The sequence below is a fragment of the Papaver somniferum genome, chromosome 1, assembly GCF_003573695.1.
Source record: "Papaver somniferum cultivar HN1 chromosome 1, ASM357369v1, whole genome shotgun sequence".
NCBI classification, from domain to species: domain Eukaryota; kingdom Viridiplantae; phylum Streptophyta; class Magnoliopsida; order Ranunculales; family Papaveraceae; genus Papaver; species Papaver somniferum.
This window is the reverse complement of record NC_039358.1, coordinates 125,623,931-125,696,019: the sequence shown is the minus strand read 5'-3', so window position 1 is coordinate 125,696,019 and position 72,089 is coordinate 125,623,931. Positions and strand designations below refer to the sequence as shown.

The following is a 72,089-nucleotide window of genomic DNA, read 5'->3' as shown; positions in this document are numbered from 1 at the left end:
CCTAATACATGCAATTGCGCAAATTAGGTCAAATCATGAAAATATGTGGGACCGGCTCATTGCGAGCCAAAGAGACAACCTTGGTCGGTCAAGGTAACATGCTCACGTCGTCAACACATCCGTGTCTCAATCCTGAGAATTTTAATATTTTCTGGCGTGCGTTTGAGCAACCATTTGAGAAAATATGACAAAATCAGGGTTTTGCTGAAACTGAGGAAACTTCATGAGATGAAGGAAAATAATTATAAAATGAAGGAATGATGAAGCGTGGGACCGGTGAGGCCAAGGCATGGCCGGCCGTCCAGTGACCACGGTCTCGTGGTGCTTTTTCCTAATTTTATATTATTTTTCATGATTTTATGAAAATATCATGAAATCAAGGAGTTTGTTGAAATTAAGGAGTTTCCTTGAAGTGAAGGGGTTTCCATGGGATCAAGGAAGCAAATAATATTAAAATAGAGGCGTGTGGGACCGGCTAGGGCATGGACGGACGACTTAGGCCCGGTCCCACGAGTTTCCCTAATTTTATGTATTTTCTGTGTATTTTTCCATAATTTGAAGGAATTTTCATAATTTGAGAGAAATACCATGAAATACCATGAAATCAAGGAGTTTCATGGGATGAAGGAAACCTTAAAATAATAATAATAAAATAAAAGGGCGTGTGGGACCGACTAGGGCATGGCCGGCCGGCTGGGGCCCGGCCCCACGAGTTTCTCTAATTTTATATTATATTTTTTATGGTTTTGTGAAAATACCATGAGATTAGGAAAATAATAATAAAATAATGAGGAACCATGAGGTGTGGGGACGGCCGGGATCAAGGCATGGCCGGTTGGCCAATAATCACGGCCACACAATGTTTTTCCTAATTTTGTATTATTTCTTTGGTGCGAAGGAAACACCATGAAACTGAGGAGTTTCCTCAAAACAAAGGATATTTGTTCAAATGAAAGGATTTTCATAAGATCAAGGAAAATGACAAAAAATATGATAAAATATAAAACTGGCGTGGGATTGGCCACGGCACGGCCAGCCATCCGGTAAGCCCAATCCCTCAGCACCTTGGTCAATATTTAATTATTTATTATTTTCCTTCCTATTTTGAATAGGTTCATCGTTTCGTCGTATTTTGAAATACTCGTTCGTGCGGTGATTGTTAGTGCATCATCGTTGAGTACACTTACATCATTTGAGTCGGGGCTTATTCCAAGGCAGCTCAGACGCCCGTGCGTTGAATATTTATTACTAACCCATGGAATTCTGCTGGGAAGAACCATAGATTGAAGTAACGAAATATTACGAAAATATTTGAATATTTTCAGAAATTCAGTGGATGAATCCATGAATTTAAGAATAATTAACTGATGGCTATATACTAGCAGAGCAAGCTGTCTAGGAGCATTAATTATTCTGACATGAGCTTGCTGGAGCTTCATATCCTTTATATAGTCAGGGAAAACTGTTGTTTGTATCCTGAAGAACGTTATCGCTCTATGCTAGCAGAGCAAGCTGTCTAGGAGCCGTCAATCTCGTGATTCTATATAGAAATAATTACTGAAGTGTTCAGTATTCATGAGATATGCCGTTGTCCATCCGAGAGACTACATATCTGCATGTACTCTGAGAGACAGTATTCTCAGTCAGAGATTCGATGAGAGACCCGTGTCTCAATACTTGCGACTGATTGCTGGATCAGGAGTTCGTATAATTATGGGTTTACAATTTTAGCCTTTGTCGAAAATCCACCATCTACATTAAGTCCCCTTCTTAGTGAGGAAAGCCGTGTTCCTCCGTCAGCATTGAATGGTGATTTTCCGGTCATAAACAATATAAGTAATTGAACTTAGTCGTAAGTTAAGACGTTACCAAATTTTGATAGTACGAGCAAACCATGACTTGAATGAAGATCCCAGTGGCATGATAGAGCATCATTCGATGAACATAGGTTGGTGTTGAACCGCTGATTTGGACGATGGGACCTTGGTCGTTTAGGATTCGCGGGCCGGGCCCGAAAAGGAAATCCTTATTTTAGGAATAGACGCTCGTTTGTTCGTTAGTTTAAGGAACAAGCAAAATAGACCTGAGTCTAATGATATAAATTTTGTTTATGAGCTTTCACGAAAACCAAAATTTTATCTTTGTGAGATTTCACAAAATGGAATAAACTCTCGTTCCAAAGGTGAATGCTCGTACGAGAGAAAAGTTTTTTTTTTTGAAAAGACGTGCGTCTGTTAATAAAAATTTTGCCTATGAGCTTTCATGAAATTTTTTATTTTCGATATGTGAATGTTCAAATTTTTTTGAAAATATACTCTCGCTTCAAAGACATATGCTCGCGCGAGGACGCAAAAATATATAGATATATTTTTCAAATTTACGTGAGTTTCACGTTAAATATTTACATATTCTGTAAAATCATGTTTTGATTTTGAACAACTGTTAAAAAGTAGACCATTATACAAGGTGAAATAATGTCTGTATGTGAGTTTTCACAATTGTAAAATGGACGTCTGTCCAATTTTTGAAAAACTAGTGGATGTTAAAATTCACGTGGGTTGTTCACGGTTTGATGAAAATCAAATCATGATTTTGAATAATGAATTTTGCTTGTCTTTGCAGATTTGAAGGAACGAGCAAGTTTTCGAAATTTTGACGTTATAATCACTACAGCTAGTGAAATTGTAAATAAGCGAGAGTGGGATTGTTACCGTTTCAACGCGTGCTTGTTATTGGTATATCCGTGAGTCCCTGTACTTTGCCTCAGATAGTGGTGACTTCTGGTTACAACCACCCTTCTGGATCTTCCGGCTAACGCTCCAGAAATATCAAGTCAAACATGAAGACTTTTGCAGATGTTCATCCTGAGATGAATCAACCTTTCAGAGACGCTGGAAAGCTGGTACTTTGTATGTCTCTCGATCATCTATGAGTCGTCCCTTGTCAGCAGAAGCACCGCCGACTTCAGCAAATGAGACTATCGGCTGACGATGAAGGCAGGATTTTCGTTGATGGTGTATATCCTGATTCAGATGTAGATGAACAAAGAATTTCGTCATAATTCGTTATCAGAAAATTCAGAAGTTAGGTCTTCATTGAAATTGTTGTAGAATCTTCGTCCGATGTCGGATTTTCGCGGTCTACCCATGTACCCTCATGCCCAGGAAATTTCCAAACTTTAGCAAAGAATCATTTTGGGTTCCGATCATGTTCAGGATCCGAAATCGACGAAACAGTAAACTTCCAGGAGACATTCAAAAAAAATTCAGCTGGCATGCGGTCCAATATTTTGGACACAACTCTTCGCTAGTTTCTCCAATTGTTATGAATTTTGGATATGTTGTAGAGAACATCCATACGAAGATAATGGTACATGACCCATCCCTGGATTCTTCACCAATTTTCTCCAGCTTGCTTCTTTGTGCGGGACAGTGTAAAATCATCTCGGACGAGCTTGTTGTAAAACACTCTTGTTGTGTCTTTAGACCATTCGCTTGTGTCTTGAACGGTTGATGAAGGATTTTAATATCATTGATTCGTTTGAGATCAGGACCCCTTGATTGATACATGAGCATGGTGCTTGCAGTGTCATCTTGTTCTGTCAGTTGTAGAAACATCATTTCTGAAACCCTGGTCACGGGACCATAACTGAGGTTGCTCTCAAGAGAAGATGATGTAATGACCATGGTGGCATGTTCCGGTGGTAGCATTCCTTTTGCGATGATTGACTAGCCATGGAGAGACCGGTACCACGAGTGTTGGACTGTGAAATTGATCGTCATGATCAGTGGACTGTCAGTCCCCAGTATTTTGTTGAATCTCTCTTTCGTTTTCCCTTCTTCTGGCAGGACCTAGATAGAGGATCCGGGTAGAAAAATTGATGTAGAGACCCAGGTGGTCGAAGTTGGAGGTACCTTGATGAAGGACTTAGCGAAAATACTTGGTGGACACCGATTGACTGTGGAAGTTATGAATCCCGTCTAAGAATTGCTGCTTGCATGTTGTACGCTCTGGAAGCTGTAGGAACCTCATACGACGTCGGAATTTGATGCTTGACCCCCCAAATTTTGAATCTAAGAGAATAAGTTATCTCATGAAACAAGAATCACTCAATTTGGAGTTGTAGAGGTCATACAACGAAGCGTGCACATTTGTAATTTGTAATCTCGTACAAATTTTTCAGATTTCGTAGACCTGACGGTAAAGGCCATATCTTTCAGCTCGTATGTCCGATTGATGCACTCTTTTGGTATGTTGTATAAGAGACATAGACGAATATCTTTAATTGAGGAAGCACTGTCCCATTCCTCGCCCATTGGTACGTTTTTGCAAACCCATGGCCTGGAGTGTGTTGTATCTCATTTGTAGAGGTGATGAGAACATCTTGTAGAAGGCTTTGGATTATGCCCACCAGTCGTGCCAGCTTTGGGAAGACTTTCATGTGAGCATGTTATCAGGTCTGCGCATCTTGATATGAATCATTGGTTGTTAGAGAAGTCCGCTTCATGTGTAACACTTCAGAGAATGATTAGTTGATGAAGCCCTGAGGATGTTGCTCCTGAGACCGTTGTTGATGCTGAGATCATGGATGGAGTTCCTCTAGATATTATTGATGATACCATGGTTGAAGTTTCTCCAAAGACCGAAAAGTATAGAACCATGATTATAGATATAATCTTTGCTCCTTCATCCAGTGAGCCTTTTACATTCACGAACTAGTCGATGAGTTGAGCGTCCATAAGATGAAGGTGTACTGAGAGTTGAACCTGAATGATCCTGAAAGCATAACTTTACCATAAAATGTCTTTGTCAGTGAGTCGAGTTTGTTGCGGTAGATAGCATCAACAGTTTTCATACTGGATGTGATTGGTGAAGAAAGTTCCTTAATCATGCAGGGGCTTGTGATGTAGATAAATCTCGTTGATAAAGTTTCATGAAATCACCTCAGGTTGCCTAGTGTATGTTGAAGGAGTTAGTGCCATCCATGTATGAATGATGTTGCACCTGCCTCAGAAGTCTTATCTTAGGATAATGAAGACTTATCGATTGCAGCACTTTGATTGTGTCGGTGTTGAATCAGTGTGTCATCGTCGAGATATTTGTGCTGAAGCTAGAGGCACATATTTATTGAAGGTGTACTCTTTGATTGGGAGTACAATTTGAAGGCTTCTTAGATGCTTGTGCGTTGAAGCGTCACATCCTTTAAGAGTAGAATGTCTTTCGCCTGATCGTCTTGGCCTCAAGTATCTTCTGTTGACTCATCATTCTTTTTTGCGGTGGGATTCCACACTTGTGCAGACATCAGAGCTTTTTGATTTTGTGGAACACATGGACACTCCTGCAAGGCTACGGAGAAACTCCCAAAGTGTTCTTTGCCACGCTTGGATATCTTCTCAGTAATGAATGTCTCAGTGAGATACTCGATTCGGAGAGGTGGTGGAGCTATCCATTCATAACGTCTTGCAGAGTTGATAGAAGATTGAGTCCCCATGCTAGGATAGCATGTGAGGAAATAAATGACATGGACAAGGACTGAGACTTGACTGAGTGCGGAACCTCTTGATGAATGTCTATGCATCTTTTTGCAGGCTCTTGCTCTAACCTCGTCAAAGTTAGAAATTCCTCCAAGTGCTCCATATTTTCAGCGTGGATCCACGCTCGTCTGAAGGACATGTCATATTCCTGATTATGTGAAACTTGGTTTCTGTCCAGGTTGAACGTATGTCCACTTTGAGAGTAATGTAGCCATAAGAATTTTCGAGCGTTCCTTCAAGGTCTCTGATTGAGATTGGAGCATGAGTAGATTCTTGTCGAATGATTCATGTGGATCTTATGGTTTTCAATGGAATGTTGTTGATGGCGGTGCCAGCATCGATCAACGTTCTTCCAAATTCGTTTCTTCTGAGATTGACTGAGGTAAGCAGTCCCCAATCATACATCTCTTGGTCTGTGGTCGGAGGCTCCGGAATGGACTTCTTGACACGATGTGGTTCAGTGTTGTGAACATGTCTCTCCTTTGTGCCTTCGACAGATAGAGCAATTCACGTTCGACCAAGAATTGAACGACCTATTTGATAGGTTGTTCAGAGAGTGTAAAGGATATGATCGGGAGAGGATTCTTGTGTACTCCTTCAGTCCCCAGTTGAAGTTATTGTGGATCAACCTTCTCTTTGAAAATGTGCTTCAAAATATTGCAGTTGCTTGTTGGACGATTGATGAATCTATGAAGGTGACAGTACCTGGGATTCTCCATTTCTTCTTCAGTCGGCTCTCTCCTGATGAGTGACAATTTGATTGTACCATCTTGAACCCAGACTTCCAGTAACTCGATCAATCCTTCGTGAGAAGAGAGAAATTTGAGTCTATCAGAATATTTCCCGTTCGTTGATGTCGGGTCGAGGTTTGTGCATTTCAGGATTGGTTATATTTTCTTTGTGCCTTCAGAGGAGCCTGAGATGTTGGAGAAGCGTTCTGATGCTGTGTCTCGGCTTTCCTTTCGGAAACAACATTTGTTGAAGGCTGGAGATTGTACTGATTGTTGACTAGGCGTCGGCTGTTTCGAGATTCCTCGACCTTGGGGACTTTTCTTTTTCCATTAAAGCAGGTGCAGTAGTTGTTGATCGCTTAGCTGCTTCATGAAGTTCTGAAAAAGTCTGGAACCGGAGATTTTCCAGTAAAACTCTGTAGACCGGGATCATTCTGTAACATCTGGGTCGTGGCAATCCAAGGCTTGAACTCTGAATCTTTTCATATAGTCATTGATATTTTCACTGACCCTCTGAAACATTCTTCCAAGATCAGAGAGAGTGACTTGCTCTGACACGAAGAAGTACTTCCTGTAGAAGGAGTTAATCATTTCTCCCCAATTGTTGATAGCCCCTGGTGCAATGTTGTTGTACCAGGTGTATTCCCTGCCTTTCAAGGATTTTGAAAATTCTTTGAGGCGAACAACATGGTTATGTTCATGTTCACCCAAGGCTTCCAGGAACCGAGAAACATGCTCCCGATCATTGTATGTTCCGCCATACAAAGTGAAGGTTGGAGAGGTATAACCTTTTGGAAGAGGAATCCTTTGCGTAGCAGCAGGGTAGGGAGGCTGGTGACGATGGACATGTGATGTCTTGTCTTTTCCACGGTTCTCCAAGATGCGTTCCAAATCTTCCTGAGTAATGAAATTTGATGATTCCTTTGTTGATGGATCGTCTGCATCTTTGCGGACTTCGTTGCCCACTGTATGAATTGGAACTACTTCAGGATCAGCATATGGAGATGTCTCCTTTTTTTCCCTTTCCTTGAGTTTTCTCTGATATCTTGTCAGTAAGAGTTTTGAGATAATTACACAGCTCCTTCTATGTAGCAGCTATGTCAGTCTGATTCTTGGCAAGAGTTTCCTGCACCTCCATGAGATCGCCTATGTGTAGATGGGGAAAAACAATTTGCTTGTTTTTAAGGAATTGAGGAGACGACCGTACGGAGGAGACTCCTCGAACCGAGCGAAATGTTAAACCTCACACAGATGCACCGCTGCAAAGGGGGTGCTTTAGATTCGAGAGATCAATCTATAGTACTCCGGCCTAAATCAAGACAATGACCGTTCCAGAGTAAATTCGGTCACAAGAGAGGATGGGTTGATCTGTAGGAGGGAAGCTGAGAAATGTGTGGAATCAATGGTAACCAAATATTGTAGGTGTGTGAGTTCTGAATACGATAAGCTCTGAGTGATTGAAATTGCTCAATTGAGAGTAGTTGCTCAATTGATGAGTTGATGATCTCGTGTTGCCGATGAGACGTGAGATTGATGATACTGATGATTTAATCATGATTCATAGACTTATTTATATTGCTGGAATTGTAGACACCATGATTCCATGAAGTGTGACAGTTGATGGAATCAAGGAGTGAGGAAGTGGAGATCGTGTGTGAAACCAGTTGCTCAACGTGTGGAGACTTGGTCGATTTTCCACCCACTACCTCGTGAATTCCTTCAACTGATTACACGACTTGCTCACATTCCATCGTGTGTTTGAACACACGTGCCGTAGACCGCTAGACCAAAAACCCTAAGTGATATCCCCCAAGTGACACGATTGACGTCTCGTGGTTTATTAGTCAATTGATGACTTCGTGGTTTGATGGGACGATAAGTCCATGTAGTCGTTGAGTTGAACATGATGTTCTGAAACTCATGAATTGAACATGTCATGAGACAGAGGTATAGTTCTTACGATGAAGTGAGCAAGTATTGCTCATTCGATGGATCGTTGAATATTGATTGTTGAACCAATATTCCTTGGTTTGAGCAAATATTTATCATCTGAGCAAGTGTTGCTCATGTGATGAATTGTTGAATATTTGATTGTTTGAGCATGTGTTGCTCATCTGATGGGTTATTGGCAACGTACCAAAAATATTAATTAGAATACTGGTCATTGAACCGAGCATAATTAATAAAATTAATGACCATGAGGTCGTCGTAAAATTATTAAGGTTGGAATCTGGAATGATGATCCTTGGATTCAGAAACCCTAATTTGATCAATTGATGATCAATTCATGGTTCGTCAGAAGTTTAACCATGGGACGAAGGAGGGAGCGACTACATGGGACCGTCGATCAACCATGTAGTGTCCATATGCTCATGTGAGCAAATAGAAAGAACTCCTGAAGAGTTGACGATTTGTTGATGAAAGAATGATTAAATGCTGGTTTAATCATTTATTCGAAAATGCTCGTCTGAGCCATAGGTGAGAAAACCCAGTTAATTATGACGAGGCAAGGGACCGACCATGGAGTCATGAAACCGGCCCTGGGTTGACCCGTGACCTCCTGATGATCACTTCATGAAAATCCAAAGTGTTTGGGAGAGTTTTGGACCTAATACGAGCAATTGTGCAAATTAGGTCAAAACTGTGAACATTGATGGGACCAGCTTCCGTGATCCAAAGAGCTAATCTTGGTCGGTCAAGATAGCGTGCTCATGTCCCCAAGGCGTCCGCGTCTCAGTCCTGAGAATTTTGATATTTTCTGACGTGCAATTGAGCATCCATTTGTGAAAATATGCCAAAATTAGGGTTTCGACGAAACTGAGGAAAAACACCATGAGATGATGAAAAATAATTATAAAATAAGGAATGAGGAGGCGTGGGACCGCCATGGTCGGCCGGTCGTGACCACGGTCCTGTGGTGCCTTTTCCTTAATTTTATAATATTTTGATGATTTTATGAAAAATTCATGAATTTTGAGAAATTTGATGAATTTCGGGAGTTTCCATGAATTGAAGGAGTTTTCATGAGTTCAAGGAAGCAAAATATATTAAAATAATAAAACAAGGGCGTGTGGGACCGTGGAAGGCATGGCCGGCCGACTAGGGCCCGGTCCCACGAGTTTTCCTATTTTTATAATGATTTTATGAAAAATTCATGAATTTTGAGAAATTTGATGAATTTAGGGAGTTTCCATGAACTGAAGGAGTTTTCATGAGTTCAGAAAAGCAAAAAATATTAGAATAATAAAAACAAGGGTGTGTGGGACCGTGGAGGCATGGCCGGCCGGCTTGGGCCTGGTCCCACGAGTTTTTTTGATTTTTTAATATTTTTTAGGTATTTTTGATGATTTGAGGGAATTTTTCCTAATTTGAGAGAAATACCATGAAATCAAGGAATTTGATGAATTCAAGGAAAACTAATAATAAAACAATAAAACAAAGGGGCGTGTGGGACCGGCTAGGGCATGGCCAGCCGACCAAGGCCCGGTCCCACAAGTTTTCATAATTTATTTTATTATTATTTGATGATTTATGCAAAAATACCATGAAATCAAGGAGTTTTTTCATGAAATTAGAGAAAAAATAATAATAATAATAAAATAATAAGGAACCGTGGGTGTGGGGCCGGTTGGGACCAAGACATGGCCGGTTGGCCAATAGTCACGCCCCACACTCCTTTTCTTAATTTTATATTATTTTTTATGGCTTTATGGAAGTACCATGAAACCGAGGAGTTTCCTCGAGACGAAGGAAATTTGATAAAATGAGAGAATTTTCATCAAACCATGAAAAATAATAAAAATGCATTAAAATATAAAAACTGGCGTGGGATTGACCATGACACGATCGGTTGGTCGTGTGTCTGTGCTACCAGCACCGTGGTCAATATTTTAATTATTTATTATTTTCTTCTATATTTTGCATAGGTTCATCGTTTCGTTGTATTTTTGAAATACTCGTTCGTGCGGTGACTGTTAGTGTATGATCGTTGATTACACTTTTACCATTTGAATCGGGGCTTACTTAGAGGTAGCTCAGACGCCCGGTTGTTGATTATTTATTACCAACTGTGGAATTCGATGGAGAATAATTCACAAAACTAAGCAATAAGATGTTTACTATTAATTCATAGGATCAGCTGAGGATTCGACTACGAATTCAGAATAATAAAGTGAGCATTACCATTCCATGGGATCGTAGATTCGACCATAGAATCGGAGTAATTAAGATTTATCTATGACCATTTATGAGACCAGTTGTGGATTCGATCATGAAATCAGAGTAATGAGATAATATAGTTATTGCTATTCTATGAGATCAAGCCGTGGATTCGATCATAGAATCAGAACAATTGTTATCGCCATTCCATGGGACCAGTCGTGGATTCGACCATGGAATAGGAGCAATTAGGAATAATTAACTTTGTGGATCCATACTGTAGAGCAAGCTGTCTAGGAGCATTAATCATCCCGATATGAGCTTGTCGGTAAGTCATATCTTTTATATAGTCAGGGTAAACTCGGTGTTTGTTCCTGAAGACGTTATCGCTCTATACTAGCAGAGCAAGCTGTCTAGGAGCCGTCCATCACGTGATGCTATATAGAAATAATCACTGAAAGTATTCAGTATTCATGAGATATGACGTTGTCCAGTCGTGAGACTTCATATCTACATGTACTCTGAGAGAAAGTACTCTTTGTTAAGAATTCGATGAGAGACTCGTGTCTTGATACTCACGTCCGATTGCTGAATCAGAGTTTCGTATGATTATGAGTTTACGAATTTAGCCTTTGTCGAAAATCCACCATCTACACTATGGTAGGCGGATTTTCTCTGATTTATAAAAGTCGGGTCCAGTTCCTAAATTTGTGGACCCAGATATAGACCCGTTTAAAATAACAGGTACCCATCGCTTCCGGGTACGCGTTGGGTATTAAGAAAACACACAAAAAAGTTCAAAATTTGATATATTTCTCTCTTCTTTTTTGGCTTGAATCAAACTTATATTTATAAAAAATTTGTTATTATTTATTTATTAATGTACTAAATAAAGACTAAATGTAAGAAAAAATTGAAAAATGCAAAAAAAATATTCAAAGCCAAACTAGCAAAATACTTGTAATTTTGCTAAAAAGAGGGGTAAAAGAATGAGAACCGGGTACCCGTCGAGTATTACCGGTTCGGACCCGTTAAGATTCGGGTCAAATCGGGTAATTACCCGTCGAGTCCTAACTTGTTAATGAGTCCAATTATAAGACCCGGAACCGAACCCTATTCGCCTGGGTCCGGTTCCGGTTTCGGGTAACGGGTACCCATTGACAGCCCTAGTTTTCGTATCTCGTGATTTGTACACACAACTTGATCATCTGGGATCCAACTTAGATTAGATTTATCATATCATAAAGTCGTTTATATCGGCAACTATCATTTGTTGGTATTCTTCAATATCAGAATCTGATAGTTGTGAATTCGAATCTAAGTTACTGATTTGAATTGATCTTACCCGACAAAGGAGTTTACTTGTTTAAGCGGAAGACCCTTTATCATAACTCAACGATTTTTTTTCCAAAAGATTACTGGAGTAGTTATCAAACAAATTTGTTCATTTACTGTTTGGAAGATGATCAAAAGGAGTTGAGTGCTTAAGACTTTACATCAATAAAGCAACTCAAGATAGTGATTTTTATTTTGGGATTCACGTGCGTGACCAAAAGTTCGTAGATGCAGGGATACTGCGGGAACTAAGTAACTAAGGGTAGATTACTTGGTATCAACTATACGAAGTCGTCTTTGTACTTTGTGTAGCGGCTTAATTATAAGAGTATTCACAACTGGACTAGTTCCCGGGGTTTTTCTGCATTTGCGGTTTCCTCTTTAACAAAATCTTGTTGCATTTACTTTACTTCTGCGTTATAATTATTTCATTATAATAAAGTAAACAACACTTGTATGTTAATCCTAATCACTTGACATTGATCCAATAGTCAACCTGTTTTATACCGTAACTATGGTCAAGTGAATATCAAGTTGTTGTGTTGCCTCGATTTTGTCCATAGACGACCACATTTGGTATCAGATTTATATAGGTTGAAACGAAAAATGTGGAGTATTTGGGTACCCTCGTCATTTGAATTCGTATCAGAGCAGGCAAACACGAAAAGATCTAACAATTTGTATTTGGTGTGATCCAACCTATAAGAATTGAATCTAATATGGTTGATTCAGTTAACGTATTGCAAGATGGCGAATACTCAAAAGATGATAATGTTGCTACTTCTTTGACTCATGATCCAGGAGTTAAGATGATCAATAACACATTCGTCATGTCCGACCCTGATGTCAAAGAAAATGCTTGTAGATGGGGCAAAACGATTTGCTGGTTTTCACGGGATTGAGGAGGCGACCGTACGGAGGAGACTCCTTGAACCGAGCGAAATGTTCAACCTCACACAGATGCACTGCAAGAAGGGAGTGTTTTGAATTCGAGAGATCAATCTGTAGTACTCCGGCCTAAACCAAGACAATGGCCGTTTCAGAGTAAATTCGGTCACAAGAGAGGATGGGCTGATCTGTAGGAGGGAAGCTGAGAAATGTGTGAAATCAATGGTAATCAAAGATTGCGGGTGTGTTGTGAATTCTGAATAAGATAAGTTCTGAATGATTGAATCTCTGTTGAGAGTAATTACTCAGCTGTTGAGTTAATCTCGTGTTGTCTGTTTGACGTGAGATTCTTGTTCTGTCTTCAATCATGATTCAGAGACTTATTTATATTGCTGGAATTGTAGACACCATGATCCCATGAAGTGTGACAGTTGATGGAATCAAAGAGTGGGGAAGTGGAAATCGTGTTTGAAACCAGTTGCCCATCGTGCGAAGACTTGGTCGATTTTCCATCCACTACTTTGTTAACTCCTTCAACTGATTGCACGACTTTCTCACATTCCAACGTGTGTATGAACACACGTGCCGTAGACCGCTAGACCAAAACCCTAATTGATATCCCCCCAAGTGACACGATTGATGTCTCGTGGTTGTGGAGTCTGCAAGGCAGACGTGTATTTAGTTAGTCGGTTGCTGACTTCATGGGACGATGAGTCCATGTATTTGCTGAGTTGAAAATGATTTTTGCAAAATGCTCTGAGACTCATGAATTGAACGTGTCTTTGAGACAAAGGTATAATTCTCTCGTTGAGGTGAGCAAGTATTGCTCATTCGATGAATTGTTGAATATTGATAGTTGAACCAATATTCTTTGGTTTGAGCAAATATTGCTCGTCTGAGCAAGTGTTGCTCGTCTGATGAATTATTGGTAGCATGACCAAAATAAAACATTAATTAGAATACTGGTATTTGAACCGAGTATAATAAATAAAATGATGATCATGAGATCATCGTAAAATTATTAGCATTCGAATCTGTAATTATGATCCTTGGACTCAGAAACCCTAATTTGATCAATTGATGACCACATGGTTTATTGAAAATTTAACCATGGAATGAAGGAGGGACCGGCTACATGGGATCATGGATCGACCATGTAGCGCTCATATGCTCGCGTGAGCAAATACCAAGAACTCTTGAAGAGTTGGTGAAAAGATGATTAAATGTTGGTTCAATCGTTTTTCATATAATGATCGTCTGAGCCTTAGGTGATAAAACCTAATTAATTATGAGAGGTGAGAGACCGACCAAGTGCCCTGGATGGTCACGGGATCGAATGAGGATCACTCCATGAATATTCCAAAATTATTTGGAAGAGTTTTGGACCTAATACGTGCAATTGCGCAAATTAGGTCAAATCATGAAAATATGTGGGACCGGCTCATTGCGAGCCAAAGGGCCAACCTTGGTCGGTCAAGGTAACATGCTCACATCGTCAACACTTCCATGTCTCAATCCTGAGAATTTTGATATTTTCTGGCGTGCGTTTGAGAAACCATTTGAGAAAATATGACAAAATCAGGGTTTTGCTGAAACTGAGGAAACTTCATGAGATGAAGGAAAATAATTATATAATGAAGGAATGATGAAGTGTGGGACCACTGAGGCCAAGGCATGGCCGGCCGTCTAGTGACCACGGTCCCGTGGTGCTTTTTCCTAATTTTATATTATTTTTCATGATTTTATGAAAATATCATGAAATGAAGGAGTTTGTTGAAATTAAGGAGTTTCCTTGAAGTGAAGGGGTTTCCATGGGATCAAGGAAGCAAATAATATTAAAATAGAGGCGTGTGGGACAGTCTAGGGCATGGACGGCCGGCTTGGGCCCGGTCCTACGAGTTTCCCTAATTTTATGTATTTTCTGTGTATTTTTCCATGATTTGAAGAAATTTTCGTAATTTGAGAGAAATACCATGAAATCAAGGAGTTTCATGGGATGAAGGAAACCTTAAAATAATAATAATAAAATAAAGGGGCGTGTGGGACAGGCTAGGGCATGGCCGGCCGGCTGGGACCCGGTCCCACGAGTTTTCCTAATTTTATATTATATTTTTCATGGTTTTGTGAAAATACCATGAGATTAAGGAGTTTTCATGAGATTAGGAAAATAATAATAAAATAATGAGGAACAATGAGGTGTGGGGCCGGCCGGGATCAAGGCATGTCCGGTTGGTCAATAATCACGGCCCCACAATGTTTTTCCGAATTTTATATTATTTCCTTGGTGCGAAGGAAACACCATGAAACTGAGGAGTTTCCTCAAAACGAAGGATATTTGTTCAAATGAAAGGATTTTCATAAGATCAAGGAAAATAACAAAAAATATGATAAAATATAAAACTGGCGTGGGATTGACCACGACACGGCCGACCGTCCGGTGAGCCCAGTCCCTCAGCACCTTGGTCAATGTTTAATTATTTATTATTTTCCTTCCTATTTTGCATAGGTTCATCGTTTCGTCGTATTTTGAAATACTCGTTCCTGCGGTGATTGTTAGTGCATCATCATTGAGTACACTTACACCATATGAGTCGGGACTTATTCCAAGGCAGCTCAGACACTCGTGCGTCGAATATTTATTACTAACCTATGGAATTCTGCTGGGAAGAACCATAGATTGAAGTAACGAAATATTACGAATATTTGAATATTTTCAGAAATTCAGTGGATGAATCCAAGAATTTAAGAATAATTAACTGATGGCTTTATACTAGCAGAGCAAGCTGTCTAGGAGCATTAATTATTCTAACATGAGCTTGTTGGAGCTTCATATCCTTTATATAGTCAGGGAAAACTATTGTTTGTATCCTGAAGACGTTATCGCTTTATACTAGCAGAGCAAGTTTTTTAGGAGCCGTCAATCTCGTGATTCTATATAGAAATAATTACTGAAGTGTTCAGTATTCATGAGATATGCCGTTGTCCAGCCGAGAGACTATATATCTGCATGTACTCTGAGAGACAGTATTCTCAGTCAGAGATTCGATGAGAGACCCGTGTCTCAATACTTGCGTCTGATTGCTGGATCAGGAGTTCGTATAATTATGGGTATACAATTTTATCCTTTGTCGAAAATCCACCATCTACAATGCTGAATAAGAGTTGGTAAAACTTCTAAAGCCTATTAAACGTTTGTCTTTTGAAATATTGAGACTAAAAACATAATCTATTATTCCCATACAAGAAGTCAAAGATAAAGACATACAACTTGAGGCTCTGGCCAAAGAGAATATGGATCTCTCTGTCAAAATAGAAGTTCTTTATAAAGCACTCATTCAAGAACAAAGATTCCAATCTAAGAATCTGACTAATGGATCTGTTATAATTTCTTCTGATAAAGAAACCAAAAGTCCTTGCTCGAATTTTACAGATCGTGATGATAAGACTTATTTGATCACATCTGAAATAGATTATGATGATGAATGTTGTTGGAGAATTGCTCAGTCGAACTCACAAGTGTTTCTATCTCAAGCTTTTTGTCAAATTTAGTTGTCAAAACTATATCTTGATTTCTAGTCTTCATTTAGTCAAGTCTCGGATTAGGATAAAAGTGTGTAGTTGAGAATCAGATATCACCGTGTTATACAGTTTGAAGGCGAAGATCAAGAAGAGATTTGGAAAAATTCTGCAACAAATGTAAGTGAAGACTGAACCACATATTTCTCAAGTTTTCACCTTTCTATCTATGAAACATTGTCACATGACTAAATTAGGCAGTACATGCATAACATAAATTTTGATTCAAGTTTATCTTGAATATCGTTCTCGAAATATCTAAGCTTAAAAACATTTATTAATACTTGATGAATCTGGTTAAGAACAATTATTTATTATTTATAACCTAATTATGATTCAAGATTTAATCATTTGAAAATAGCCGGGAATAGTGATATATGTCATTGATATTATTCGGGAATGTTTCATATTGATATGAAGATATAAAAGTACTATAAATCTGGATACATGATGATATGCATACCAATTCACATACTGGGAGAACTGTTATAAGTCCAGATCCGCAGTACCGGCGTATCTATAGCTCGGCAGTGACTTTTTGGTACCCATACCATAAAAAGTCTGTGGACTCGTGAACCAGGAATGTGCGCATACCTAGTATGCAAACCGGAAAAGATATGATAGTTTAAAAACCGAAAAGGTACGAATACCCAGTACGCATACCATAAAAGATCTGTGAGTTCTTGAATTTGTTTTTGTATGAAGGGTACACATACCCGGTACACGTACTATGACAAGAATATTCACAAATAGGTACAATACACGTACCCGGTACGCGTACTTACCCTGTCGAATATGTTCAAATACATTGAAATTATTTCTATGAGATAATCGATATTTAAATAACTCTCTAAGAACACATATAGACATGATTGATCACATTTTTAACTCAAGAAAAGTCTTAAAGTGTTATATGAAAATGGTTAAGCTTATCGTTCAAGTGTCTAGTTCGGCTAACCTTTTATGAACCAAGCATTATACATGGTTCGGTTACAGTTCATCCTAACCAGAGTGTATATTTTATTATGTTAATCTCAAGTAAAGTTTTTCATATAACTGTGATTATTGATTGCTTGATTCCAAAGCTACCTTAGCTTAAATCTAAAGCAACCTTGATCTTGAAAGTTTATATAAGGAGAACCTCAAACGACTGGGATCTTTGAATCCCTGACACTATTCTTGTGTGTCCTGGTTGTAAACTAGAGTCGTCCTCTCCTTCAAACCCCTTTAGGGTTTAACGACTAAAAAGACTTCACCTAGGGATTCGTGAAGCCAGGTCCAACTATCGTTATCTTGATAGTTCGTGTATTTTGATCTTGTTTTGATTGTCGATCCTTGCTCCAACAAACAAGATAGATAGAAATCACAAAGTTTCTTCGTCTCAGACTTTGTGATTCTACAAGTTTATACTTGTGAGGTGAATAATAATCCAGGATGCTCTTCGGGAGTCAAAAGACCGGATTTTGAGGTTTGCTAGACTTTGTCTATTGCAATCGATTTCCTACCTCGCCTTGTTCTTTGATCAGAACGGAAATACCATATAGGCTTATCTGTGGGAGGCGGATTGGTTTAAAGTCTTCAATTAAGTTGAAGCAACTCTTAGGCTGTAAAGGAAGTCAGCTAAGGGAATCAATTGAGCGGAGTCTTGCTGGGATTCACGAGGCGTAAGGAGCGCGACTGTAACTAAATTGTTGCGACGGTTTATTTCGGTCTCAAATACATTCAAGTCCGAAGTTTTGATATTAGGCTAGTGTATATAGCGGCTTAATACAATTTGGTATTCAAGTCAGGACTAGGTCCCAGGGTTTTTCTGCATTTGCGGTTTCTTCGTTAACAAAATTTCTGGTGCTTGTGTTATTTCTTTTCAGCATTATATTGTTTATCTTTATAATTGAAATATCACAGGTTGTACGTTAAAATCGATTAAAGTAGATACTCCCATCATAATTGTTGTGATACGAATTGATTGATTCTTGGATATTGATCTTTGGAATCGTCTAAGTACTCTCATGGTATAATCAGGTTCACTAACTAGTCTTTGTAACATTCTGATTGTGAGAGAAAGAGATATAAGCTCTTCATATCTTTCCTGATTGAGATTCATTAAGTTGAACTCTCAGAATTATATTTGAGTTTAGTCCATATAGGTTTCCCAAGAAAAAGTTGGTGGTGTACTTTCGTACCCCTATGTTTTCAAATGTAATTCGCCTAATTACATCAATTCGGGAGAGAATGAAAATCCTTCTTTTACAACTACTGATGATCAGACGAAATCTATTTCAAAGTAAACTTTGAACCGGTTATGTGCAAAGGATCATAAGGAATATAGCTTTTAGTCACTTGACAAGAAACTTGTACTTCTTCAAAATACTTTTGTAAAAGTGTTAAAAGAGGTATCTTGTCTTAAAAAACTGAAAGATCATTCCTCAGTAGAAACACAGATTATACCCCAAATTGATAAATTCAACTCAAATTGTTCAAACGAAAAAGTTAATAATCACTTCTAGAAAAAGGTTACAACGCATTCATGTCGGACAGTCGGTTCACATGAAGGTAGTTTACCTACTGAAAAATTCCAGAAGAAAGAGAAGGAGATAATTTTTGCCAAGAAAATCAATCAGAAATGGACTTCGAAAATTCCTACAATTGTTTCTGATGATCGAACTGATGTATATGATAAGTAAATCCTTATAATGAGAAGATCATTCGAAAATCTCAGTAACAGAATTAAGAGAGATTTTTCTATCTCTGAAAATTCTCACATCAGTCAATTTCTCCTCATGATCCCCCTTGCACCATCACAAGGAAATATCAACCTTTTGGGAGAATTTTTGGGCAGAAATCTCCAAAGAGAAAAATAAAAAAAGGTTCTGATAACCGTTGTAAGCATTATAAGGCTTACTCCAATACAACTTAGTTGTATGGAGTTAGTGCATCCTCATCCAGATTCGTGCTCATAACATTCAAGATGAGGAAGCACATAAATTGAACATATATTTTGTTTGTAAATATCAGAAAATTCATGACAAAAAAAGGTAACTGTGAATCCATATTGTCTAAAAAGTTTATGTCAACACTGGTTTTCGGTAATTAGGGTTTATTCAAATTTTCGGATTTAGATATTACCTTATGAAGAATATTCTCTTCCTAACATGAAGATTTCATACAATTTATTATGGAAATAAAATATACCTTGTATATTTTGATTTACGAAAATCATTTTGGTATTTCTTGTCCGAAAGTTATTTTCTTCTATGAAAATTCCCTCTTATATGTATTGAGAAAACCTTAAATCCTTATTTAAATCTTTGAGCATGCCTCCATTAACTCGCAGTGTTACAAAGGCTAATAAGGAGGAAGCTCAAAGAGTTAAGGAGTGTCAAGTAATCAATACAGAAAGGAAGAAGGAGATCATCTCAAAAGTCATGTCTGATTACGAGTCTGACAGTTTCACTATATCTCAAGAGGAGTCTTGTCTTCTTGCTTTCAACCTTCAAGATCCTAAATAAACCAAATGGAAACTTACAAATAGTATGGTGAATTTCATCACTAGTTTTGAAGAACTGAGAACCAATCTCATAATAATTGTTCAAAATCAAGATTGGTTAAAATACAAAATTGAAGAGACAATGCAGAGTTGAAACAACAAGTTGAAAAACTTGAAAAACAAGAGATGGTTGATGACAAGTCTCTCGAGACATGCTTCAAGAGTTTGAATACTGAAGAAACCTCAGTGAATAACCAGAGCACCACTAAGGATTAAGTTAATCTCTGTAATACCTGATCTTGAGAATAAACTAATCAATTGTTGATCTATTTCGATATTTGTGTAAAGTCTATTCAAAAATGTCAATAATATGAATGGTTATGCTTTTTTTTAAAAAAATCGTTTGTATCATTCTTTTGATGGTTGTTTCGATTGCATAACCTATGTGAATGAATATGTTTATGCTTTGCTTTCTGATTATGAGATATTACTTCGGTTTTCACTAACCCTAATTTTCGGTCTCATGTTATGGTGATCTCTTATGATTTGTGTGACTTTTTGATTTAGGGGATTAAGTTCTAGCCTTTTCGGTAGGATTTATCAAAGGATCATGAAGAGATATTGATAAACTCATGTGTGAAAGTCACATTGAGGCTATTATCGATATATGGTTTCATAAGTTGTGTATTTAGCATAACATATGAGTTTCGGTTTAGGATTTTACTATTGGCATGTAATATCTAAAATCAGTTTCAACCTTTCTCTGGTAAAGGTTGTTGTTGTTCTTTTGTTTTGCAGGGCAATAACAACTTAACAGGGGGAGAGTTCGTATTGAACTGGTGCTTAATGATAAATCTTTGTGGGGAGAGTGGTTGTGGAAACCAAGGAAAGTATTATGCTTATAATCTTTCCTGATATGAACACTAAGTTATTTCTGATCTTAGTTTGTCATGTCAAAACATAAGGTACGGTTTTTGAGTTATTTAATCGTTTATCCTGTTAAGAAAAGCTTGATTTAATTCCCTATATTTAGCCTTTTCTTAACGAAATATGGTGCAATTGATATTTTCATTATGATTGTATGGATTGATTATTGTGTTTCAACTGTTCCGGTTAAAAAAAACTATATCAATTCTTTTTTTGACTTATTAAGTTGGTATCTTCTTTATTGATTGGTATCAATTGTTTTTGCTTAACGAAATATGAATCATTTGTTTTAGGATTCGATTATTCAAGTCTAGTTGTTTCCTTGATAAGAAAAACTAGTTAACTAACCTAGTTTTTATCTTATCTAAAATAAAGTCTAATTTATTCTATGAATAACTAGAACCTGATAGAAGAAATTGAGTTAATTCAGATCTCTTTTCAGTCATATCAAATAAACCAATTATACATACATAATCGGTCCGGTTTATAACTAAGTATATCTTGATTGATCAATCCGACTAAGGGAAAATTGCTTGGGGAAATTGGTTCCTTGATAACATACTAAATCAAAGATTATTTTGGTAGTTTCGGTTTTAGTATTGGTTATCTGAAATTATATGTGAAACCTTCATGCTTAACTCTTATAGGTTGTACAAGTCTCATGGATTTGTAAGATCTTTTCGGTTTTCTCTTATGTTTATTTGTTTCTTTGTCATTTTTATGACAAAAGAAGGAGAAATATATGGAGTAAATAAGTGATTTATGATCAATATGAATGGATATAAGTGCTTAATCGTTATACCTAAAAAAAGAGTAAAACATAGACTAAAGGGGAGAAACATATCATCTTGTTGTGTAATATTTCATACTACCAAAGGGGGATAACAAAGATGTTCGGGTTGAATATTTACCTATCTTTCCTTTAGGGGGAGTAAAGCTTTTGTTATTCAAATGTCAACAACGACATTTATTTTTTGAATATGTGCAGGATATTGTGCTGTTAAACTTGGAATCAAGCATATGAAGAATGACTTATGTTGTAATTCGTTTATCTCCATATGTATTAAAGTTTTGTCACTAAAATTGAGAAATGGGGAGATTGTTAGATCATTGCTCGGTTGAACCCACCAAGTGTTGGTATGTCAAGTTTGGTTGTCATATCTTAGTATCAAAACTCAATTAGAGTCGCTTGATTAAATGTACTAGAGACCAACTTCGTTTAGGTTAGACTAGAAAGTCAAGGAATGTTGAGACATACAAGTGTTACTCTGAAGACATGTAGATCGTGAAGACGTATCGGCTACAACGAAGACATCATCCTTCCACTTGAGGTATATTGATACTGACTTGACTTGTTTTCATTCCGATTGTGTGGAAAGTCAAAGTGATACGTTTTGATCTCTGTACCTTGGTAACTATTACTATAAAGGCGGAATTCAAAATAATAATAGACGAGAAACTTAGAAAACACAACACAAGTAGTAATTTCGAAGAAAATATATTCTCTAGATTATGAACAAGAAAACAATTACAATTCTATCTTTGTTACGCTCACAATCTTCTCTAACAGTGGATTAACCTTAAACTGTTTGCTAAGCTTGCACAAGTATTGTTCCAAGCTTTCTATAGGTTTTCTGTGCCTAGTATTCTGTGTGTTCAACCTCCTTTTCTAGGTGTCAAACCTCACTCTCTAGATGTGTTTAGTTATGAGCTAAACATCCCTATTTATATGCTTGGTTTGGTTTCCCAAACCTCTTAGGAATCTATTTCCTTTTGTAGGACTAATTCCTTTTCTAGGGATATTACCTAAACTAAGAATACTGCTCAAAACAATACTCCTTCCTAAACTAGGAATTTATCCTAAACAAGGAATCCTTCCTAATATAGGATTCTATCCCCAATTCATCTTGAGGATCACTAGTTCCCAGGGAAAGGAAGATACACATATATCATGCGACCCCCCTCAAGAACTTGAACTCCTGTGAAAGTTATATTTGCAGGTTAGGGAACTCGTGAGTTCCTTTCACCCTGCTGAACCATTTGTCCTTGCTGGAAACTTGACTTTGACTTCCAATTAGAAAAGCGTCCTTATCTTCTTGTCTTGTCTTAGTCACTCTTCGCTCTGTAATGCAATATTCCTCGAGTGGTTCTTCTCTATCAAACCACAAGTCTTACACATGTGGCAAGATCATCTTGTCATCTCCAACATTATCAAGTAATGGTGGTTGAAACATACTTAACCTTCTTAGGTCTTCTTCTTGTTGTTTGGTAATATATTCCAAACTAAATCTACTCGGATTCTCGTCAAGAGAACGGATCACTGATGGTTATTTTCAATGATGTTGCAGTAAGATGATTCGTTCACTCAGACTTGTTGAGAATTTGTTTTAAAACTTCATAAAAAAAATAAGGAAAATATATACAAATATCGTGACGGGATGAAGAGATGACTTGGACTCGGGATTCCACCAATTCTCACATTCATGCGGTTCAACTATTGATTCCGGACAATTAAAGCTCATAAAATAACAAACATCGAATCTTTGCCAAGGTAGATTTTATAAAGAATTATATGTAAATCAAAAGCACGACGCATCAAAAGTACCTAAGACTAAGCATGCGACATCAAACGAAATCACAAATAATCAAGAAAAATCATAAGTCAATTATAATAGTGCAAATAGTCATAAAGGAATTAAATAGAATTACCACATGGGTGAAAAACAGCTTCCTCCGTCGTCCCAGTGATGGATTCTAGCTCCGCATTTTGGAAACACGCTCAAAATTCATATTTATTGCTCAAAGGGTGTTTACAAAGATGAAAATGGAGATGAAATAATAAAATCGGGTTTGTAACACTTATATTTGTTACAAACTCAATAGTTATAGAGAACGATAAAAGCTTGATGTTGTAGGCACTGTAGTAATTACGACTGTTATAAACTGCAACTAAATGTGCATCTTATGTTTTTCGTTTGTTCTTCACCAGCAGCAAACTAAACCTCTGCAACTCTGATTTTTCCGGCTCTCTAATGTCCTAAACTTCTCCCAATTCTCTCCATCCCCTCTCCAAGACATCCCAGAACCCTTTATATACCTGCATCATCCAGAAAATCTTCGTCATAATTCCCAATAATCTTCTTTTATCTCTCGGGAATATTTTCCTTCTTTATCTATTTTTTCAGCCAACCACGGGTGTAATTCATCTCTGCACGCGTTATTCTTCCGCTCAACCAATACAACACGGTTCAACTAGATGTGTATACGTCTCAGATAACGTTGAACTTGCAGCAGCCACATTAAAACTTTCCGAGAATAATTCGACCTCTGTTTTGCCGAGTGTATATCCTTTTTCTTTTCACACGCGTCTTCTGAGCTGGCTAAGTCCAAAATATTTCGCAATATCAAATCGAATCAAACAAGATATACAATGTCCAAATTTCCACGTAACTGCCAACTATACTTCAAAACTAAAACCCGAGAAATAACTCTCTCCCTGTTTCACCCAACACCAGATTATCCAACCCAAGTTTGTTGATTTGAAGGCCTATACCATCCCTGTTAAGCCCAAACAGGTCCACTGAAACCAATTACGATGATTGAATCTCCTCTAAAACCTCCAAAAATCCGAACCCTAATTCTGGTCGGTGAGAAGCAATTTTCCCGCCACTTTTGAATTTTAAATTAAAGAAGATGACCTCCCCCTAATTCTGTATGGGTGTCCCTTTAGTACTTGCCTAATGGGGTGTAAATAGTAATGGATGTGCCCCTTAGTAATTGAGTGCCCCTTATCCAAAGTAGGGGTCCGAATAGCAAATTTCCTCCGGGGGTTCTCCGAGTAATTTTTCAAGCCGATTTTTCCAAAAATGTTCCAAAAAAACTGCAAACATACACAACACCATAATAAGTACAAAATCGAGTACCAACAATACAGAAAATTGAGGACAACTTAGACACAAAAATGTGTCTATCAATCACAAGGAGAATGAACTTTGTACTAGCATTCACCAACCGCTTAGCCTGAGTGGTTGTAATGAAGCTTGCTCCCTCAAGAGGAGAGTCAATATCTCGTATTACAAAAGTTTTCCCATCTTTGGTAAATGTATACTTCTGCTCCCTTCTATGTAGAACCGCATCTCGATCCCACAAGTAAGGACTACCAAGTAAAACTTGACAAACATCCAATGGAGCCACATAGCATGTAACCTCGTCAATGTGTGGCTCATCTAAAGCAAACTTGAACGTGCACTGTTCTGTAACTTGTAGCCCATCTTCCTTTTGAAGCCACCCTAAAGGATAGGGTTTCGGATGTTTGAAAGTTTTCAAACCCAACTTTTGTGCCAAAGAATGTGAAAGTAAATTATTTTGACTTCCCGGGTCAATAACAACATCTATTAGTGTTGTCTTAACCTGCATCTTAACCGTGAAGAGTCGTTCCCTGGTATCGTCTTTCATAAGTTCTTCTACGCCTCCTACGATTAGAGAGAGCTTTTGATTAGGTTCTGTTAGTCCTTGGACTTATTTTGGAGCTTGTGTGACTAGTGTTTCCATCATGGCTTCTTTTCTTCTGCAACCCTTTTGGTTTTAGATTAGGATACTTCATCCAACACTTATCAACAACATGCCTGTTCGTTTGCAATGTTTACAAACTAAACCTTCTTGATCATTAGACTTCCCTTTCTCTTTGATCCTTTCATCTCCTTTAGCGACGAAACTTCCAGACTTTCCCTTGACGTTTCCCTCAACATTAGTTTTCTTCAGCCTTCCTTCGATGGCATTAGCTTTTATGCTTGCTTCGGAGATAGTATCTACCGAAAACATCTTTAACTTCTTTCGTATATACTCATGGAACCCGGAAATATACTTCATATAGATAGCATGATATTCCAAGTCTAAATCCAAAACTATAACTTGATTCTGAAATTCCGAAGTATATTCTTGTACGGCTTGGTTGTATGATTGCTTCAAGTTGTACCACTTGAACCATTTCTCCTCAAGGTAGCCAACCGGATAAAATTGTTTCCTTACAACTGCCTTGAATCTTTTCCACGACAATGCTCCCTTACCTAGGTTTTGTCTTTGATAAGCTTTCCACCAGGTTAGAGCATGCTTTTGTAGCTTCAATGCCGCGAAAGCAATCTTTTACTTTGAACCATATCCAAAGAAAGAAAAATACGTCTCTAGACGTTCAATCCAGTCATCCAATTTTTCTACATTGACACTCCCATCGTAAAGTGGAATATCAACACGAAAATCAATTTTCAGACTCTTACCATGAGGTTTAGTTGATGTAGGACTTTTAAGAAAATCACTTTTCTTCTTCTCATCCTCATCTTCTTCCTCTTCTTCTTCTTCTGAATCGTCTTCTTCCGATTCATGTTTTTCCGAAGCTACAAGTGAAGGTGTAATCTTTTTCTTCGTATTCGGCTTGGGTGTATGAGAACGAATATATTCGCTCAGTTCCTTACAGGTAACTTGAATTGACTTCATGTCTGTCTGCAGCGTAGCCACCTTTTCTTCCATAGTTTGTGGTTCTCCTTCCTTAGGATCATCATCTGACTTTGTCATCCTTGATCCCCTTGTTTTCTTAACGTCTTTTAGCTTCTCGAGTACCTCACCAAGCTTTATGTAGAAATATCTAGTGAAAACCATAAACCACAGGAATCTTCCCTAAAAGAAATGAACCTTGCTCGTGATGCCAACTTGATACAGTTTGATCTCTGTACCTTGGTAACTATTACTATAAAGACGGAATTCAAAATAATAATAGACGAGAAACTTAGAAAACATAACACAAGTAGTAATTTCGAAGAAAATATCTTCTCTAGATTATGAACAAGAAAACAATTACAATTCTCTCTTTGTTACGCTCACAATCTCCTCTAACAGTGGATTAACCTTAAAATGTTTGCTAAGCTTGCACAAGTATTGTTCCAAGCTTTCTATAGGTTTTTTGTGCCTAGTATTCTGTGTGTTCAACCTCCTTTTCTAGGTGTCAAACCTCACTCTCTAGATGTGTTTAGTTATGAGCTAAACATCCCTATTTATATGCTTGGTTTGGTTTCCCAAACCTCTTAGGAATCTATTTCCTTTTTTAGGACTAATTCCTTTTCTAGGGATATTACCTAAACTAAGAATACTGCTCAAAAAAATACTCATTCCTAAACTAGGAATTTATCCTAAACAAGGAATCCTTCCTAATATAGGATTCTATCCCCAATTCGTCTTGAGGATCACTAGTTCCCAGGGAAAGGAAGATACACATGTATCACAAAGTCAAGGGACTTACCGCAGGAAAATAACATGTAATGCTATTAGGCTCGTTTTGGTTGGTCGCCTAAAACTTGCCAAAGGTTTGTCAGTTCGGTGGTGAACTTCGATGGTTGAGATCACATCTCATGAAGGAGGGTAGTCGTTGATTATGGCTACCTTGTGTTGGCGCCTGATAATGGCGTGGTGGTGTTTTACTGTACGCCAGTGGAAATGTGGCATGGCTGACATGGCTCGTGCATGCCAGTGGCATGGTGATGCAAGTGGCGCCTGGCGTAGCTATGGCCACTAGATTTAGGCAGCTGGTCGTCTGAAACTTGCCACAAGTCTGTCAGTTCGGTGGCAAACTTGGATGGCTGAGATTGCATCTCATGAGGAAGGATGTCCATTGATTATGGACGCATCTTGTTGTATAGAGAAGTGGTGCCATTATCATAGTGGCGCCTGGCGGAGCCATGGCATAGCGGCATGCCAGTGGCGTAGCCGTGGCAGCTGTTTTTGGCATATTAGTGTTAGACCCAAATATGGCTTCTGGCAACATTGACTTAATTTCTAAGTTAATCTTGAGGCCTTAGGAGAGTCACTGGACTCAGTTGGCATGACAACTTTTAGCTAAATTAGGGTTTGGCGCATCGCAACTCTATTTAGCACGTGCGGCATGACTGCGGCATGGCGGCGTGGCTAGCATAGTTAGCACATGTCAGTGGCACGAAGTAGCGTCTGACATAGCCATAGACGCTAGACTTTGGCACCTCGTTATTGGACCCACATGTGGCGTGGAAACATTGGCCATGTTGCCACATCAATCCCAATGCTTTGGGAAACGTTACTTGGCTTGGTTGGCGTATCAACTTTGCCTAAATTAGGGTTTGGCATGTCGAAACCCTAATTGGTGCGTGTGGCATGCGGCCGCGGTATGTCGACACTTGTTTGTGCAAATGGTGTCATAGCTATGCCAAAGGAACTATGGAAAGTCCGTAGTGTGGAAACGGCCACAGGAGTAAGGATTGCGGTGGGTGGCTATGATATGACGCTATTTCTAGGGCTTCCTGGGCCCCACACAGCTCGTGTTGCGAAAATTAGGGTTTTGGTTAATGTAAGTTCGTGCTTCTGACTAGAAAACCCTAATTTGAGCTTATCATGGCATTGGCCCCGAACAGGAGGTAGGTTAGCACGTAGGGCGCTATTTATGGCATGTTGCCACGATGTGGCATGTTGGCATGTTGGTGCGGCGGAGTGGCATGTTGGCGTGCCGCTCAACTTATTGGCGCAACATGGCACGTTCGGCATGTTGGTGGGGCTTTTTGGAAAGCCAATTAATATGTTTTTGTGGTAGGGCGTGTTTGGCTTGCCAATTAGTATAGTGGCGTGGCAGGGTACGTTTGTCCTTTAATGTGTGATGACGAGTTTAGAGCGACTTGATTGGTCAAGAAAATAGGTCGACCAAACATAAGGCGCGGCCACACCTCTAGTGCTCGTGGAGCATTTTAAAGTGACCTGATTGGTCGGTAGGAAGGAGAAGGGCCGACCAAGCATGGGCGTGGCTACACTTCTGGTGTGAGTGTGGCGGATTTAGAGCGACCTGATTGGTCAATGGGAAGTGGGGCCGACAAGTAAGGGCCCATCCATAACTTATGTGCGCGTGGAGAGGTTGAGGCTATCTGATTGGTCGAGGGAAATAGGGTCGGTTTAGGATGGGGCGTGTCCAATGGCAAGTGGCGCCAGCTGGCCTAAGGCATGGCCACGCCTCCCTTTGCTGCTACGGCTCCCTGTTTTCTGATTCTGGGCAGGGTTGCACCTACTAATCCATGGCGGATTAATTACCTAGTTTGCCTAGGCTTACTTTCGACAAGCAAGGTCTGGTATACTGCGCAAGGCGCAAAAGTAATTGATTGAATTCTATGTGTTGGCACAGAGTTCTTTAAGTTCATAGCCAGAGAGCATCATGCTTTCTGATCGAATACCTTATGCAAAGACCTTATCCTTGATATTTGGAAATTTGTGCTACTCAGCTGCGAGTGAACACGAATTGTCATGCCATATCAACATTAAGGGTTCAGCCGGGGAACATAGCATAAAAAGCATTCAAAGAAACTTATATTAAGTGAATATAGGCAAGGCGCCGAAATTTACAGAATATGGGATGGTTGCTACATGCGCCAGTCTGGATAAATTTCATGTAAATATATTAAATGGTTCAATAAGTATGCGAGTGGAGAGGTTAACACTCATGGCTCTGATTCCTTACAGAGTGACGTCACATCAGATGCAAGGTTTTTATAATTTTAACCCTAAGCTAAAAACTACCATCAACATTAAGTCCCCTGCTTAGCACGTAACAGTGGCATTGTTGCGGGGTAAGCATGAGATGGTGAAAGACAAGAGTAAAATCGAAAGGGCAAGACGTGAAGAGATTGCCAAAGAAATTCGACTAACCTTTGGTGGAAGGCATGAGGAATCCGTGATCCATGCATTGCCGGATTTGTATAAATTCGGCTTGGCCATGGGGTGTTGGCATCAGTGCTGCAACTTTGGATATTGATCGGCAGAGATGGCACTGCAACTTGGTCCGCGGAGCGGGCGCTGGCTGGCTAGGAAAGGTAGATGGCGCCGCTTTGGCTGGATATGGCATGATCAATGACGTTGTTGGTTAAGGCGTGGACTATTGGCGCTGGTTTGGCCACGGGCTGATGGTGCGGGTTTGGAATGGTGGGAATTGGCTCTTGGATGGCTAGGAGCAAGCGGAGATGGCACTACTTTGAACGATGAAGATGGCACTTCTTTGGCTGTGGAGCGAGTGAGGATGGAGCCATGGAGCGTTGGTGCTGGCTTGCTTGTTACGCGGACTTTGGCACGGGCGTGGTGTTGCTGGCCTGGATGCGGAACGGCGAAGATGGTGTTGCAACCTTGGCCACGGGTCGGTGATGATGATGCTGCTGTATTAGCCGCGGAATGGCGAAGATGGCGCTGCAACCTTGGCCATGGAGCGGTGATGATGACGCTGCTGGCTTGGGCTTTGGAGCGCTGGTGTTTGGAGTTGGCGCGGCGCTGGCTTGTTCGTGGAGATTGGCGCGGCGCTGGCTTGGTCGTGGAGATTGGCACCATGGGACGTTGGCATGGTGCTGGCCCAACGTGGAGATTGGCGCTTGGTGAGTTGTGGCACCACGGGCCAAGTTCCCTTCTTCCTCACATGGCCCAAAAAGGGAAACCTTCTTCTACTCAGACTCCAAAAAACTCTATGCATATAAAAGACGTTCCCATCTTCCTTATTTGGTTCATTTCCGCGTCTAAGGTGTATCATTCTTGAGCGTTAGAAAGAACAGCAGCAGTAAAAGCAGGCAAGCATATTTCAGGTATGTGTTCCAACGTTTCTTCCCTTTTGTTTGCTCATGTTGGTGTAAACCCTAGCCATAGGCACGACCTCCATGAACTTGTAAAAATACCTTCGATATGAATGATTCCTCTTCACTAGTAGTATTGTAGCAACGTTAGCCACAACATGAAACAAAACCAATCATTATGTTAGGTGAGCATGTATGACTATGTTCGCTCCCTCATTCATAAAACCTAGTTGTAAGGTTTCTCTGGGGCGTTGCATGGTTCCGGCCAAAGGCATGTTTCCGCGGCATTGTCTGGTTTCGGCCAAAAGCATATTTTCCTGCAGCATCTCATGTATCCCGTTTGAGCAGGCGTCAGTCCTCATTCCTTTTGGCCGTGAGCATCATGACATGAGGCCAAAGGAAAATTTTCCCGCGGAAAATTTGTAGTTGACTCTTGATTGTTACCCAGATTTTTGACAAAATTTCCACGCACGGTTTTCTTCAAAGTAGTAACTTTTCTGCTTTGCTCCGTTGTAGTTACTTCAAAAGTAAAAGTAGTGTAAGGAATTCTATTAAGATGTCACCTAAAAGCGGTTCTGCCGCCGCATCTAGAAATGCTAACAACTCCAAGCCAAACACAGACGATGAGTTATTTACAAAATCCGCTACAACTACGAGGACCCATCCCAAATTCGTGGAAACTCTCCTGACTGATTCAGAGAATGATGGAGAAGTCCAATCAGTCTATCCAGGGCATATAATGAGATTTTGCCTTCATAAGAAAGAGTATACGGATTCTCCCATAGACTTCAAATTCTACCATAGTCCATTGCGTTCTTACGATAAATGGATGAAATTCATGATAGCCCAAGACCATGTAAAGGCTAATCATACCAGGGCGTAAATCATGAATGCTGTTATGGCGTCTGCTACACATCAAATCAGAAAGGATACTGCAGGTTTGATTACTTTCATCTCCAGATGGTATCCGGAAACTTACACAACTATATGTAGATGGGGTGAGATGACCATTACTTTGGAAAGCGTAGCCGTTCTGTTGAGTCTTCCGATAATGGGGAATCTTGACGTTGTCTTGTATGAGGAAGAGGAAGAAATGCATGCTACTTTGGTCACGAAATCAACATAATATGTTCAGAAGCATTATGAAGAAAATTGCTTCTATAACTGTGGGTGTACGAATGGTTTCCTGATGAGCCAGAGCCGGATCAGGTGCTAGATGATACACTTCATGTTGCTGCATTTTTAGCTCTGTGGTTATCCAGTGAAATTTTTGATGATGGCTCTGGCAAGGAGGAGATAAGGCATAAGCTTATCAAATTTGCCATCAAATTAACGAAAGGCGTTGCTCTTCTCATTGGCAGTTTGTTCATTGGCTCTTTGTACACCCATCTGGATCAATTAACAGTAGACATGTACGTCTCTAATGGGTATATGAAACTAGACTCGTATATCCATGTCGCCTTTCTCCAAGCATGGTTGTGGGAGCATTTCAAAGATTACGCTCCTAAACCGAGAACCTCATTTCCTGATACACATGGCGGCTCTAGGATACTCTGTTGGTTGGAGAAGCGTCCAAAACCTGTCTCAAAGCTCATTGATTTTCTTGACAACGCGCATAGAGTTGAATTTCGTCCTTGGTCTCCAGTCCACACGTCTATAGTTCAGCCGAGCACTTTTGGTTCTGCCTCGAAAATGACGTTGCATTCCGCCGAAGAGAACATGAGTATTGGAGAAACCGTGTTTATGCGAAGCTGCATTCCTGGATATGTGCCATCTTTTTTCAGAGGATCTTGTGAAGTGGTTCCTTACAACATTGACCGGGCAGCTCGTCATATGGGTTTTGATCATGGGGTTCCGTTTCGCCGTCCATTCACGGCTCCAAAAGAACTGTTGCCATCCGTCTTCAATAACCGTGTCTTTGCACCCTATAAAAGCCTCCCTTTTCTGTTCCAGAACGAAGACCAATGACAACACCCAAATATAATGTTTTTTGGCAGGAAGTGTTCCTTTCTATTCATCGATTTGTGCAAGATGTTGTGACAGTTCCACGCGGTAATCCATCTCCTAAAGCTCTGGCAAATCATGGATTGTTGAGGTCGCCTTCTTCGGGTAAGCGGAAATCTGACAGTCCCCAAGAAAAAGAGCGAAGGCCGAAAAGTCGTGTGGGCGGCATCCGATCGGCTTCGAAGACCCTTGTGACTTTTAGTTCTTCCAACATGCAAGTATGTATGATTTTCTTCCTGATTTGGTCGTCTTGCATAAATATTCTGAATTGTTTCCACTGAACATCTCCTCCCTTTTGACTCAGGGTCTCAACAAGATAAACGCCTTCACCAGACTTGCACATGGCCAAAAGGTGGCGCCTTTTGAAGAAAAGTCTGGCGATACTGAGCCTCTCAGCAGTGAAGAGGAAGATGAAGAAGAAGAAGAAGAAAGCTTAGAGTCCGACAGTGATGGGAAAAGTACTTCAGAGCGCAGCAGCGAGTCTTCTTCCAATCCCAGTTGGCCCTCAGATGAGTCGGTGAGTCTTCCACACGTTTTCCTCTTGGATTATTTATTTATACCGAATAAATGCTCAATTTTTGATATTTACAGGAAGAGGATGCTTCTGAAAATAACTCTGAGATGGAGATCCACGAAAATGAAGATGTAACAGTGTCTCCAATCATCGAAACCGTACCGCTAGTAATCTGGAGATGGAGGTTGATCATCATGAAGATGTTGATGTGTCTCCAATGGCGGAAAACGTTGTCGTGACGACGGGCGTGATTGTTCCTAGAGAATATTTGCTAGTCGCACATCCAGCCGCAGGTGTCGTTTTCGATCCTCCATTTGAGGCTCCTTTTGAGGGTCACGTGTTGATTGGAGGATTCAGTGTGGCAGCGAAGTATGCGGAGCTATATACCAAGATATGGAAAAGGTATGGGCACGTCACCACGACCAGGAAGGTTGATAGTCTCTTTGCGTTAGTTAAGAACGTGGAGGAAACCTTATCTTCAATCCATGACATGTGCAGCGTGACTGGACACACTGTTTCTGGAGATGTAGTCAAAAGCTGGGAATTCCATCGGGATATGTGTGTGAGCTTCGAGTTTAACGCTTCCTGGTTCTGTGAAGGACTTTCCAAGATCCAAAAGCTGCAGACTGAAATGGATAGAGTCCCTTCCGCGGATTTTATTAACCAGCATGAGGCGGAAGTCGAGAGGTTGTCCCAGGAGTTGAAGTTGAAGCAGGATGCTCTTCAGAAAATGAAGGATGCTTTCTCCAAGAAGAACGGGTTGTTGTTGAACAATTTCCTTTAAATGCTTTTATTTTTCTGAACCTCCTTTTCTTAGGTTTTTTTTTTTGAAAGGCAAGAGACGCCTCTTTCATGGTTTTGATTTTCTGGTTTTTGGATTGATAGGTAATTGTTTCTTATAAGAGCTTCTTGGATTATTTTGGAATAATGGCCCTTTGATCAATCAATATGTCAAAATATGAATTGCGAATGTAAGTAGAAAAATCATTCGGGAAAATTGTGAAATCGTGAATGTTGCATAAGAAAAGGAAAGATATGAAATATTGGGATGATTGGGTTATCGGCTTCCACTGAAAACCCAAACAATAGGTCGTGTAAACATTGTCTGACAAAACTTACCCACTTTAGGGTCTTTCACCAAAACTGAATCTTCAGGGAGTAAATCTGAGCCTTTATGTGACGCCCTTCTTGCCGCGAGAAGTCCCCAGTCGTTCTTTATTATTTGTGGAACATCTTTATGTCGATCCGCGGTAAGGCGGAGAATCTCTAGTCCCCAGACGCAATTCTCCTGAATCCATCTTTTATTGGACGATGCGCTTCAAAGTATGGCATTCACTGGTATGATGATGGAACTGAGAGTCAAATTTGCAACCGAGAGATTAACCTCCCACTTTGGTCGCCAATTGTTTGTGGGTGAAAACCATTTCTGCTGATTTTGGTAAATTTGGGTGTGTGGATGAGAAACAAATCTAAACCTTAAATAATGCACTGCACGTGAGTACTTTTGATTCGAGAGATCAATCTGTACAATCTTGTCCTAAACCAAGAAATGGTCGTTCCAGGCTTGCTTTGGTCACAAAGTGAAGGAGAAGGGTTGGTCTTAGGGAGGGAAGCGAAGAGAGTGTTGAGACCAGAGTAGTTGATTCTGAAGGTGTGGTTTTTTATGACTCGTATCTGAAAGTAGAACTGTCTAGCAGAATGGAAAGCTACCAGGTGACTTCTAGATACTGTGTTGTTGCCGACCAAAAACCTCTTTTTTGGTGAAAATAGGTGAAGCATATTCATACAAGTCATATTGAAACGTACCCTGTTCTCGTAGGAAGTGGAAACGACTGAGTGGTGGAAGAAAAGAGTAACGTGTAACCGTCAGTCATTATGCTTCCATGATGAAGGAAGTGAATTCGTTTACACCGTTACTTTTTTACCACCACTAATTATCCTGCTTCATGACACTATCTTGTAACAGGCGCATTGCACGCCGCACGCTGTAAACCGCTAGACCAATACCCTGATGAGCATCCCCCAGTTTGTGACATGTTTGATGTCTCGAGTGTTTTCTTGGAAAACATGTAGCACTTTGCTACGTATGGCAAGTCAAAGTCAAGGGACTTACCGCAGGAAAATAACATGTAATGTTATTAGGATCGTTTTGGATGGTCACCTAAAACTTGCCACAGGTTTGTCAGTTCGGTGGTGAACTTCGATGGCTGAGATCGCATCTCATGAAGGAGGGTAGCCGTTGATTATGGCTACCTTGTGTTGGCGCCTGATAATGGCGCGGTGGTGTTTTAGTGTACGCCAATGGCAATGTGGCATGGCTTGTGCATGCCAGTGGCACGGTGATGCAAGTGGCGCCATAGGCAGTTGGTCGTCTGAAACTTGCCACAAGTCTGTCAGTTCGGTGGCGAACTTGGATGACTGAGATTGCATCTCATGAGGAAGGATGTCCATTGATTATGGCCGCATATTGTCGTATAGCGAAGTGGCGCCATTAGAATAGTGGCGCCTGGCGGAGCCATGGCATCGCGGCATGCCAGTGGCGTAGCCGTGGCAGATGTTTTTGGCATATTGGTGTTAGACCCAAATATAGCTTCTGGAAACATTGGCCTTGTTGCTAAGTTAATCTTGAGGCCTTAGGAGAGTCACTGGACTCAATTGGCATGGCAACTTTTAGCCAAATTAGGGTTTGGCGCATCGCAACTCTATTTAGCACGTGCGGCATGACTGCGGCATGGCGGCGTGGCTGGCATAGTTAGCACATGTCAGTGGCACGAAGTAGCGTCTGTCATAGCCATGGCCGCTAGACTTTGGCACCTCAGTGTTGGACCCACATGTGGCGTGACAACATTGGCCATGTTTCCACATCAATTCCAACGCTTTGGGAAACGTTACTTGGCTTGGTTGGCGTAACAACTTTGCCTAAATTAGGGTTTGACATGTCGAAACCTTAATTGGTGCGTGTGGCATGCGGCCGCGGCATGACAACACTTTTTTGTGCAAACGGTGCCATAACTATGCCAAGGCCGTAGTGTGGAAATGGCCACATGAGTAAGGATTACCGTGGGTGGCTATGATATGACGCCATTCCCAGGGCTTCCTGGGCCCCACACGGCTCGTGGCATGTTGTGTGGCCGAAGTGGCATGTGTTGCGAAAATTAGGGTTTTGGTTAATGTAGGATCATGCTTCTGACTAGAAAACCCTAATTTGAGCTTATCATGGCGTTAGCCCCGAACACGAGGTAGGTTAGCACGTAGGGCGCTATTTATGGCATGTTGCCACGAAGTGGCATGTTTGGCATGTTGGTGCGGCGGAGTGGCATGTTGGCGTGCCGCTCAATTTATTGGCGCAACATGGCACGTTCGGCATGTTGGTGCGGCTTTTTGGAAAGCCAATTAATATGTTGTTGTGGTAGGGCGCGTTTGGCTTGCTAATTAGTATAGTGGCGCGGCAGGGTGCATTTGGCCTTTAATGTATGGTGACGAGTTTAGAGCGACTTGATTGGTCAAGAAAAGGGGTCGGCCAAACATAAGGCGCGACCACACCTCTAGTGCTCGTGGCGCATTTTAAAGTGACTTGATTGGTCGGTAGGAAGGAGAGGGGCCGTCCAAGCATGGGCGTGGCTACACATCTGGTGTGAGTGTGGCGGCTTTAGAGCGACCTGATTGGTCAATGGGAAGTGGGGCCGGCAAGTAAGGGCCCAACCATAACTTATGTGCGTGTGGCGAGTTTGAGGCGACCTGATTGGTCGAGGGAAATAGGGCCGGTTTAGGATGGGGCGTGGCCAATGGCAAGTGGCGCCAACTGGCCTAAGGCATGGCCACGCATCCCTTTGCTGCTACGACTCCCTGTTTTCTGATTTTGGGCAGGGTTTTGCACCTACTAATCCATGGCGGATTAATTACCTAGTTTGCCTAGGCTTACTTTAGACAAGCAAGATCTGGTATACTGCGCAAGTCGCAAAAGTAATTGATTGAATTCTATGTGTTGACACAAAGTTCTTTAAGTTCATATCCAGAGAGCATCATGCTTTCTGATCGAATACCTTATGCAAAGACCTTATCCTTGATATTTGGAAATTCGTGCTACTCAGCTGCGAGTGAACACGAATTGTCATGCCATATCAACATTAAGGGTTTATCCGGGGAACATAGCATAGAAAACATTCAAAGAAACTTATATTAAGTGAATATAGGCAAGGCGCCAAAATTTACAGAACATGGGATGGTTGCTACATGCGCAAGTCTGGATAAATTTCATGTAAATATATTGAATGGTTCAATAAGTATGCCAGCGGAGAGGTTAACACTCATGGCTCCGTTTCCTTACAGAGTGACGTCACATCAGATGCGAGGTTTTTACAATTTTAACCCTAAGCTAAAAACCACTATCAACAATTGTGTATTGGATATAGGTGTGATTTTATCCTAGGAAACTATGTTTGATTACATATGTTTAAAGGAAGTACATATACGAAACTTGTTTTGTAATTGAAAGGAAATCAATATGCGTTTTGATCTGCTTTTCATTGAAGATCTATTGGATAACTAGTTCGAACCTAGGTAATAAATTTGGTAGAACCGATCTTGACTTATGTTGAGAGCTAAGGTAAAACCGATCTTTACCTAGTTTGGATATGCGGTAGAACGATCTTGACTTATGTTTAGAACCTTGGTGAACGATCCTTACCTATTTTGGGATACATGGTAGAACCGATCCTAGCTATTGTTGGGAGTCATGGTAGAACCGATCCTTACCTAGCTATATTGGGCTAGCTGGTAGAACCGATCCTAATTTTTGTTGAGAGTCATGGTAAAAACAATCCCTACCTATATTTGGTGACTTGGTAGAAACCGATTTTAACCTTTGTTAAGAGGTGCGGTAGAACCGGTCCCAAGAGAAAAACCGATCCTTCATATTCACATATTACTTTATGGTTTTGTGTGAGTTTGGAATTAGGGTTTGCTGAATATGAAAGTTCTAGATGTCGACATAATTTGGACATGAATACAAATCTTATCTTTTATTGTCCAAAGATATTCCTTGATACTCAAGGTGATCCCAATCTAAAATATTGAGAATCTTTTAATCAAATTTTCGATTATATGCTTTTGATTTTTCAGCAAATTAAAACATATCTATTGGAAAGTTATATTAGTTAAGTGCTAAGCTAATATTAAATATTTTTTAATGAGAGATTTTGGAATTACAGGTTGGATATTAGTTGGAAATAAGAAAACCGGAATTAGGTACTTATTGCATATCTTGAGAATTTTTTCAGTTTTGGAATTTCCTTGTTGTCCAAACAACCTTGATCTATAAATAGTTGAGTTTGCATTTATAGCAAACTATCCTAAGAGTTAGACAAATTTCATTCGTGTTTTTTCTGGTGGAGTCGTCTATCCGGAGAGGAAAGTACCCTAATTAGGCGAAATCTCTTACGGCCGTTTGTTTAAAGACTTATGTGGGATCAAGAAGCTCTACGAGTACCATTAGTGGGAAACTAGATAATTACATTGTTATTTTGGTTTTCGATTATTGATTTGATTGGATAACGGTTGTTGAAACTTTGATTGCATCTAGTTTGATTATTCTTGAGAGCCTTCTCTTATGACATAAAGGTCACTCAAACTAGATCAAAGTATTGACATGATCTTTAAAACTGTTGTTAGATCTAAAGACAACTTGTGATCTTCCGTTGTTAACAAACTCTGTTCTGTGCGTGATCAATCATAAGTGGATTCAAGTTTGTATTGTGCAAGTACATATGAACGCAATTGAAGATTTGAAGAACAAGAAGATTTTTCTTATTGGTTTTATTATCTCGTGATTTGTGTACACATCTTGACCGCCTGAGATCCGACTTAGATTAAATTTATCTGACCATAAAGTCGTTTAGATCGGCAACTATCATTTGGTGGTATTATTCAATATCCGAATCTGATAGTTGTGAATCCGAATCTAAGTTACTGATTTGGATTGATCTTACCCGACAAAAGAGTTTACTTATTTAAATGGAAGAGCCTTTGTCATAACTCAACGAATCTTTTTCTAAAATATTATTGGAGTAGTTACCAAACAACTTTGTTCCTTTACTGTTTGTAAGACGATCAAAAGGAGTTGAGCGCTTAAGACTTTACGCCGGTAAAGCAACTCAAGATATTGATTTATGTCTTGGGATTCATGTGCATGACCAAAAGGTCGTAGAAGCATGGATACTGAGGGAAATAAGTAATTAGGGGTAGATTACTTGGTCTCAACTTTATAAAGATGGCTTTGTACTTTGTGTAGCGGTTTTATTCTGAGAGTACTCAAATCTGGACTAGGTCTTGGGGTTTTTATGTATTGTAGTTTCCTCGCTAATAAAATCTTGACGTGTCATTTACTTTACTTCAACATTATAATTATTTTATTATAATAAAGTAAATAACACTTGTACGTTAATCCTAATCACTTGACATTGATCGTATAGTTAATCGGTCTTGTACCATAACTATTGTGAAGTGAATATCAAGTTTTTGTATTGTCTCGACTATGTCCATAGACGATTACACTTGGTATTAAACTTAAAGGTTAAAGCGAAAAATGTGGTGTATTTGGGTACCCTCGTCATTTCAAAATCAAATGTTAATCTTCTTAGTTTTTACTAAATATCCGAATTATATCGTTGATCTTCATGTCCAAGAGTTGAAACATTGACCACTTCAGATAGTCTGAAATTTATTTGTAAATCTAAAAATGAAAAATGAAGATTAGAAAAATAAATCTAAAGACAAAATAATTGATACATCTCCAAATGAACTAGACTTTAATTGAATTACAAAAATCAATTAACTTTTTTACTTTTCTTTTCAAAAGATACAATTTAAATCCCACAAATATTCTTAATTAGGATTTTAACGTTTAATTTTATTTTACCTGAAAACGTTTAAAAAATACTAAAAAAACAGTTGGATTAGTTACCATGGCATCTGATAAATGGATGGGACAGAGAGCACAAGAAAAATTGGGACATGATCTGAAGAAAACATTAAGGATGGTTAGGGTGGTATTGGTGAGTGGTGATGTAGCTGGTGACAGTAATGATGGTGGTGGTGGGAAAAGTAGTGGTTCGGGTAGTGGTAGTGGTTGTTTTTTGGTGTGGTAGTAGGCGATGTTTATTTTGTGTCGTTATAATACATGTAACATCATATTATGGAAGTTTAGTTGATTTTCTTCAGCGTTAAAATAAACTTGGTCACATTGTAAAAGAGGACGTGAGCACGAGAAAAAATAATTGTCATTTTATATAGTAATAACAAATAAATTATACAGGTCAAAACTAATAGGCAAAAACAAATTACTTGTTACGAAGGCCGTGTCATTACGACACGGGTTAAGCTACAGTAAAACTATAAGATGTATAACACACAATCATTTACGTAGTTTAACATGACTACCTACATCCACGGGAAAAGAAATGCTGGTTCTTATTCATACGAATGGTTACAAAAGTTATAGGCTAAACTTCACTCTCTCTTAGGTGAAGAACTCACTCTTAATCTCTAAGCATAAACCTTTTTCTCTCCCAAAGTAGTAATCCTCTTCTTAGTAATTTAGCCCTGAATTTATATATACATATGTTGATGTAACCCGTATTACAGTGTAAAGGGCATACATCTTGCTTGTCGTGTCTTCATTGGGGGTCGGGAACCGATGTCTAGTTTCTTAAGCCCCGATACACTTCTTCGTTTCAGATTTTATCTCGTCTTGTTAGCGTCCAAGTGATTGGGTCCCACCTTGCTCAGATCCTCTATTCATCTTTTCTACCCTTTACCAGTTTCATTAAATCCTTTATCTCCTTTTTCGAAATCAGCTATTTATCTTCTTAGTTGCTCTCCACGTGTTTTCATTTCCTTCTCCGATGGTAGATAGATATCTTGGATGAAGTATTGGACTTAGGGCTCTGATGTGGTACTTATTTCTCTTATTGCTCCCGTAGTTCTCCTTATGAGATGCTTCCACATGTACCCAGATATTTTACTACTACATGTTGGAATGTTGGATACTTGAATTTAAGTGAAGATCAATAGATCCATAACCTAGAGAGGATACAAGGGTTTACAACATGTGCATAAATAAAATCAAGTTACTGTTTACACAAATTCACAATCATATAAATTAATCAAGTAGCATATCGGTTGCATGGACGCACCAGTTTTGGTGCCGAATCCGCATCCACGACGCGCCCTGGAAGCTGACTCGACGCGTGTCAGACCCATCACGTGCGCGTCCCACGTGATTCCAATGTTGGACGCTTAATTCATGTGGTGGGCGCATGTTTTCTTCCCACAAGAAGAAGTGCTGGTAGAAAGTATAGAACCTCCAACCGATATTAATTGTACATATTTTCTATTTATTCAATATTTACACTATTGCAATCACCAATTATTTTAGATTTGTGTAACATTTACCTAATATTTTTTTTTGTTTATGAAATTTATACTCAGGTACATTTATAATATATTATATTTATATATTATTTATATTTATATATACGTGTCCGCGTCCTACTATTTTCAGTATTTGGTTGTGTCAGCGTCCGCGTCGTGTTGTGCCCGCGTCACCGCGTCCGAATCCGTGCAACCCAGAGCAACATTCATCTTTAAAGGTTATTGAGAATTTTGATAAAGTACCCCTCTTTCAGAAACCCAAAATAAGAACCCCCAAAAAAAATGCCCCTGTTATTTTGAAATTTGTTAAGGTACCCTCATGTTAGTTTTTCCATCTAGTGTTAGTTAAAGACTAATTTATTTTACATACTTGCTCTTTACTTATTGCCACATTGATTTTCTACATGATTTTTCAGGTTCGTCGAGTCCGGTTCAGGATCGTTACACCGCTTTCAGGTTCGGTACATCATTTCCTAATAAGGGTTCATCATTTCAAGTGTTTTGGAGTTTTTGGTTGGAGGAAAATCGACCTTCTACAACATTTTTTTAAGCACGGCGAACCCGGTTCAGGATCGTGACAACACTTTTAGGTTCATCGAGCCCGGTTCAGGATCGTTACACTATTTTCAAGATCGTCGGATCATTTACCCTCCCCACTAGTTCAGGGGTATATAGGACTTTTAATTGAAAAGATAACTACCATCTAGCACTTAACTGAATGGAATTTGCCTTTTGAATAAAACGTGGTACTTTAACAAATTTCTAAAAAACAGGAATATTTTTTTAGTGTAATGTGAAAAACATAAGTACTTTATCAAAAAGCTCAAGGTTATTTACCTTTATGTCAAGATGATAAAATAAACAACAATATTGTATTCGTTCTTTACGGATAGAACACTGTAACAAAGAGTTTACAAGTAGATATGATTTTTCAAAATTCAAATCGAACTCGTATCCGGAACATTTTGATTAATTCCTTCGTTAGAAGGATGTTTAAACTTTAAACTAGACATCTCCAACCAAAGAGCGGATACATTTTTGCTTTGCGGCTCCTTTATTTAAAACACTACTACATGTGACTCTCTCTAACATGTAATGCGCACAGTAGCTTATTGGTTCTAGTAGTAGTAACCGACGAAAAACCCGTTTCCATACCATCACCAGATGAATCTCGTATTACTATTAAACATCTTATGCCAATGGCGCAAAATCACCCGAAACGAGAAACAAGAAGCTAGAGTAGAAATAGATCTCTCTTTTTTTCTTTCTCGTGGTTCATCGAACAGATTCTCTCCTCTGCAAGTGTCGTTCCTCCACGGTCAACAATTTTGCACGACTACTGCAAATATTTTACTAACTCCCAATAAACAAATTTCTTGACCGATGAATAAAAACGAAACCTGCTGGTCCTGCTCGAACCCCTGCACTACTCATCTTTCATGCTTAAATTAATCAGAGATCTGTAATGCAATGTGATGTGAGTAATCCATCTTTTTACCCGTACAGCGATAACAGTTGTTATTTTAAGTTGAGAAGCATTATTGTTTTGGCATACACTGTACTTGTCTCTCATCTTTTAAGTGTACTTCTCCTGGAGATCTACGCTTTAATCAAACCATCCATACACCATCTTTCATCTCGATATCAAACGTGGCGTGTTTATAAGTCCGGAGCTGGATAAATCATTGTGTAGCTGAGTTATAAAGTAAGATTAAAAGGAAGTAATAATAAGTGTGAAGAGAGAGAGAGAGGGAGAAAGAATACTGTTTGGGTTAGAGGAAGAAGAAAGAAATAAATTGGAAAAATTCATTAATATCTGAGTAAGTGAGTGAAGGAGAGAAACAATCTGGAGAAATAAAGAAAACAATCATTTCAGGGTTCACTTGATTTTTTATCTTTTTTTTTTTTTTTTGAGGTAAGATCAGAAAAATCCCAACAAATCTCTTCAACTGATTTCATTTGTTATTTGTGTTATTATTATCCGAAAATGTTTAGTTGATTTCATCATTTGGGAATGTAATAGTAGGTAAACTAATCTATCTGAACTAAAATCACACTTTTGGTTAAATTTGTAATGCCTAAATCATAGTTTTGTGTTTTTTGTTATTTGTGACAGTAGTTTGTAGAGAGAATGATAGACCTAGACAACTTGCATTGATTGTGAGAAGAAATTGGTGGAGACTTAAAAGAGAGGAAGCTGGTCATGAGTATGTTGGAGGGGACATGCTTGAGCCAAGGGAAGCTGATATACCTGCGCTTTTTCTGGTCTTTGTTGTGTTCCCTCTGGTTACTTACATCTTGCTCGGTAAATGGAACGAGGCTGCCAAAAAGAAGGAGAGGATAGATCTTCTTGCTCAATTAGCAGCCGAAGAAGCTCTTCGTGCGGCTGAAGCAATGGCTACTGCTACTGTTATTTATCCTGTTGATATTTCTCCAAAACCCAATTTTCATCCTTGTGCCAGATGCTTTGGTCCTGCTACCACCCGTTGCTCCAAATGCAAGTCTGTTAGATACTGGTAATTATTAGCTTACTTTCTCTCTTTTTATTTTTTTCTGTTATTATATGCATTTATTCAATTTGACTAAACTTAAACTACTGGCTGAGTGTCTTACAATTACATCATCACATCCACTGTCATTTGGTTCTTTTCCGATATTTTAAATGTTCTGTTGTGTTCAGGCACTAAACAAAAAGTTACATGTGGATTGAATCATAAGAACTAAAACGATAAATCCCAAAGCATTTCACTGATTTAAGATGCGGATTAAACAAAAGAAGTTGTTTTTTTTGTGCTGAAACTGCATCAGTGCTGCCTATGTACCTATGGAGGAGTCAGCATAAGCATAATATAGTCCACACACTGGAAACCCACAGAACACTAATAGTACATATTTGCATAAAAGGATCATTATATAGTGTATTTGGTTATACTCGTTGACCTTCTAGTTTCAACTATGATGTAGGTTTTCTATTTTTAATTCCTTTCCGTGTTCATCATCTACTTGTGATACACAGTTCAACAGACCCATGCTTTGGATGATCAATAATAACATCGATCCTTTGCACAAAGAAAACATCTGGTGTTTTGTATAAATATTGTGCTTACGTCTACATATTATTAATTATTGTTATACATTCGTCTAGTTTAATGTCTTGTGTGCATATCTAACAACTTTGGATCCAAACATATGAACTATCATCCACAAAGAAACTCATAACTAAGGAATACATGCGCATGTACTGCCATGTCTGACAAGCCATACGAGTGGCGATCACCAACATATCAGGGTCAATAACTTAAGACATTGTTTCTTAGAAGTGTAAATACTCTAATGATCCTTTTTAATCAGGAAATGGAATCTCTTCTACGTTTATAACGTTTACAAACTGTCTTATACTCCTATACCTGTTATAAGTCATTGATGCATCTAATCCCGTAACTTAAGTGCATCCTGCTCATTATTATTTTATACATATCTATGTTATTACATCTTTTCAGTTCTGGGAAGTGTCAAATAGTTCACTGGAGGCATGGTCACAAGCAAGAATGCCAGATGTTGGAAATGGCTTCCTCAAATTTGTCTTCCAAGCCTACTCCATATGAAGGATCATTTGATGAAAACATTTCACCAAATGAAAATCTCAACTCACGGGCCTATGCAAGTGATGACAAACATGCTATGCACAACAATGCTCCCTTTTATCGATCACATCTTCCTGCTGCTGCTCCTCTTACTACTGCTTCTATGTCTAGAAGCAACCAAGAACTCCCGAACGCTGAAGAAACCCTATTTGGATTTGTGGCAGAATCGCTGAAAGATCGAGCCACCAACTCATCTTTGCCGTTCCCAAATCCAGCAAAGAGTGCTACTTCGAGAAACGAGGTTCTAGACTTACTTTGTGCATACATCTCTTTATTTCAATACACCAAGTTCTAACACTTAAATCTCTTCATTTTTCAGATAGTGAATGACGACTCTGGTGCATCGGCAGAAGAGATTCCTAGAAGGCATAGCACCAATAGTCGTCCTGCCTCTGGCCGTGAACGTACTGGTCCAAGAAGTGGTGCCATGCGCGAAAGTCATAAGATAAGTGGCCAAACTCGAAATGTATTTGAACCAAGTACTGATGGTAGTACCCCCACTGCAGTTTATTTAGATCCAAATGGGAGAAATGCATCTAATATTAAGATGGATCCTAGTAGATGTAGTTTTCCCGAGGAGGGACCGTCCTTTAATAATGAAAGAGTGGAATCCTCGGCTAAAAAGATCTCAAGCAAAGAAAACAAATCTAAAAGTAAATCACATTTTATAGAGCCCCAAACTTCTTCATCACCAAAACCAGTTCCTGAAGGACCAAGAGAAGGGCAAAATCCAAGGACGGATAGAAGGGGATGCCTAACAAATGAATTGAGTGGGTGATTTTCGATCGAAATCCATCTGCATACATGAATTTTTCAGGTTTGCGGCCAATAATTTCCTTGTAATTATTATTTTTTCAGAAATCTCTCAAGTAAGTGTTTCAACGGCGCTCCCTGCCCAAGGAAGCAATAGCATATGGGAAATGGGAGGTATGAAGATACCTGGTCTAAGAAAATTATCGAAAGTGCATAGGCAGGACCCTGCTGGGGTTACCATGGATGGTCATAAAAAAATTAAGGTTTATTTTCATTTATTTGAACATGTTCGTCTCACATCTGATCATTATATCCTGGTCTAGGCATATGACTAAAAGATCTCCTTTTACTTTAATGATCCAGGTTTTGTTCCCTTATGAGGAATTCATAAAGTGCTTCTGCTGTGAAGTAATGGACCTTTCTCCTAGAGGCCTTTTAAACTGTGGAAACAGGTAATTTTCTATCTTTATGTCACCCCTTAAGTGGCTATGATTTGTTATTCTTAGACTGAGAGATGGATTAGTTCTGATGAAGTATGAGTAAAATGTAAGGAGTTTTTTTTTTTTTTTGAAGTATAAACTGATCAATAAGATATGATTTCTGGCGGTTTATGTAGGTATGCTTGATTTGTTGGTTGAAGAAGATTTTGCTCGAGCTCTCGAGCAAAAATGTCACTTGTTAGGCCATATTACTTGTGTTATATATTGTAATGTAGGTGCTATTACGCTGAGCCAGAAAGTCAGGAACAACCCATCTTATCTGTGTTCTAAGATTTGCATATTGTAAAATAGGATCATGGCCAAACCATCCAAGTGCCAAGGCTTTGCCTCGTAGAAGACTTGTGGTTGTTGGGGGACTATTGGGTTGTTTGCATATTCTAGTTCTAATTAAATATTCCTCATTATGAGCGTATAGTTCAAAGTTTGAAGGTCTCTTTGCTTACTATTTGTTTTTAGATTACTGAGTACTGATCATGCTTATTACACCTTCCAGTTGCTATGCAAATGCTGTGTTGCAATGTTTGACATGCACAAAGCCTCTCACCATCTATCTGCTCCGCAGACTACATTCAAGACACTGTAATGCATCCCAGTTCCTCATACTTGTGCTTCCCATAGCTGTAAATGTGTAGATGCTAAATGGTACTATGCCTGAGTGTATTTGTAACATTAACCATTTACATGTTTAGGCCGGAAGAAAAACTGGTGTCTTATGTGTGAGCTCGAGCAGCACGTGATGATGTTGAGAGAAGGTGGAGGCCCTTTGTCTCCTAATAGAATCCTCTCGCACATGCAAAGTATTGGCTGTCAGATGGGTAGTGGAAGTCAGGAGGATGCTCATGAATTCTTAAGGTGTGTTAAGGTGTACGCGTAGCATGTTGTTGGAAGTACAGTCTGCCTATATATTCTCTTTGTTTGACAAAAGAGAATTTATCCAGTTTCTTTATGGATTTGATGGAAAAATTGAAGTTATCCAGGTTAATCGATTCAGTTTTTTGAATATTCTATATGTTGTTGATTGCCTCTAATTCAGGCTTTTGGTAACATCTATGCAATCAATATGCCTTGAGGGTCTGGGTGTTGAGAAGGAAGTTGATCCAAGATTGCAAGAAACAACATTCATACAACACATATTTGGTGGTCGTCTTCGGTCAAAGGTGATTCTGTTTTTTGCAAGTTCATTTACTTATGATGCGTGGAAACAATAATTTTTTTCATGCTCCTACGGATTCTGGTTATTATATCATTGTGACGGAGTTCATGTCTCTCTGCAAATAGGTCAAGTGTCTGAGGTGTCAGCATGAGTCAGAGCGATATGAAAACATAATGGATCTTACACTTGAGATACTTGGTTGGGTTGAGTCACTGCAAGATGCACTCACTCAATTCACGGCATGTGAGGATTTGGACGGAGAAAACATGTACAGATGTGGAAGGTCTGTAACCTTATTGTTTGCAAATTAATCATCTAGACTTGATTTACATGGCGACTCATTTGCCTTCTCTGTGTGTATCTTGTATAGGTGTGCCATGTATGTGAGAGCCCGAAAGCAGTTGAGTATACATGAGGCGCCAAACATCCTTACGATCGTTTTGAAAAGGTTTCAGGTATTGTTTTTAAAAATACTGTTACTTGTGAGTAGCAATTAGTATTAATCAAAAGAAAAAAAAGATTGAGCATCACTGTATTGTTAGAGTGTTAGGGCGAATAGTTTGTCAAGAATGAAAATAGTATAATTAAAGATCTATTACTATTTATTTAGATTTAAGATTTTTGGTCATTATTGAATATCAAACTCAAAGCTCCTTCACGAATTCAAAGCCAGATAGATTTACAGCAAATAATATTTCGGAAATTCTATTTGGATTCCATTATGAATCCAGACCCAAAGACGTGGATTTCTACGTGTCATGAAAAGGCAATCTTTTCTGCTGATTCAGATCAACTGCTTATTACATGCCAATTTAGTTGAGAAATTCAGAGTCATGCTCTTTCTGATGAGACAGCTCCTCTTGATGAGTTTTTGTCGTTGTCGGGAAGATAGTAGAACCAGACTCAGTTACAACCCACACCTCCAAAAGACAGAAAAGTTGATTTGAGAGAGAAAATCCTGATCTGGTCGCGTCTTCTACACAACAATTCAACAAGGAGTTTAAAAATTAAGCTACAGACAAATTTTTTGCAGAATTTGGTCTAGGATGATCATTTATTTTCGCTTCTATTGTTTTTTTTTTCACTGGCAGGCTGTTCCCTGACGACTAGTATTGCTTTTAGACTTCTTGCGTATTCTTAACCGCTTGTTTGATGCAAAAAATCTGAGTTTTAATTGTTAATCTGTTCGGTTTGCCTCTCCAGGAGGGAAAATACGGGAAAATAAACAAATGCATTACTTTCCCAGACTTGTTGGACATGATACCATTCATGACTGGAACAGGCGATAGTCCTCCCTTGTACATGCTATATGCGGTCATTGTGCATTTGGACACATTTAATGCATCATTTTCTGGGCATTATGTATCGTATGTTAAGGATCTGCAAGGCACATGGTTCAGGATAAATGACACCGAGGTAAAAGAAGTCGTCTCTTTTGCCATATACGTTGTTTCAATGACATGTTAGGATTAATAGATTGTGTTAGAAGTAATGCATGCATGCTGCTTATTTTCCTTCTTACAGCAACCCTTTCACTTTTTTGTTTCTTCTGAATTGGTTGCTTTACCGTCAAATCTTCCCCTTGTTTGGTGAAGTTCTTTACCTTGTAGAGTACAAGCAAGGTCTATTTCAGAAAATAAGTGTAAGCAAAGTATTTTCTTTAGGTATCATAAGCATAATAAGGTAACCTGGATCTCATTCGTATGAAGTTTCTCAGTCATGTGTGAGCAGTAAACCATATATGCTTGCTAATACAAAAATAGGCACTCTCAGTATTCCCCACTTTATCTTAATTGTTGCTTCTGCTTCTGCTGATTATTGATTTTTATTATCATAAAACTGGGATTTCCAGGCCACACTTAGAGGGCCCAGCGAATTCCCGGGGCCCAATTTATTTCAGGCTAATCACTGTTTTGTTTCTTGATATATGCCTTTTGACTAAAAAAGACATTATCGATCTATCCTGTCAGGTCCAGCCAGTATCAATTAGCCAGGTGATGTCAGAAGGTGCATACATGTTATTCTACACAAGGTAAATACGTTTGTGAGTTGTATTAATGCAATTAGTTCTTATATTATTATGTCATGTCCTCACTAGCTCAATGCTCAGGTCTTACCCACGTCCTCCACGAGGCTCTACTGAAAAACCTGCGACGCTACCCCGTATTCCAGCCTCGGTAAGGCAGGGTGTATCGAAAACTCATAAATTTTCAAGTATAGGGCAAACTAGACCCGACGTTTATATGGGTCATGTAAGTCCGACATCAACCAGACAGGTCCCACCAATGAGAGAAAAATTTTCAGACTCCAGAAGCTTTGACTTTTCAGATGCGACATCAACCGACTGGTCTCTTTTCACAAGCTCAGATGATTCGTCATTTACTACTGAGAGTACCCGTGATTCATTCAGTACCGCAGATTATTCTGATTCTGTAAATGCTGATCCCTTTTCGTCGATATTCAACACCCACCCACCAGAATACTATTCGCAAAGTAACATTTCCTACAGAAGGTTCTCCCACAAGCAGCAGCAGTCGAGATTCCTTTCTGAAGGCAAAGGATTTGTTTTAGATTCGTACCTGACAACCCAACCACTCGTAAGCTTACAGAGCGTAGAGATTCCTAAACAGATAAGTGCCTCTTCTAACACCGAATTACCATCCTTTTAGTAACTGCGGGATGTTTGTAAGATATGGGAGTAACCAAAAGGGTAGTCTTGTTCAAAATTGTGAACTCTTAGATGTTTAGATAAATCTTCTTGTAGCTTAGGGAAATCCCATTTCATTTAGGAGTAGCAGTAGTAGTTCGTTTTTATGAACATCTGTAGGTATAGTTCTTTTCATTCTCTTCTCATGTTGTAGAATAGTAAATTTTATCAGCTTTTTCTACCTCTATGAATCCGGTCAGAAAAGTGTAAAAATTTCTCCTTTTGTTTTTCTTTGGAAGCAATCATTTATCTAATGATCAATCTTGTTATTTAATTTGTTGCATTTGCTTAAGTACTTTTTTTTTGAGTGTCATTTAATTAACTGTACATGAGCTCCGCTTTTAACTAAATTAGCACCATACTGCTGTATCTGAAATTTGTCATTATGAAACTTAGAACTTTGTCATTATGAACGGGTTTTGCCTGTGGACTGGGTACGTGTAAAGCATGCTTCTTGGTGGGGCACGGCCGCACTGAAATTGCAATATTCACCGCCTCAGCTGCTGCATATGAGATCGTCCTTCCGTTGGCGGGCACGCGGGCAGAAGCGTATAAAAGCTTGTTATATCTTGGTTTTGCTCATTCTTTTTCTTCTCTTCTGTTCCTTGACGTGTAGCAGCTATTCTCATAAACCCCTAACGCTCATTATGGGTTTCATCATCAAAGGCAACATGGTTCATCGTTTTCCAATTTACTTCCTGACAGTAATCTTACTTGTTCTAATCTCTTTCTTTCCTTGTCATTCTTATTCATCAAGACAACTAATACCACAACCTCATCATTACCATCAACATCCTCTGCAAAACTTGCAACATCATCATTATTCACAACAACAACAAGTTCATCAGTTCCATATCAAGAACACTGGACAAGATTCCCGAGTAGTAATTGGCAAGAAGCACAGTAGTTTGAAGAGGAAGATGATAACAAGAAGAAGAAAGTCGCAGAAAAAGAAGATGATCAAGAATAATTTATCATCATCATCATCATCATCAAGAATTAAAGAGCGACGAACACGTACAGCATTATATTCAGCAATGCTACCAAAGGGTTTTAATATACCTCCATCTGCTTCTTCTGTGTGTCAAAATTCTAACCCTAATTCTGTTGCCCTCTTCTACTGTCTGAACTAATCAGGACCAAAGATTTATGACGATGATGAATGTTAATTCTGGGTTTTAAGTTGCGTATAAAATTAGTACCAGTACATATTAAGATTGTATCAAGATATCCCAATATTTTCATAAAATCACCGCGTTATCGTCAATTTTGTTTGTTCTGTTAAAGTAGATGATGATGATGATGTAATATCTAGGGCATCAAATTGCTGATGATGCTGTTATTCTTTTGTTTGTTTCAATTCTGGATTCATAATTTTGATTCATCAGTCTGACTATGCGATTCAGCTAGTTGACTGAACGCTGACTCATCAGTCAGACTTTGTAGATCAGCTGGCTAACTAGCCATGTAATTCTTGCTAATAGTTAGTCAATGTTTCTTTCATTTCGAATTCCATTTTTTATGTGATGTAAGAATTGATGTTCATGTTCCTATTCAATTTGTTATTCTCTAACTTTCAGTTAGAATGCTTTCTGAAGCACTTGTTTGCAAAGCAGACACCCACTGGAACACCCAAAGCCATAAAACCAAACCAAGTGCACATTGACTAGAGCAGGGCATCTTGTAAAGGTTTTAGTTTGCTGCTTCTTGCTCTTTGAAATGATGCATGCATCGTTAAGAAGCTAGCCTAATCTAATTTCAAAAAAAAAAAAAAAAATCTTTCTTACCCTCTGTTTTGATTTAAACTTGCAGAATTTCTGTTTTGAGTACACATCTTTCAAACAATAGAATCTTTGGGGGAAAAATGATATATGACATAGACCAAAGGACAACAGAATGCCATGCCCAATTTCATCACCACTATCCACTTTCAGTTTCATATGCATAGTACTACTCTCTTTCACACTACTTTTGTGTATGCCCACACCTTAGAAACAAAATACTGTTAACATGTAACTTTAAACCAGCCAAAACAACAAACCATCCACTTCCAGCATCAAGATAGAGCATATATATATATATATATATATTGCTGCAACACAGGTAGTAGAATAATAAAGCAAGATTCAGTTTATAGAAAGATGAAGATATGGTTTGGGTCTCTTCTAATACTGCTGGTAGTGGCTGGGTGCAGCTCGAGCCATGGGGGAACCCAAGCTGAAGCTAGGGTAGTTATGAATGGTCCGGTTGTCTTTGAGTGCAACCGTGTTGCAGCTGTTATCCACAATTGCAACCCTTACTTGAGAGGTAATCCTGACTCTCTTCATCCATCCGCGTCATGTTGCAATGAAGCAGGCTGGCTCTCGAAAATGGTTTACGAGCAAGATGATAATCGACCCTCAAGGTGCAAATGTTTCATATCTCCAAAATATTAAAAATACTGCTCTGTTGGACCTTTCAAATGAGTGTCATGTAGACTTCGTATATGGTGATCATGACTGCAAGAACTTGTAGGTCATCTACTATGAGATTCTCTATCTTATTCTTATATCTATGTCTAATAATAATTGTGGAGTGACTAATTGCCATGGATGTATCATCAGCATGCAGAATCGAGTCAGAATTCAGACTGTTTTTACTTCAAGTTTTGGAAATTGGGTATAAATCCTCAGGTTTTATTTGAATCTGATAGAATAAAAACATACATAAATTCATAAATAAAGTAGTTGGATCAATTATCAAAAACCAAAGTACAGACCTTAGCATTTTTATTCATGGAGAAAGTAACTATGCATGGACTTAAACTTCTTTTCTTATGCATCCGATATGTGGATCGATTATCAACTTTATTTGACTATTACTTACTCTTCCATCTCGAACATCATCCATATCTCATTCACTCTGTTCTCAAATTCAAACGGAGAGTTATAGCCTGCCACAGTGTAAGCAGATTCTGAAGATAGTCTGCTTTTGTCAACAGCAGATGACCATTTAGAACCAGCAAGACTAGCATGCAATGCAGCTGCTTCTTCTCCAAGTTCATCATCACCAGATATGAACCCACCAAATTGCCTTACTGCTGCATATTTCGTGTTCCACTTTTGAACGTGTAAGCCTTTTGCTGGAGGTACATTAGCTTGGTTCTCTTTAGGTACATAAAAGCTAACAACGAATGATGATGCACAGAAATGGCCCATCGCTTGGGGAGATTTGAGCGATAACTGGAGCAGTCATTTCAATTTTCTGCTTGTATTCATTCTTCCCTTGAATGTAGTCGAAAAGCCTGCACGTAGCCACACACTCAATTAGTAGCACTAGCAGGATGCACAAGTTATGCACCAATTACAACGGCAACATGATATGTAATTTAGACAATTGCGCGTCCATTTATATTTTCTTCGAATTGACAACCCTAGATGATATTTTTAAAAAGATAATGTTTAATCAAACTACAATTGGAGAAAATTAAGCTTACTGTAGGAAACCGGTTCTAGTTGATTCGACGTAAGAGATGCCATCGATAGGAGCAGTATGTTGGAAATTTTGGGTTAAACAAGAGGATGAAAACAGAAACAGAAAATGGTGTATCCCTGACTTCAAGGCTTTTTCGATTCTTTTAGACAATAATTCGACATTTCCCAATAAATTTGGCGAGTACAAACGGTCATTATGCCTTCAGGATTCAATGAAGCCCTAACACCGTAATCGAATTCAAGGATTGTACTTCCTTGACCCGACCAAGAAACACAATGTATAAGGTTCTGATGATGCTTTTTAGAGAAGAAGAAAACAGATTGTTTTTGATGTGTTGGAATGGGAGAACATCTTCGCTACTTATAGTGATATTCATGCCTGTTGGTAGTGTCGTTTCATCACCAACAGACTCTTCCAAAAGCCATTAATGGTGGCTTATGGGAAGAGACGCGTCTGTTCAATTTTGAATGGAAACTTCTAGGTTTTACAAAGTAAAACCATAAAAAAAATTCCACGAGACGCTGTCTCGGACTCTGCTAGGGGCGTTGCCCCCTAGACCCCCACGACCTGACCGGTCAGGTCGATCACCGTATAACTCTGCGTAGCGGCAAACCTTGAAAATATCCAACACAGTAGATGTTGGAGAAAGTACTAATAATGTAACTGAGAAGAAGATACTTAGCTCAAAATAATGTTGCTGATGTTGCTGCACAGAGAATGTAGAGGCACGTAAACTACGCTGTCCTAAAGGCAATATCGCCTGCCACTCCTCTGAGATGCTACAGCAGTTGGCGAGTCACCTCCAGGATACAACTACAGTTAGTACCCCTCAATGTAGCATACAATGAGGGTACCCTTAGAGCTTGGCAGAACTTAAAACAGTAGAAGAAATGTTTACAGAAAAACAGAGGGAGAGTAGAAGAGATGTTTCTCTGTGGTGTATCAAATGAGCTCAAGACTCCTCCCTTATATAGTGTTTAAGACGTTACAAACGAGAGGAAAAATGCATGCAACCAAACCATGCGTATGACAGAAATACTGGTAATGGGGTTAAAAACAGTGTTGCTTTTGTCAGGCTTAGAGCAGTGTGTTGTCAAGAAGCCAAGCCAAACATGTACGGACAAGAAACCCAAAACAAATACGTACAACAAGAAAGCCAGGACAAACATGTGCAGACAAGGAAAGCAAGACAAACACGTACAGACAAGAAAGCCAAGACAAACATGTGCAGACAAAGAAGAAGATTCTTCTACATGTGTGTAAAACACGTACCAAAAGTTTCAGCAAAAAGATAGGATCTAATGAACCCACACCCACACCACACCCAACCCACACCCACCCGACCCGAGCCCGACCGACCGGACGGACGGCGGCGGCGTGCGTGCTTCTGTGCGAAGCACCGCATACGGGAAAGGCAACCTTGCCCTAGTCTAAGCCTTCCCTCCAAGCACAAAAGTCTAATGACCCAAGGGCCATGCCCTTATAGCCAATTCTATGGTATTTATGTCTAAAACTCTTTAGATTTTAGTCAATGTGGGACTATTGTTTTATCTATTCAAAAGAAAAAACAATTAATGGGCAATAGGTCTAGGGATCAAAACATAGTCCATGGAAAAATTGGAATTTTAATTTTAAAGCGTTTTTTCTAACAATCCCCCACATGAATGATAAAACATATCGACGAAATACGAGAAAACATAATACATCAATATTAGGCTAAGGTGTCCCAGAGATTGAACCTTAACATAGTGAGAGGTTACCGGAACTGCTTGTTGTTTCGGTGAACACAATGTCTTGAACCGTCAACAGTGAGTGCAATTCAGAAATAACAACCACACTTTGATGTCTCAAAGAAAAAGAAAGCTGCCAAGCTCTTGCCGTTGTGCCCGTTTTGGCCGTGGGCTAAATCCCGGACTTAATGAATGTCTCTAGAGAAAAAGCTCAAATTCTCATAGGAAGCGGCCCCACTTCCAACATCCACATAGGTGAGTCCATTAAGAGTGTCCTGCCACACTCCGCTTTAAGCAAAGCCATGGAACTCATTAAGATCTTGACAGATCATCCTAAAACATGCAGGCAGCACTATCATACGGTTACACCATAGGGAGGGACAAAGATAGTGCTTTCTCTCGTCATCACCAAAAATTAGTTATCTCATTGAACCTTGATCTTGGAGCTCCGTTCACAAGGTTGAGTGTCCTTCATGGCGATTTATTCTATGAGCTTGAGTCCCATCCCCTTCGATGTGGATCAACTACCTCTCTAGATAACCCTTTCGTCAAAGGATCTGCAATATTCTCTTTAGACCTTACAAAGTCTATAGAGATGATGCCAGTAGAGAGTAGTTGTTTCACTGTCTTGTGTCTTCTTCGAAGATGTATAGACTTTCCGTTGTATACACTATTCTTTGCGCATCCAATAGCAGCTTGACTGTCACAGTGGATTGCGATCGAAGACACAGGCTTGGGCCAGAGTGGAATTCCACCCAGGAAACCTCGTATCCATTCAGCTTCCTCTCCAGCTTTCTCCAAGGCTATAAACTCAGACTCCATGGTGGATCGGGCTATACATGTCTGTTTGGTAGACTTCCATGACACAGACGCACCACCAAGTGTGAAGATGTACCCACTAGTGGATTTGCACTCATCTGAGTCTGATATCCAGTTAGCATCACAATACCCTTCTAGCACAGCAGGATACTTCCCAAAACTTAAGCAATAGTTTGAAGTTCCTCTCAGGTACCGTAGAACTCTGTAGAGAGCATTCCAGTGATCCTCCCAGGGTTTGCAAGTGTACCTGCTTAATCTACTCACAGTATAGGCAATATCAGGTCTTGTACAGTTCATTAAATACATAAGACTGCCAATAACACGAGAATACTCAAGTTGATAAATACCTCACCCTTGTTCTTTTTCAATTTGCAATTGGGATCATAAGGAGTAGTTGCAGGTTTAGCATTTTCATGATTAAATCTCTTAAGCACAGTTTCAACATAATGAGATTGACAAGACTATATCCATCAGACATCTTTCTGATTTTCATCCCTAAGATTACATCAGCAGGGCCTAAGTCTTTCATGTCAAAGTTTTCGTTAAGCATGCTTTTAGTGGTATTAATACTATCAAGGTTACTACCTAATATGAGCATATCATCAACATATAGGCACACAATAACATGAGAATCATCCACAGATTTAATGTAAACACATTTATCAGATTCATTAACCTTGAAGCCATTAGATATCATTACATGATTAAATTTTTCATGCCACTGTTTAGGTGCTTGTTTTAAACCATACAAAGATTTTTTCAGTTTGCATACTTTATCTTCAAAACCTTTCACAACAAAACCTTCAGGTTGGTCCATATAAATTTCTTCATTCAATTCACCATATAAAAAAGCAGTTTTAACATCCATCTGATGTATATGCAAATCATAAATAGAAGCAATAGCAATCAGCATCCGGATAGAAGTGATTCTAGTGACCGGTGAATAGGTATCAAAGAAATCTAATCCTTCCTGTTGTCTGTACCCCTTAGCTACCAACCTAGCTTTGTGTTTTTCTATAGTTCCATCTGTTCTAAGTTTCCTTTTGAAGACCCACTTGCAACCTATGGTTTTACTACCAGGAGGTAAGTCTACAAGCTCCCAAGTTTCATTTTGTTGAATGGAATCCCACTCATTATTTGAAGCTTCTTCCCAGAAGGGAGCTTCCGGAGAAGTCATAGCTTCCTTATAGGTTTGGGGTTCAGACTCTACCGTAAGAGTCACAAAATCTGGACCGAAACCTTTCTCGGTTCTGACCCTCTTACTTCTTCTAGGTTCGGTTTCAGCATCTAGAGACGGGGGTTGACTAGTCGAAGGAACATCTGAGAGATCATCGCGGACCCTTTTATGAGGTCCAGACCCTAAAGGGAAAATGTGTTCGAAAAACACTGCATCTGGATTCCATTATGGTGTTCTCACCAATTACCATGAACCTATAAGCACTAGTGTGCTCAGGATATCCTAGGAAAACACAATCTACAGTTTTAGGTCCTAGTTTGGTTTTCTTGGAACGAGGAGTGGCCACCTTGGCCAAACACCCCCACACTTTAAAGTATGCATAGGACGGTTGTCTTCCTTTCCATAACTCATATGGAGTTTTGTCGGATTTCTTAAATGGAACTCGGTTCAAGATATAGCAAGCAGAGAGAATTGCTTCCCCCCACAGGTTCGAAGGTAGCCCTGAACTAGCTAACATAGCGTTCACCATATCTATGAGTGTTCGGTTTTTCCTTTCAGCTACTCCATTCGACTCAGGTGAAGAAGGTGCAGTAGTTTCATGAATGATGCCATTAAGTTTGCAGAATTCTCCTATAGGTATCACATACTCACCGCCTCGGTCCGACCTAAGAGTTTTAATAGTAACACCTCTTTGGTTTTCTACTTCAAGTTTATATAATTTGAAAGCGTCTAAGGCTTCATCTTTACTTCTAAGAAGATAAACCTGACAGTATCTTGAGTGATCATCTATAAAAGTGATGTACCATTTTTTACCTCCTCTAGTTGGTGTTGATTTCAAATCTCCCAAATCTGAGTGGATTAGTTCTAGGGGAGTTGTACTACGTTCAACCTTTTTGTTAAAGGGTTTTCTAGCATATTTAGATTCAACACAAATTTCACATTTATGACCTCTGTCAAAGTTTATTTTAGGAATGCAGCCTAATTTAGCAAGTCTTTCAATAGATTTGAAATTAACATGTCCTAGTCTATCATGCCAAACATGTGAGGAGTCACAAACATAAGCAGAAGAAGATGCATTATCATTCAAGTTCAAAGAAAGTACACTAAGCTTAATCATGTTATCAGTGACATATCCTTTTCCTACGAAATCACCACCTTTAGAGATTACAACCTTGTTAGACTCAGCTACAAATTTAAAACCTTTCCCAAGTAAGATGGTTTCTGAGATAAGATTCTTGCATATGTCCGGGACGTGATACACGTCATTCAATGCGAGAGTTTTTCCTGAAGTGAGTTTCAATTCAACCTTGCCTTTTCCCACCACTTTAGAGGTAGAAGAGTTTCCCATAAACAATTTCTCATCGTCTCCTACTTTGTTATAGGAGGAGAAAGCATTTCTGAATTTACAGACATGCCTAGTGGCTCCAGAATCAAGCCACCAGTCTCTCACATTGGTCACATTAGAGACAAGGTTGACTTCAGACACCATGCCAGTAAAATATCCAGAATCATCTACTACGTTTGCCTTATTTTTCTGTTTAGGATCATTTTTGGTCTTTTTAGGTGCCCTGCAATCTTTGGCCATATGACCAGTTTTCCCACAGTTATAGCAGTCGCCTTTGATGGTGTTTTTGGAGACACCACCCTTTGGCTTAAGATGGTTACCTTTGGAGTTACGTTGTTTGTTACGTTTACCATTTTTGCTGGATTCTCCGTGCTTTTCTTTGACGCAGCATTATCGTCCAGGACATGAGCTTTGTTTGACATGTCTTTGCTCAGCATCAGGCTTGTCCTTGCAGCACAGAAGTTCCTCCACCTGGATCTTTTTCCCCAGCTCCACCATGGTGATTTCACGATTCTTGTGTCGCAGCCTCCTCTTGTACTCGTTCCATGAGGGTGGTAGCTTTTCAATCACTGCAGATACTTGTAGAGATTCATCAATATGCATGCCTTCAGCAAGAATTTCGTTGATGAGTAGCTGGAGTTCGACGAATTGTTCTACAACAGGCTTTTCATCAGTCATCTTATATTCCAGGAACCTAGCCACCAAGAACTTCTTGCTTCCAGCAGCTTCAGCAAGATATTTTTCTTCTAGGGCTTCCCATAAATCAAAAGCAGTAAAATTCTCTTTTGCATTATAAAAGTCGTACAAGGAGTCATCCAGACAGTTAAGAATATGGTTTTTGCACATGTAATTTTTCCTAGTCCACCTATCCAGTCTATCTTCATAACCACGGTCATGAAGCCTTCTTGAGGGTCTTTCTAAGGCAACTTCATCTAGCCTTTGGTCTTTTAAGAAGAATAACATTTTGGACTGCCATCGTTTAAAGTCTTTGCCACTAAACTTTGGGGGTTTGTCTACAGTACTCTTTCCCATGTTGTTACAAAATATAGTAAAGAGGATATTGCCTTTAGATTGTTGGAGAAAGTACTAATAATGTAACTGAGAAGAAGATACTTAGCTCAAAATAATGTTGCTGATGTTGCTGCACAGAGAATGTAGAGGCACGTAAACTACGCTGTCCTAAAGGCAATATCGCCTGCCACTCCTCTGAGATGCTACAGCAGTTGGCGAGTCACCTCCAGGATACAACTACAGTTAGTACCCCTCAATGTAGCATACAATGAGGGTACCCTTAGAGCTTGGCAGAACTTAAAACAGTAGAAGAATGTTTACAGAAAAACAGAGGGAGAGTAGAAGAGATGTTTCTCTGTGGTGTTCAAATGAGCTCAAGACTCCTCCCTTATATAGTGTTTAAGACGTTACAAACGAGAGGAAAAATGCATGCAACCAAACCATGCGTATGACAGAAATACTGGTAATGTTGGGTTAAAAACAGTGTTGCTTTTGTCGGGCTTAGAGCAGTGTGTTGTCAAGAAGCCAAGCCAAACATGTGCGGACAAGAAACCCAAAACAAATACGTACAGACAAGAAAGCCAGGACAAACATGTGCAGACAAGGAAAGCAAGACAAACACGTACAGACAAGAAAGCCAAGACAAACATGTGCAGACAAAGAAGAAGATTCTTCTACATGTGTGTAAAACACGTACCAAAAGTTTCAGCAAAAAGATAGGATCTAATGAACCCACACCCACACCCGAACCCGACGGACGGCGGCGTGCGTGCTTCTGTGCGAAGCACCGCGCGTACGGGAAAGGCAACCTTGCCCTAGTCTAAGCCTTCCCTCCAAGCACAAAAGTCTAATGACCCAAGGGCCATGCCCTTATAGCCAATTCTATGGTATTTATGTCTAAAACTCTTTAGATTTTAGTCAATGTGGGACTATTGTTTTATCTATTCAAAAGAAAAAACAATTAATGGGCAATAGGTCTAGGGATCAAAACATAGTCCATGGAAAAATTGGTAGTTTTAAAACGTTTTTTCTAACAGTAGACATCCACATTGATGAATTATATCTCCGAATTTCAAAACCATTGCCCACATGAATAACATCAAAGCTTGGGCATTCAATTCGATTACACGTTGGAGGAAAAATGCTCACTCTTTCATTATTTTCAGGTGCCCATGGACTACTGAATGTTGAAAAGAGACTTAAGAGAGCAGAGAGTTTGAATAGATTAGCAGCCATGGTGATGCTAACAAGAACAACTGAAGAATTTGTTAGCTTCAAATGATGATTTTATTAGAGGAGAAAGTAGATAAGGAGAACTTTTATATTCACTCACTCGTACATGTGTGTATTTTACATAGAGATATAAGGTGGGGACTAAAATGACATTCCTTTGATCCAAAATTACAGTTCTATTCCTTTGCTAATAATGTAAGTGAATTTGGACAACACACAAAGAATTTCTATTTGGTAGTTCTTTTGATCCTGGGGGGCATTGTTGTAGAAACTCACGGAAAGAATATTTTCTTACTGCGGTTTATAAAGCTCCACGTGACTAGAAAGCCATCCAAGTGAACTCTGTTTGTCTCACATCCATAAGTCAGACTAACTTTAGTTAGGGGCAGGCTTCAGGCGATTCCGAATCATTTTATTTTTATTTTCCTGGTAGTCTCACCACGAAGAAAGATAGATTCAACAGATTTTCTATAAAGAAGACAACCATTTACTGTAATTGAGTCTCTCAAGCGTGAAAGTCCATGGGAAAAAAACCTACTTTCACATGTATATTTTATAATTTAAAATAACTGTATGTGGAAACCGCATAAAATCATTTTTCAAGCAACTAGTTGTAACTACTTGCTACAGAAAAACAATTATCATGCATCTTCTGGTCCTTCATATTTTAATAGACTAGCCATATTATTCACCTCATTATTTCTTAAGTTCCTTGCAAAATTCTGATTCCAACTCACAATATCATTAGTATTAACTACCATTAACATGCTTATTTCTTAGAGCAAGAGCAATGAGTGTTGAGAATATCTTTCAAATTGAAAGAGTTGATCAAATTGGACCAAATTAGGTCCTACTATGGATAGAGGTAAACCCCCTTTCACCCTAAACTCAATCACATTCTCTTTCATCCCAAAGAGTGAATAAAAGTCTTCTCTGTAGGCTAACAATTTACCGTTTGAAATAAATACAAAAAAAAAAGTGGCAAACAATATGCTGTCAAAATTGTTTCTCTTTTTAGTTTGTTGTATTCTCTTTATTGATACATTAACGGCTAAAAATCAGCCTTACTAGTTTAACTTTCTTTACAAAATATTTCATTGACCAATAATCCATTGACAAATGGACATGCACTAAATTAAACGGCTAATAATCGGTCGTATGTAAATTTCTCACTTTTAATTTTTTTCTAGACGGGCAATTGCTTGTCGTATAGACTTTTGTCCTTCTTTCCCATGGTTGGTTTTGTACTCCTTCACCTAAACTCTCTTTTATTTTGATAGGGATAGACTCTAAAATAGTCTATCCCACAACCCTTGCTCTTATGAGTTTAAAAAGAAATGGAAACTAGACATTAAGTTCCATGCTCAGATCACATCTTTAGATCATAACCTCTTAAGTTCACAAACAAGTTCGCGGACTTAAGTTAATCGGTTGAGTTTTCCAAACTCAGCAGAAATTCTCGGAAAGAGAACCTCCGCCAGTTCGCGGACTGGGTTCGCGGACTTGGCACACAAATGAGTTTTGGAAAATCCAGCATAAATTTTCGGTCGAGAACTTCCGTCAGTTCGCAGACTTGGCAAGCCAATTGCACAATCCTCCCGATTTCTCTTGATCAACAAAGTTCGAAAACTTCGGTTCAAGGAATACATGGTTATTTAATCTAAACTCTCATTTCAATCATTGAGACATTCTCAGAGGACGCTATGTAGCCGTTATTCACAGACCGATTCACGTCAGAGCAATTCTCAAAGTGATTGAAACTTTTAATGACTTTCGTCACTTGGTGAAGATAAACTTGATCAAAGAGAAACACTTTACCAACACATGATTTAGAGATATAGATAGGCGAGATATACTCGGCTCAAAATATCAAATGTGTATGATCTAGTCTATATAGCATACGACTTTTGTCTCATAAGAAGTAGGAGATAGAAGAGATAGACTTTTGAGTGATAGATAAGTTCAAGTCTCCACATACCTTTTTGTTGATGAAGTTCCACGGTTCCTTGTATAGATCTTCGTTGTTGTATGATGAATCGCCATGAAGTCCTTGATCTCAACTACACTTTTCTATCCTAGTCCGAGACTTAGCTATGTAGGCTAGAAATCAAGACTTATAGTTTTGATCACTAACATTGACAAACATGCTTGAGATAGCAACGCATGCGAGGTTGACCGAGTTATGCTCTAAATGAGAGATTTCTTAATTGAACTTGTGTTTAATTGCCAAATATTTGTGAGGAGTGCAGCCGTGGAATATTGTAGGAGTTATCTTGTATCTTTATAAACTCCTTGATGAATACACTAAGCTTCGACTATGTGAAATCATCGAAACAAAGTTGATATGTTCTCTTTTAGTCATGAATAATCTTTTTGAGAATTTAATTATGATCCCGCTAGTTTTCGTACCTTTACCAATTTATATTGACACAAAGAGGGATAATTATTTTGTAGTTCACATTACATACATATGGTTTACGGATCATTGTGTAAGGGGGAGTGGTTTTCATTGTGAGATGAAGTATTGACTAAAAGGGAGTGATACATGAATCCGTAGTGTTATTGTCAAAGTTGTGATATAATTGAACTTTGATGTTGTGTAATAATACTATGACACTGTATAACAATAATTGAGAACATGTGTTTTCTTATTGTTATGGCTACGAATCTTCAACAACAATGATGCTAAGTTGAACACGTTCATAATCACTGGAATACTTGGAGTGACGAAGAATTCAAGGAATGTTTAAGAACCAAGGAACTCAAGCATGTTGGATAAGAAGCCAAAAAGTTTATTTATTTTGTAATCCATATGTATTTATAGTTTTGTCACTAAAATTGACAAAGGGGGATATTGTTAGATCACTGCTCGTTCGAACTCGCAAGCGTTGTTATCTCAAGCTTGTTTGTAAAGTTTAGGTGATCAAAACTATAAGTCTTGATTTCTAGTCTACTTATAACTATGTCTCGAATTAGGATAGAATTTGTAGTTGAGATTTAGACTTCACGACATTCATCGAAATATGTGTTGACTCGCTTATATCTTTCTCGAAATATGTGTTGGAAAGATTTTTGCTTTAGCTACGTTCATCATTATTCTTGACGAGTTTAGTTGGAAACAATTCTTTTGTTGCAAACTAAATAATGAGTCAAAAGATAATCATGTTAAAATTTCCTTGAAACATCTTACATGATTTGTGTGAGACAGTCATTTGATGTAGACTCGAAATGTTTCGTATTGATCATTCGATCACTTGAAAATTACTTATACGCTAATAGTTTGTGTGAGACAGCTATTGTCGTCATCTAAGGATGTTTCAATGATTGGAATAGGAGTTTAGAACAAATAACCATTGTCTGGATATAACACAGTATGCATACCAGTATGCAAACTGTTATAGTATGATTTGGGTCCGGGAACCAAGTTTGCATACCAGTATGTGAACGGTTTTAATTGTCAAAGTCCGGGAACCAAGTTTGCATACCAGTATGCGAATGGTTTCACCTGAGTTAGGTCCGGTACGACAGTATGCATACCCATTTGCGAACTGTCGGACGTGACCAAAGTCCGGAACTTAAGTTGCGTACCAGTTTGCAATCTAAGTTGGTTTAAGTTCTAAAATCGGTTAAGTAAGATTTCATTCTCATGAACAAATACATTTATAAATTAAAGAATGCAATCTTTGCAAACCGTGGCTAAAATGTTCATGAACCGATTCTTTTGAATCAATCTGATTTTGTTTCAATTGTGTCTTGTATACTTCTATGAGAATATAAACAATTGAACAACTATATGAGTAACACAATTAGATTCATTTGATTATCATTTGATATATAAGTGGTAGATGAATGTGGTTAATACAAAAGTGTTCATATGGCTAACTTCGGTTAACTGTTATTGAGCCAACTCAATATGCACATGTAGGTACGGTTACCCATATCCAAATGAAGATCTATTTCAATTGTGTGTAACAAGCTAAGACCATATAACGATGGAGAGATATTTCTTTGGTTTTAAGCAAACTTAGCTTGAATCTTAAATCGGGTTTTCATCTAATGGTGAATATTGATTGCTTTGTTTCAAAGCTATCAAACACTGATTTGAAGACTATATAAGAGAGAACTCTAGCAACTGGAAAACCTAATCCCCACACCCCCTTTATGATACTAGTTGCGACTAGAGTCGATTCTTCTTTAACCTAGGTTTTTCCTAAAACCATTATAGGTTAACGACTTAAAGACTTCATTGGGATTCTGAAGCCAAACCTAACTATTTTCTCTGTAGTTGGTTTTTCTGATCTTACTTGTTCTATCGTATTGAGTACTATCTTCTCTAAGATTTGCTCGAGATTTATCTCCGATAGGTAAGATATAAAAAGTAATCACAAAGTTCTTCGTCTCATTCTTTGTAATTCCACAATAACTCGTTCTACTACCATATAGTCAAGTAATTCTAAGGTGATTGATATTTCTAGGCTGTTCTTAGGGAATATAAGACCAGATTATATATTGGTTCATGTTCACCTTGATTTATCAAAATATGGAACAAAAACTTCATAGGTATTTCTGTAGGAGACATATTTATATATCATAATAGACTTTTCTGTGGGTGGGAGACAAATTTGTTTATAAAGTCTTCGACTTTGGGTCGTAGCAACTCTTAGTAGTGGGTGAGATCAGCTAAGGGAATCAAGTGCGTACAGTCCTGCTGGGATTCAGAGACGTAAGGAACGCGACTGTACCTTAACCGGTGTGAGACTTGGTTAGGGATCAACTACAGTCCGAAGTTAACTTGTAGTAGGCTAGTGTCTGTGGCGGATTAATACAGTGTGGTTTTCAAATCTGGACTAGGTCCCGAGTTTTTTTTGCATTTGCGGTTTCCTCGTTAACAAAACTTCTGGTGTCTGTGTTGTTTCTTTTTCGTATTATATAATTGATATATCACAGGTTGTGCGTAGTTCAATCAATTGGTAAATCCAACCTTTAATTTTTGATTGAAATTGATTGACACTTGAACATTGGTCTTTGGTACCGTTCAAGTTGTTTCTCATAGTAATCAGGATCACGGATTTCTACCTATTTGATTTTCTGATTACATTGAGAAACCGAGTTATAACTATTGGATATATTTCCTTGATTGAGTCTGACTGTCTAGTAAATTCTCTTGGAATTATATTGAAGTTAGTCCATACAGATTACCGAACGAAATATTGGGTGTGGTTGTTAGACCCCCCCTTTTTCAATATGTGCAATAACCATTAATGTTTATTTGGCGCTTTAATTTTTATGTTTTGTTTGGCAATCGATGTGTGTCATGCAGAATAATTAAGTTTTGGTGAACGAATGATTTAATATTTCGAATGACATTGATAATTTAACTTTGGGTCCCTTGTAAAAATAAAACCGTTGGTACGAAGATAACAAATATCAAATATAGTAGTGGAGAGCAATACACATGTGAGGAAAAAGAAACGTAGAAATTTAACGTATCCTTTTATCTATTAGTATTTTCAATTTTTCAAGTACTGTATTACATAACGTTCAACGGTTATTATTACATATTAAGTTAAGGGAAGAGTTATTTGTCCTCCAGGTGGACATCAAACCATCATGTAATCTGTGGGCGTATTATGCCATGCGGAATATTGGGTGTGGCTGGAGTGATCCATATATAATCTAAGATACTTTAACTTGGAGTGATTTGGAGAAATCACACACCATGATGAGATTATGGTTTCTGACAGCTTCTCGCAGTTTTGCTTATAAATTTTCTCAGAAACCAGCTGTCCTACTTTTTTATACTCAATAAACATTTTTTTGCCGTACCTATAAATCCTTCGGTCCCATATTCTAAGGAGTGACGCGAATATTTGAATACATATGTATATTTCACGGTTCTTCTACGCATAATTCTTACAAGTTTTCATCGTTCAACTCCGCCTCCTTATACATACTTAAAAAGAATAAATAGTTAATGTCAAAAAATATATAATGCATCGATTACTACAAAGCATGTCCCATATTTGTAGGAATGTGCATGTTCAAAATTGTATCCTTTGTTATAAAATAACGTTAATGTGCATGTTTGAAATTGTATCCTTTGTTGTAAACTAGTGTTAATTTTTTATTATTTTCGACATTATATATGCTCTTTTTTTTTAATTCACAAAATAAATAGTTATCTCTCCAACAATATAATACGCATATCTACATTAATTATATTTCATTACTTAGTGTTTGGTGGTGCATAATACTAGATTGTGTATATAAACACAATTGGTTAATATTAGAAGATCATGATCCAGTTTAGGTATTTATTGTCGTCATATGTTTTTTGTTTCACATGTGTGATTCATGTGATTTTTTCGTATCTTAAAGGGAAATTATAGTTTGGTTCTTTTTAGGTGGTCCCAAGACTATATGGTTCAACGGGAAAAGGCGTTTCCTATTTGGTTCATAATTATTTGAAAATATAAAAAGGATTAATTTTCGAATGAATATAAAAAGGATTAATTATTTGAAAATATAAAAAGGATTAGTTAGGCGTTTCTTTCTGCACTATTTTAGCATTAATTTCTGTAACTTATATATTTACTTAATATTTGAGTTCATGATCTCTGATGAACTCTGAACTTCCTACTTATTTTCTTATAGAAGCTCATTCTGTTTAATGAACTATCAGGTGTTTGGTAATGCTTTTTATAGATTCGAGTTCATTATTAAAAATAAACACAAAAACAAAAAAATCATTATTATGATAAAAAAAACAGAGTTCATTTTTTTCGAATGAACACCAAATTAAAACCACTAAATCAAGTCTGAAAACAGAGTTCATTCTTTCAAATGAACACCCAATCACAGTTCATTATTATGAATAAAAATCAGAGTTCATTCGTCAAAAAGAACACCTATCAAAATGAGCACCCAACCACAGTTTATTATTTGTCTCAAACTCTTATTATTTTGTCTAGGAAACTTCTTATGAGAATTTATTCTTGTGTTTTAAGAAGGATAACTAGGGTTTGGAATAGTAAATATTGTGATTACACATAGCTATTGCCAACGATTTTCATCTAGCAATATTTTAGATTTATTTATTTAAATTCTAAGTTATTTGGAAGATGATTTTGCAGTATTAATCTTTATGGTTTTATATATTGCAATTTTTTTATGGGATATGTGTGCTTACGTCCGTGAACTATGATTATCTCATACTTGTCAAAAGTTAAGCCTATTGTGTCATTATGCAAATATTGATAAAAGATAGAATGAACTTTTGAATATTCCGCAATATTTATCTTTCCCGATCCACTTGTATGTGAAAGTACTGTATGGCTCCGTAAGGTTTCTTATGTTGAGCATATCCGATTAAATTAATCATTAAGGTCTTTTTGTGGTTAATTTATTCGAGTTTTCTGGATACAAATTCATGTTTCATGTAACTTGTTAATGTCCAAAAAAATCCTTATTTTCTCGTAAAAGTAAAGCCACTCTTGTTGTTCTTTCGGGAATGACATTTTATGGGGGAGAGTTCTTAATCGAACTTGTACTTAATTGCCAAATCTTTGTGGGGAGTGCGGTTGTGGAATATTGTAGGAGTTATCTTGTATCTTTATAAATTCCATGATGAATACACTAAGTTTCGGCTAAGTGAAATCATCGAAACCAAGTTGATATGTTGTCTTTTAGTCATGAATAATCTCTTTGAGAATTTCATTATGATCCCATTAGTTTTCTTACCTTTTCCAATTTATATTGACAAAAAGAGGGAGAATTATTTTGTAGTTCACACTACATACATATGGTTTATATATCATTATGTAAGGGGGAGTGGTTTTCATTGTGAGATGATGTATTGACTAAGGGGGAGTGATAATATCACCGTAGTATTATTGTGAAAGTTGTGATACAATTCAACTTTACTGTTGTGTAATAGTACTATGACACTGTATAACAATAATTGAGAATAGCTGTTTTCTTATTGTTATGGCTACAGATCTTCAACAAAAATAATGATGAGTTGAACACGTTCAGAATCGTTGAAGTACTTGAAGTGACGAAGAATTCAAGAAATGTGGAAGAACCAAGGAAATCAAGCATGTTGGATGAGAATCTACAAAGTTTATTTATTCTGTAATCCATATGTGTTGATAGTTTTGTCACTAAAATTGACTAAGGGGAAGATTGATAGAATTGCAAGGTCGAACTCGCAAGCGTTGCTATCTGAAGCTTGTTTGTCAAGTTTAGGTGATCAAAACTAAAGGTCTTGATTTCTAGTATACTTATAGCTATGTCTCGGATTGTGATAGAATGTGTAGTTGAGCTTTAGACTTCATGGCGTTCATCGATTGAAGACGATGATGGTTTTCAAAATTGTTGTAGTAAGATGATTCGTTCACTCAGATTTGTTGAGAATTTGTTTTAAGACTTAATAAAGAAAATAAGGAAAAATATATACACACAATTTGTCACAAGATGAAGAGATGCTGAGACGCGGGATTCCACTACTTTTCATATTGTTGTGGTTCAGTCATTAACTCTAGACAATATATCTCAAACAAAAGAAGTTGTGACTCTAGTTCTTTGCCAAAAATGGATTTCGTAAAATATTATTTGTAAGTCAAAAGCATGACGCATCTAAAGCATTTAGAACTAAGCATGCGGTATCTAACAAAATAACAAATAATTAATAGAAATCATAAAGCAATTAAATCAATGCAAATAGTCAATAAAAGAATTAATTCATTTACCACAATCATGAAAAGTTGCTTCCTCCGTCGTCCCAGTGATGAGGTTTAGCTCCACATGGTGAAAACACACTCAGAATAATTTTTCATTGCTAATTGTTCCTTTTAGAGGGTAACCGTGATGGACCTAACCATACATGATGGAAAGGCAAGTAGGTCAGGGAAATGCCAGAAAGACAAAGCAACCTCACAATGTAGTCTTAGTTACTGGATTGCGACTCTCTCTCAGTAGAAACTTATCATCATCAACAAGCGGAGCGACATCAAAATCTATGAAGAAAGTTGAAGACGTTTTAGGTTTAGAAGCAACAATAGAAGAGAATAATTCAAAAATCAAAGTTGAAGATATAAGAGCAAATGATATAAGTTGTTAGAATCCATGATACCAAGACATCACAAGTTGCGAAGATCCAAGTTTTGAAAGTCCTTCTCTCATGGCCATGTAAATTTTTGTCTTGTAATTTTTTGTTTTCAAAAAAAAAAAAGAAAAAAAAAGAAACATCATTACGTTCTTTTTGTTCAATAAGGCCACAGGGAAGAAGAAATTTATAAGTCAAGCAAGAAATCGAAGAGAAGAGTTAATTTTCAAGGTTCTATGAGGTTCGAGAGTTTATCATCAACAGTTGAAGACCGAATAAGGCGTTGTTTCTACTGAGCACTGTGAGAGAGTCGAAGAAAGATGCATTTTGGTTGCTTTGTTAGTCTGCTTTCAATATGGCACAAAATCTTTCTAGCACTGGTTTAACTCACCACACGTAATTAGTCCAGCTGTGTAGCAGATGTCCCTCTCATTTTTATCTCTCTCCTAATCTTATCCAGTTGTAAAGCAGCGGACGCATCTTACAATGTTTATCTAGATGTGTAGCGGATATCTCTTTATCTAGCAGTGGTGTGGATGTGTCTCCCCTTTTCTTCATTCAGCTTTAGAGCTGACACCTTTAATTTCTCTGGCATTCTACTTACTTGGAGATAGGTTGAGAATATGTATGTCCTCATAGCTCTTTGGATACTTGTGACCAATTAGGAGTAAAGGTTTTGTGGGTACACCTCTGGTAAACCCTCCGGAGAAAACACTCCGCCGCTAGGGCCACCTAGCGGTTTAACGGCCTGCTTCACATGCTATGTGTAGTCTTTTTATCTTTTCAAAAATAAATTTTGCTCGAGGACTAGCAAATAATAAGTTTGGGGGTATTTGATATACACATTTTTGTGTTTAATTTGATCTCAATACTATATATTGTTGGCACTCGAGTTTGTACTAATTTTGGTGTTTTATGTGTTTGTAGGCACCTTTGGAAAATAAACATTTTTTGGAAAATTCGGCTCGAAAATTTGGTAAAGGCCCCGGAGGACACGTGTTATTCGGACTCTCACAGTTGGATAAGGGGCACCTCAATTACTAAGGGGCACCCAAGGTCACCCCAAAAGGCATCTTCTATTCGCACCCAAGTACAGGATTAGGGGGAGGTCATCTTCTCCATTTGAATTTTTTTTTTGGCGGGAAAATGGAGAACACTTCTGCAGATTTTTGATCGAATTGTTGAACGCGTTCTAGGGAGATTCAATGGCTGATTTTTGGTAGATAGTTGTGATATGTCCTATTAAACACACTGTGGGCGTTTGGTTCAACCAGAATTGGCTAGAATCAGCTAAACAATTCACGGGCTGAAAACATGGCAGTTCGTGTATATCACGGGTTTCACGTGATTTGGAGAAGATTCAACGTGTTTTGTGCGTGCATGGAAGACCCTCACAGCCTGTTAGAGCGTGAAGGAGTTAAATATGGTAATTTGGAGGCTTGAAAACGCGTGAGAAGATAAAACAGGAAAGAAAATATTCCCAGAAATATTTTCTTTACTGCCGAGTTAAAGAGAATTATATGGAGTGAATGAGCGAGACAACGTCTTCTTCGGTCTTCAACTGTTGATGATAAACTATCGAACCTCATAGAACCTTGACAATTAACTCTTCTCTTCGATTTCTTCCTTGATTTATAAATTTCTACTTCCCTTTAACCTTATTGAACAAAACGTAACGATGATTTTTTTTCATTTGTTTTTTTTTTTTTTTTTTTGGAAACAAAAATTACAAGACAATAATTTACATGGCCATGAGAGAAGGACTTCCAAAACTTGGATCTTCGCAACTTGTGATGTCTTGGTATCATGGATTCTAACAACTTATATTATTTGCTCTTATAACTTCAACTTTGATTTTTGAATTATTCTTTTTTATTGTTGCTTCTAAACCTAAAACTTCTTAAACTTTCTTCATAGATTTTGATGTCGCTCTGCTTGCTGATGATGATAAGTTTCTACTGAGAGAGAGTCGCAATCCAGTAACTAAGACTACATTGTGAGGTTGCTTTGTCTTTCTGGCATTTCCTGACCTACTTGCCTTTCCATCATGTATGGTTAGGTCCATCACGGTTACCCTCTAAAAGGAACAAGTTCTCTCCTGAATTTCAAGGATCTCAATGTCTTTTTCTCTAATGTCTCAATAAGTTGTTATCTCAAGCATTCCAATTTCTATCTTTTCGATGAGAAAAAGTATGTAAACTTAGCTAACCGGATACCATGTGACGCTAGAAGTTTCAAAAGT

At 38.5% G+C, this 72,089-nt stretch overlaps 2 protein-coding genes across 3 annotated transcripts; one reads left to right on the top strand and one right to left on the bottom strand.

Moving 5' to 3' along the window:
- The first annotated feature begins 42,954 nt into the window (after window positions 1–42,954).
- On the top strand, window positions 42,955–50,241 carry LOC113299664 (ubiquitin carboxyl-terminal hydrolase 15-like). Of its 2 annotated transcripts, none has more exons than XM_026548741.1 (14): window positions 42,955–43,110; window positions 43,315–43,711; window positions 44,696–45,080; window positions 45,159–45,609; window positions 45,698–45,855; window positions 45,956–46,044; window positions 46,586–46,671; window positions 46,782–46,944; window positions 47,126–47,249; window positions 47,371–47,528; window positions 47,616–47,700; window positions 48,449–48,661; window positions 49,216–49,277; window positions 49,356–50,241. In XM_026548741.1, exons 2-14 carry the CDS (start codon window positions 43,419–43,421, stop codon window positions 49,912–49,914), a joined length of 2,826 nt encoding a protein of 941 aa, XP_026404526.1. In that variant the 5' UTR covers window positions 42,955–43,110; window positions 43,315–43,418; the 3' UTR covers window positions 49,915–50,241. The 2 variants fall into 2 exon arrangements, with proteins under 2 accessions (XP_026404526.1, XP_026404533.1); XM_026548748.1 differs by having other exon boundaries at window positions 43,312–43,711.
- Window positions 50,242–52,611: 2,370 nt separating this feature from the next.
- Window positions 52,612–53,489, bottom strand: LOC113332550 (heme-binding protein 2-like). Its single transcript, XM_026579096.1, has 2 exons — window positions 53,428–53,489; window positions 52,612–53,235 (listed from the first exon to the last, which is right to left on the bottom strand). The coding sequence occupies exon 2, from the start codon at window positions 53,147–53,149 to the stop codon at window positions 52,814–52,816; it is 336 nt and encodes a 111-aa protein (XP_026434881.1). The 5' UTR covers window positions 53,150–53,235; window positions 53,428–53,489; the 3' UTR covers window positions 52,612–52,813.
- Between the last annotated feature and the right edge of the window lie 18,600 nt (window positions 53,490–72,089).

What these genes read in the sequence shown, in the direction of transcription:
- LOC113299664 (XM_026548741.1), top strand. Translation starts at nt 43,419, where the DNA reads ATGCTTGAGCCAAGGGAAGCTGATATACCTGCGCTTTTTCTGGTCTTT. An exon ending in TGCAAGTCTGTTAGATACTG is followed by an intron (nt 43,712 to 44,695) that starts GTAATTATTAGC and finishes ACATCTTTTCAG; the next exon opens with TTCTGGGAAGTGTCAAATAG. An exon ending in TACATGTTATTCTACACAAG is followed by an intron (nt 49,278 to 49,355) that starts GTAAATACGTTT and finishes CTCAATGCTCAG; the next exon opens with GTCTTACCCACGTCCTCCAC.
- LOC113332550 (XM_026579096.1), bottom strand. Translation starts at nt 53,149, where the DNA reads ATGGGCCATTTCTGTGCATCATCATTCGTTGTTAGCTTTTATGTACCT.